This window comes from Cydia pomonella, chromosome 21, assembly GCF_033807575.1.
Source record: "Cydia pomonella isolate Wapato2018A chromosome 21, ilCydPomo1, whole genome shotgun sequence".
Classification (NCBI taxonomy): domain Eukaryota; kingdom Metazoa; phylum Arthropoda; class Insecta; order Lepidoptera; family Tortricidae; genus Cydia; species Cydia pomonella.
Window position 1 is genome coordinate 3,799,645 of NC_084723.1, and position 72,089 is coordinate 3,871,733.

Here is a 72,089-nt window from a genome sequence, read left to right on the forward strand (position 1 = left end):
GCATGAATATTTGTTCCTGAGACATGGGTATTTCCTATGTATTTATAAATACTTATAAATTAGGACTATGTACATATATATATATATATATATATACATTATTACACAAACTGACTTAGTATTAAAGTATGAATGGCATGTGTTGTGGGTATATATATATATATATTGTTGTCTAAGTACCCACAACACATGCCATTCATACTTTAGTACTAAGTCAGTTTGTGTAATAATGTCCTATAATATTTCTTTATTTATCATAAAAACAGAGATTAATTTTCTTACATTTTAGAATAAAGATAAAAAAAATATGTTAACTAATGACCATTAATGCATAAGTAATAGATAATTTATGCATTATTAATCTTCGACGAATTAATTATGGTCATATTGCATGCTAGTTCTAAGGAAATTTCACATATTTAATTTAATTATTTACACTGATATACAAATAAAACTACAGTTATCGATACTTATAGTACATCCCTAGTTCACAACGAAAAATAATGTAAAATATCTAATTTTCGATGTGTTTATAGCCTGCTGTCCCAAAATAAGGTCAAAAGTATCTAAAGCAATACTTACCAGTCTTTATCCAAGGGAAATTTCGCCATAAAATCCCTTTTTTTGTGATTTTCTCGAGTGGCTCGCTTGCCACATATTTCACACTTAGTAAACCGTTTTCTCGCTGGCATTGTAACAAACTCGCTCTTTACTCTGATCACGGTTGACTATTTTCTATTTTTGCACTAAATAATAAAGAAATTACACGAAATACCCGAACAAAACATTGAAGCCTTCAAAACAAACAAAGCAATTAGGCTGACAGTAGACTTGATGTAAACTTGACAGAATAAATAGCACTGACGTTTTCTTTTTCTTCGTTGGCAATGATTTGCGAAACAAATTCCATACAAAACTTTTTTCTTCCTAGTTGCGTCAGCCTGATCGGAATTTGGCAGCTAACTCCATCTTGCGTCCAGTAGAAGAATCAAAATCGTACAGGTAAAACTACTCTCTGCCTTAGGATCCCCTTTTAAATGTCATAAATCCAAACATGGCAGCCATACCCATCGACAAAAAAGTCTACCGTTGATCTAATTTCATTTGACAGTTAACTAATACGTATTCGACACGCTTATATTTGACAACTAGAATCCTGACTAGAGCTGGGACTGCGTACCAAAAGTACGTCTCTGTTACTCGTACCAAAAATACGTCTAAAATACCAGTTTTACGAGTATGACCCCCAATAGGCAGTTTACGTATTTCCCGTGCTTAGGCGTCTTACAAATAAGGATTATTTATACAAATATCGACTTATTATTTCGGTAAGGGTCGGAAATATGGTGACGTTTTGAGTGAAGGCTATGAATCTATTGTCATATTTTTGTTATATATTATTACATTATTTTTAGATACAACAGACACCCAGACGACCATCTGTTAACAACATTTTATTTTACCTAAAGTAACGGTAAGAATGGAGGTACGAGGTGATAAAAGTTTCATATTTGTTTTATTTCAGAAATCAAAGTCCGTACTTTTAAATACTCGATAAGCTAAAAGTAGTCTATTACAAATAACCTGTTCCAAAAACTATTCCGGTACAACGCCCCGCCTCTAGTGTGGATATTGTTCACTGACAGGTGGTGATAATAGCAATTCGACAAGTCACAATATTTCTCACATCAAATGGAAATCAACACGAAACGTCACTTTTAGCATGTCGAATAAGGGCCCAGAGCTGTTGTATTACTAAAACGTGCTAGAGCAGTTCACTCGTGTTATAGTAAATTAGTCCAAAACAAACAAAATATAAAATTAAACTAATTTGGTGCTTTCTTCGTATTATTGGAAATAACGAAGCGTAACGGGCCACACACTTACTTCCCTTGTTTGTTATAAGACATCTTTTTTGGAATTCTTTACTACAAAACTTATTTCTACATACTTACGAGCTAATTGGACTTCTTCATAGCTAATAACATGCATTTTTCGAATAAATAAGTGAAATTATTATTATAAGAACATTCGATTTAAATCTATAACACATTACATTAGAAGTATGAAGCTATAAAAAAAAGAGATCGAGGGCGTAATAGAACATTTTGATGCTAGTGCGGAAATTTCCGCACGTGTATCGAACGACGTTTTTTAATACAGTTGCGAAAAAATAAGAAAAACAACAAGTACTTTTTAGGGTTCCGTAGCCAAATGGCAAAAAACGGAACCCTTATAGATTCGTCATGTCCGTCTGTCTGTCCGATTCTGTCACAGCTACTTTTTTCCGAAACTATAAGAGCTGTACTGTTCAAACTTAGTAAGTGGATGTATTCTATGAACCGCATTAAGATTTTCACACAAAAATAGAAAAAAAAACAATAAATTTTGGGGGTTCCCCATACTTAGAACTGAAACTCAAAAAATCTTTTAGCATCAAACCCATACGTGTGGGGTATCTATGGATAGGTCTTCAAAAATGATATTGAGGTTTCTAATATCATTTTTTTCTAAAATGAATAGTTTGCGCGAGAGACACTTCCAAAGTGGTAAAATGTGTGCCCCCCCCCCCCCCCCCCCCGTAACTTCTAAAATAACAGAATGAAAAATCTAAAAAAAATATATTATATACATTGCCATGTAAACTTCCACCGAAAATTGGTTTGAACGAGATCTAGTAAGTAGTTTTTTTTAATACGTCATGAAATTAAAAAAAAATTTTTTTTTTCATCATACCCATACATGTGGGGTATCTATGGATAGGTCTTCAAAAATGATATTAAGGTTTCTAATATCATTTTTTTCTAAACTGAATAGTTTGCGCGAGAGAACTTTCCAAAGTGAAAAAAAGTGTGTCCCCCCCCCCCCTGTAACTTCTAAAATAACAGAATGAAAAATTTAAAAAAAATATATGATATACATTACAATGCAAACTTCCAACGAAAATTGGTTTGAACGAGATCTAGTGAGTTTTTTTTTAATACGTCATAAAATTAAAAAAAAAAAAAAAATTATCAGACCCATACGTGTGGGGTATCTATGGATAGGTCTTCAAAAATGATATTTAGGTATCTAATATCATTTTTTTCTAAACTGAATAGTTTGCGCGAGAGACACTACCAAAGTGGTAAAATGTGTGTCCAAAGTGGTAAAATGTTGAACGAGATCTAGTAAGTAGTTTTTTTTAATACGTCATAAAGGAACCCTTCATGGGCGAGTCCGACTCGCACTTGGCCGCTTTTTATGCATGTTCTCTAAGACATAAACAATTGTAAATATAAGATATACTATTATTACCTAATTATATCGTTATTGACGATTATTTGTGTATAGTATAATTATGTTGTATGAAAACAATATCGACTGTTGCCTTTGGAAACTTAAAACATTCTTGCAGTAAGAAAAAAACGCCTCTGCTTTGACAGGCGTTTCGGCAACTATTCCGTTCCATTCAGACAACTTATTAAGAACGGTTTTTCAATATAAGAGGTAAGTAATAAAATATGAAATATGCTTGTATTTATTATTTTTATATTAACTGTAGGTTTTTATGTTGATTACGACTTTTAAAGGAAACTAACATGAATTGGAACAAGTGGAAAAGTAAAAAGCACTAGTTCGCGAAATCCAACTTTCCGCACGCTAAAGAGCTACGTAAAGTAGCACTTTTTGAGCAACTGTATTAAAAAATAATTGATTAAATGTCATTTACAGTACATATGGTGCTACTTTACCGCACGAGTGCGAAAATTAGCATATTACGTTACTGTGTCGAATATTTAAAGGGCCATATGTACTGTAAAACGTTGTACGATACATATGCGAATAGGTAATTCGCAACTCGTGTCGATTTAAAACACTCCCTTCGGTCGTGTTTCAATTTATCGCCACTCGTTTCATATTTCCTATATTTTGCACTTGTATCGTAATGTACTATTAATGGAGCTAGTGGTAACGATATGTATTAGTATTTGGGCCGTTTCGGGTTGAAACCCCGGGGGCCTAGCGCGCGTCGCCTCTATGAGGAGCTGTCAAAGCGCCTTATAGAGACTTCTGGTGACCAGAGGGCTGACGTATATTTCGCTCAGTGGATCAGCATTGCTATCCAGGGGGCAGTGCGGTCAGCCTTCTGGGCACCCTACCGAGCGACCAGGATTTAGTGCATATATGCGAATTTCATACAATTTTATTGCTAGATATTCTCTCAATATGTAGATTTCTTGCACTTTAAACCTTGATAATTAAGTAGTAGTACATCTTTGTTTAGCTGTATAAGTAGTGAAATTTAATAAAGATTAGAAAAGATAAATAGTAACGCTGTTTCTATCATTTTTGTACCCATAAAACTTGATTTAATGTTTAACCCCTTTTGGTGTGGAAACACTTGGCCCGTGGTCAAAGAGGCTTGTGGATGCGACTGGGGACCGTAGGGCTGGCAGCTTCCTCGTACAGCGCATTAGTATTGCAATCCAGCGGGGTAATGCTGCCAGCATCTACGGCACATTGCCGAGGGGTGAATTTTTATTTTAGTTTAGGATTTGGGTTTTTTTTTCTAATTATTATTAATTTCGATGGTTATAATTATAATTTAGTTTAGTTTATAAGTTTTGATACAATATTTATGTTATTTGGTTTGGTTGGTTTTGGTTGTACACTCGAGATAACAATGGCCACTTTATATCAGTCATGGAATTTGAAGGTTTGTCACTTTTGAACCTTAAGACGTAAGTAGAGGACCTGCGACAAATGGCCTTTTCATAAAAACGTAGTTCTCATTTTCCGCTCTAGATATTAACATTATTGAAAATATTTTGACACAATTTGTTGTAAGTAAGCTATGCCACTACGTTGTTTTTTTCGGAATTTATACAATATGTTTGTCCACGTATAGTCGAGCCGTTAACCACGTATAGTACGATGAATTTTATCGACAAATCACCCTCCCCATACCTATGTTTTTTCTCAATCATTTTAAAACTGCACCCCTTCAAAGTTTCATGCTGCCAAACACGACTGCACTTGTTTAATGTACCATTATTTGTCCATTTACCTATCGCACATTAAAAAAATAGAAATCATTCAATAGCTTATGAATCAGGGCATTAATTTTAAGCATAAATGTTACAGATTTTTTTTACAATCACTTGAGAATTGATAACAAAGATAAAAATTGTCTTCAAAAATGTTATTTCGTTGACATGTACTTTTTTATTGTTAAATGATAGTACAGGATATCAGCTAAAAGTTGATATCAAAATTATAGCCCTAGTTAAAATATTTCATAAGTTAGACGAATCCAAATACGACCTTCTGTTAGTAGTATCGTTAAGTTAGTATCATTAACATTGACACCCTTCAGGTAAACCTTACAAACTTTACAAGTATGCCCATACCTTTCATCATCATAGCCATAGCCATCAGTCCTCCCATGCCGCCTTTCTTCCCCATCCCTGGCGGTTTTCTTCCTCTTGCTTCTCCAAGCACCGACTTCGCTTCCTCGGCAGTATCCTCATCAAGTAACCGCAGTTTCACCGAATGAGTGTCCAGAAAAGTTCCCAAACGGTACAGAAGGAACTTATCCAACCTTTCATCAGGGTTCGAAGGTAAAGACTTCGCTAATTCCTTGGCAACTGCTTCAGCCCTCCCATTGTCACTAGTATCCTTAACTAGACTTACTCCTGGCAGCAATGCAACTTCATCTTTGTTGTTCACTTTTCTAAAAGCGATATCACTCCAATTTTCAAACACGTCGGACTTAATATTCCTTTAACACAATCTTTGCCTATTGTACGCGCTGCGGTGTCAAGCGTAGGTTTGTCATTTTCTTTTTCTTCTGGATTTGGAGCTGCACTCACAAAAACTAAGGACACTGATAGGATGATTAGAAACATTTTTCGAATTAACACGTCCGGTTGTGTCATGAGTGTTTGATACTGTGGTCATGTTTTGTTATTGTTGGGCTTTTTATATTTCGAGTTCTGTGGTCAGATGATTACTCCTGGGCTGCCGGGGAAATTGTAAATGCGTTTTACGGTTGGGAAAATTCAAAAGGGCTCTTATTATGATGAGGATAGCCTCTAAATTAAATTGAAATTGAGCATGTCCAATACGAATTTGTCAAATCTAGCTCATTTTCGTTGAATCGTTAGGCAAAATGAGTTCGGTTTCTGAATGTCTTGTTGGACAAATTACCTCTTTATCGTATGTGAATGTCGCTCATATTTGTCCGCTGTGGAGTATTCATTGTAAAATTTTGCACGGCACCGTGAATTTGTCGAAACTGTAAATTGTTTTTCATTTTTAGAGAGCATATTAACATTACGGTCGTACCTATCTCTTCTATGACATATTATTTTGGACTTGAAGCCGTTAACATCAATAAGTCGATATAGTTTTTTTTTTATATAAAAACGTTAATATAACAAAGAAAATTATGATAGCTAAACGTAGTTATAATATTACATAAAGTACGAAAAGACGGCGCTTAATACAAATTTGAATCATTTAAAACCACAAAATGTTAGTAGGTAACTTAAAGGGCCTGGAATCATATACATAGTGTAACCGCAGGCGTCTTTATGAAAAGTATGTATAAATTTTGCAAATTGAAGGTTTACCAACGAGTATCTTAGGTGTTAATAGGACCGATCGTATCCGGTCACACTGCGCTCAAGAACCCGCATTGCTGACATGTGACAAACTTTGGTACTAATAAGATCGTCCGAAGTGAAAACATAGTATACAATACGAGTGCATACAGTGCCGGTAAAAGAGCAAAGACCTATAAACCAATACATTAGTGCGAAACTCTGAAAACCCGACCTCCAGCGGTAAATAAAATATCATTTGCCAGAAGAGTGCTGATCAGCAAAAAGTGGGAGTCACAATCCCACATTCTAGCCTACCAAAGTTGGCTACGCGAACCACTTCATGAACGTCACTTAAACTGAGCACTATAAGTGTAGGGTAGGTAGTCACTGTGGTTAAAACAGAATTAATAATGAAAGGGTTCGGCGCTTCAGAAAACCATTTCATTCATCATTTGACTTGCCGCTTACCGCATCACCAGATTGAAATCGAAAAGTCGTGAGAAATCGTAGATCAGTTGCACCAAAAATGGTTGAGAGCGGGGCTGTAGTGGCAATGACCTTGCACTTTTGTCTCAGACAATGTTGTTGTTATAGTAGGTAACAGTAGCAGTTACAGCAGTCTTTGAGTTAGGTAAGTAATATAGGGGACTGGTTTTATTCGCCCGATGTTTTCCGTCTCCAAAATGAAACTGGTAAATATTATATTGATTTTATACAGTCCAGTTCATATTGGCTTGTAAATATGTTTACAGCCAACGTTCCAAAAAATTACGAAGGTGTGTGAATTGAATTAATACTTACTTACTGCTGTGGCGCAGCGTCCCGAAGTGGATTTTGGCCTCAGACAGCAAAGACTGCCATGCTTCACTGTCCAAAAGCATTTCTGTCCAGTCGACGGTGCCGAGTTTGCTAAGGTCTTTTTGCATTTCGTCTCTCCAGCGGTACTTAGGGCGTCCAGACGGTCTTCGGCCATTTGGAACTCCAATTCGTAGGAGAGATCTCACAGTAGGAGATACTTTATATAAAGGCGTGGCTAGGTTTAAGTATCTTAGCTGCATAGTCAGGGATACCAACCAGAGAGAGGGCGAGATACAAGTCCGGATCCAGAACGCTCTACGCTGTGCGGCTGCCCTGCACCAAGCGTTCGTGTCCAAACTAATGACCAGGAACACGAAGCTCTGGATATACAAAACGGTCATAAGGCCAATCCTTATGTACGGATACGAATTGAATTAATGCGAGTTCATAAAACCTATACCGCCCGTATAACATACGGTAAAAATAAAGCTTCTGCCTAACTTCAAGTGTGCAAAGTGCAAGCAAGTGTGAAGAAAAATATTTCGAAGAATTTACGGACTGCATCACCTACGTGTAATAACTAACTCCTTGTTTCGAGTAAGTGTGATGAAAAATAAATATTTACGCACCTGTAAGACACTGATAATAAGGCCGTGTAAACATATTTTTGGATCTTTGGCTTGTATAGATGTTTGTGAACACAACCGTACTTGGGTTTTATTTCAAGAAACTTGACGGGGTTCTTCAAAAAAGGAGTGTTCAGGTTTCTAAAAGGGCGCGGTGCCGCAAGTGACCCCTATGAAGTTGCCTTCATATTACGGTAACCGTTTATCATCAGTCGGGCCGTATTATGCACTGACGTGGTATAAAAATGATAAAATTGGCATTTCTATTTTAGTTGTTTAAAAACAACTAGGGATCGGAAACCGGTATTTTTTGTATGGGAACGAAAACGGTATTTTTTTCGTTCTTTGTTAATTATTCCCTTTCTAATTGGGCAATCTAATAAAGTCGTTATCTAAAAACACAACCGAGTCCTATATTTAGAGTATAAAATAAACCGAAATATATGTTTATTTCAAAGTTTTTCCAAAAAACCGGTTCCGATCCCTGAAAACAACTTTAGCCACGTAATAGATTAAAACACCTAAGTACCTTTTTAACGGTATCTTAACAATGTCTACTACAATGTATTTTCAAAATAAAGTACTTAAGAGCACAATTATGTACACCGTAGTAATAATTTATGTCCGAAAGTGAAAATAATCATAGGTACGTTTATTAATACTTGATTTTAGGTAAATTGCCCTATTGTCATTATACATTCACAGTAAAGAGAAAGATCAGTAGATAGAGTATGTACGCATATAAGCTAACGATTTAAAAATATATTTACAGTAGGTACATATGGTGCTACTTTACCGCATTAGTGCGAAAATTAGCATATTACGTTACTGTGTCGAACATTTGTCGGGCATTTATTTGGCCTAGTGGGTAGTGACCCTGCCTACAAAGCTGATGGTCCCGGGTTCAAATCCTGGTAAGGGCATTTAATCGTGTGATGAGCATGGATATTTGTTCCTGAGTCATGGGTGTTTTCTATGTATTTAAGTATTTATAAATATTTATATATTATATATATCGTTGTCTAAGTACCCTCAATACAAGCCTTATTGAGCTTACTGTGGGACTTAGTCAATTTGTGTAATAATGTCCTATAATATTTATTTATTTATTTATTTATATTTTATATGTACTGTAAAACGTTGTACGATACATGTGCGAATAGGTAATTCGCAAATCGTGTCGATTTAAAACACTTATTTCGGTCGTGTTTTAATTTATCGCCACTCGTTTCGAATTTCCTATTTTTCGCAGTTGTATCGCAATGTACTATTGCTTATTATATTTCGATTATGTCCGTGACTGTGTTTTAGATTCAATTTGTTTACCCCAAAATCAAGCAAAGTGACTATCGATCGCTTATCTGGCCGGATAGTACGTCACTGCCCGGTATCCGGCTGGATATTTAAACAAAAGCCAGATAGGCCGGATACCGGATAGTAACCGAATATCCGGTGCATCTCTAATTGAAATTTACCAACATTTATTTGTGGGAGTTATAAGGCATTTCCATAATGAGCTGTCTACAAATGTACTTATTAGTTTCTTCTAACATTCTGTGCTACTTTTTTTTTCTATGTATGGACTTGAAGGCGGTGTTGCCCATAGCCAACCTGTGCTACTATTGTAACTTGGAAAACGATCCAGAAAAACAATACAAAATAAATGAACCGCCCATCGCCACATACCACTTGCCTCCCTGTCACACTAACGTACGAATTTACAAGTGCGACAGAGAGGCAACACTTCGAACGTGCTTCGCGGTAGGTCCCCTGCTTCTAATACTGCATTTAAGTATAATACGGCCAAACGTCTTCGAATTTGGGCAGAAAGCGAGAACGGGTAATGACAGCACGCGACAGATACTTATCGGCCTTTATTATGGCATAATTATGTACAACACATCAAACGCCCGTTATTGTGAAACCAAAGTAATTTGAACCTTCATTACAGTAGATACGTCCCATATTGAAATGGCCATGCTAAGCGTCACAAGTATCTGCGGCGGCACTGCGTCTGCGACGACTGATATTTAAATATAGACTGTAAGTACAAAACATAAGGTTTTGATGTGAATCGTCCATTAAACTACGGCCGTGTATCCCATTAGTTGTATAACGGGGGAGATTAGTTCTCAGGTTAACCAGTGTTATCATGAAGATTCGTTGCATCTATTTGTATAGCATTTGATAAGCTTTCGGTCAAAAATTTGATTTTATACAAGCATTTGTTGCTGACTACTTTTCTTTCAATAGGCAACTAAAATTCATTAAGATAATTCTACCTAACCCAAATAGGTATCATTTGGTTGCGTTGTTTTATCACATAGTTCCTATGGGTCACCTCCTATCTCCATCATCAGATCAGATCGATACTATCATTATATTGCATTGTCGCCCAACTTAATTTTATTTTTGTTTTTTATTTTCAATTTATTTATTAACACAAAACATTCTTAAAATAAGAACAGCGAACAAAGGCTTAACCGCCACTGTAATCGCTCTCAAACTCTTCATAAAATATCTAATGAAGTAAGCTCTCGAGTATTTCATTTCACGAAGGCGGCAGTCGGGTGTGAAGTCTAGATTCCGCTTATACTTCGCCTTCGTGATTATCAGACATATTCCTATACCTAAAAACCGCGGTCATTTATATTATTATTTAACCTTTTCGCCGCCACGTCAATGAAGTAATAAAGTTCATCAACGCCTCGTCAAAATGGTACGTATACAAACCTGACAAAACCACGACTTGATATGAACTAATATGAAGTCGTCGCGTGTGTGGCACTTAGGGACTTTATATCAAGTCCATGGCGGCGAAAAGGTTAAAGTAAGGACGTTAAGAACAAAGAATTTCGTACATTGACACGCCTGTCTCACTATCTTTATCAAATTAGGTATGTTGCTGTCCTGCCAATGGTGCAGGCGATCAATGCCATTCTGCAGGCGAAAAAGCAATATAATTATGCGCGTGCGATAGAGATAGCAAATGGCGAGTCAATGTACGAAAGTAGTCGTTAGCATTTATAATAATTATAATAAAAACTTTTATTTCAGACAATAAGCCCATAAAATTGTATACATGCAAAACTTATTCTATCGGCCCGATTCGAAGAATGATTAAGCTCTAGGAAAGATCGATTACTAACCGACATGTTAAAATTGACGGTTATTTCGATTCCGCTGTGATCCCAATAAGATCTATCTACGATATTTCTAACGTCAAAGTGACATTGGTTGCCCGAATCGAGCTGCTTCTGTCAGTTATACGAGATACAAACGATATCTAAATGAGAACGTATCTAAATCAGAACTTATCGTTATCCTATTTCATTCTTCGAATCGGGCCGTATGTTATGCTACTAAAGTTTTCACCACACCAACGCGAGGTAACTATTATGAAATACCAAAAAAATCTAATTAAATAAAATCCAATAAAAAAAAACTCAAAATTTGCATCTGATTACTTTGCCCCACATGTGGATAAAATGCAACTTTCTCATTCGTTTTTGTCCTATAATTATTTTTTGTTTTAGCAGTTGATGTGGTGAAAACATTTATGTCTATGCAATCAGAGGGCGCATCTATTGACCTGCCAGCCTAGCCAAGGTGACAAACGCTATCGCTACGACAACGAAACGCTTTGTGTCTCTCTATCACTCTTCCACATTAGTGCGACAGTGACAGGTGCGTTTCAATCGCTACGGAGCGTAAGCGATTTGCATAGATAGTAGGATCAACTAGATGTGCTATACGCGTGCGCCCGTGAGGGACAGAACATACGCATGTGCCAAATTAAAAACACGCTTTAACATTCCTGACAACATACCAAAAACAACCTATGTAATTTGGTCGGGTTATTTGTTGCCCACCATAAGCCATACTTAAATTTACGGTGGAGAATAAAAAAATTAGACTGTGACAAGGTCAAACAATCATAGCGCTTTCTCTGCTACTCCTACTGAAAGTTCCATAAGAGCATCTCGTTCGGTCATCTGCCGGCTCAACCACATCATCTCTATACTTATTGTACCTCTATGGCGATTTGCATGTTCTCTAGGCCTGACTCTCCGAGTCGCTTACTCGGTAAGCGGTCGGAACAACGTGTCAATTCGTCTCGCACGACTTATAAGCTAATTTGGACTGGCGAGCAAGCAGCAACACAAAAAATCCAGTAAATTCAATAAAAGCCTACGCACGCCAAAGTAATTGTGAAATGTAATGACAACTGAGAGCTTATAAGTTTGAAGTATCTATTTAAAAGATGGCGCCAGCATGTTTATCTGTCAATTCCTAGAATTGTCACATTCTTTTTTTTATAGCCTTTAAGCCAAATCTCATAGAACAAAAAATAGCCACAACCGAATCTTCTATGAAATTGAAGTCGGTTAAAAATTAAAGATAAGCTCTGCTGGCCTCATCTATGCACATATTTGAACGTTGCCAACTTGCCAGTGCCATTGAATAGGCAACATAAACTTGTTGCCACAAAAAGAATACAAAAATATAGCTCGCTGGCTCAGGTCCTTGGTCAGTAAGTACATTAAACTCGTGGTAGTTGGTAATGGCAAATGTACTAGACACATGCAAGTCCCTGTATTCGTTTTGAAACTACAAATTGCTTGTAGACAATGATTTAAAACGTTACTACCTCATAGATGATCGTCATTGATTCTTAAATGCTTGGTTTTATAATACTCTCATTATAGAAGCTTCAAGCAGCTAGTTTCTTGTAAAATTTCAGTTAGAAAGCTTCACCCCCTTATTCATAAACGTATACTAAAGTTACGAAGCCGCAAATAATCCTTTGTCCCTTTCCATCATACCAATACGTCGGACAGGGACAAACGATTATTAGCGGCATTGTAACTTTACTAGACGTTTATGAATAAGGGGGTCAATGTATAAACATTCTAGTAAAAAGATAAACGATTTGATTCGATTTTTATTTGATTCAACTATGTACCTCTGCAAACGTGCAAAGTCATCGGATTTAAAGAGGATTTCGATATCTATGCCAATATTGCCAATACCTAAACCGTATTGATAGGTATATCATTAGTTATTAAATAACGTTAACCATGACCATGCAATAAGCAAATAAAATTGCTCAAACAAATCTAAATCAAACAACACACACTTTCCCCTGGAATCGTAAAACAATGTTACTAAAACAAGAACAATTTCACTTTAGCAAACTACAAAAAGAGCAAAACGAATACAACACTCTCTATCGGAAAGCGTCGGCGGCCAGTCGGCCATTGCTTTTTTTTCCTTTTTGCTTTCGACGCGCTTCATCGAGCGGCCGATAGATGGCGCGAATTTCAAAGTAGCGCTTGCTTGGAACTTTGTATAACTTTCTTTCATTAGATTGTTGGCGGTTTCTAAAAAGTCAAATAGTTATTTTTAAAAATAACTATAATTTAGATAATATATTATTATGTACTGCTTTCCTGTCTTGTAGCATTGTACTGTGGTCACTAATATTATAAACACTACTAAAATTAGATTAAGTACTTCATATCGACACAATTAAAATAATCTTAGAAAATCACTATTTCAAAAATGTCTTAAAAATCAACAAATCTTTCCTGAACATATATTATTGTTCAAAGATGGTAGATAAAATAATAGTTTCGTAGGATCTAGATGTAGATTTCTAGTTTTAAAAGTTATTTCCAGTCCAATTATTTTGAATCAATTTTTGAATTGTATTTTAGCAACTTATTATAGAAATAAGTAACTTGTAAATAATACTGGTTACTTTTTCGGAAGCTAGGTTTGATCCAACGTACGCTAGATGGCAGGAGTAGTATGTGTTGAGAACAAAAAAAGAAAAAGAATATGCGCAGGCGCAGCCGTGATTTCGACTTTCATTGTGAAAATGTTTATTTTATTATGAGTTTACAAGAAAAATAAAAAGTTAATTTTTTTTATATGTTTATATATAAAACAATTGTGTATTTGAAAGTTGACTGATGTGAAATTAATAAGAGTAAGTGGTAGGTATCTATATATGCCTAAATACAACTATAAATTTGTATTTTTATATACCATATCGGTGGCAAACAAGCATACATCCCACCTGATGGTAAGCAGTCTCCGTAGCCTATGTACATCTGCAAGTTACATGCGCGTTGCTGACCCTAACACTCCGCACCCTCGTTGAGCTCTGGCAACCTTACTCACTGGCAGGAACACAACACTATGAGTAGGGTCAAAGTGAATTTGAAATAGAGGTGTATTGTCAAAGAAAACTTTGTAGCCACGTAAATTTACTGCCATCTTTCTACACATGATTAAAACTTTTAAAACGTCATTTGACTTTGTTCCTTATTCTTTCATTGATATGTGTAAAATATTTGAAATATCAAAAATGACACTACAAAATTTTCTTTGACAATCCACCTGTATTTCAAATTCTCCTTGGTAGGGTCTATTGTTATTTGGCCGCGGTTTTATATGTAAAATGGATTATTATACCATATTTACTTGAGTATTTAAAATTTCAGCCATTATTTTCTAGTAGAAATGAGCTTAATTTTGGGACTAAACTAGTTTATTTAATTAAAATGTATATAGGCTGTTAATTTAGTTACTTGCAATAATTTACAATTCATACTTAGCAATTTTTATTAATGTAATTTACGAGATAATTTAATCTGTAAATGAAACTTTTGATAGAAATTATGTACCAAATTAAACTATAAAACTTCAAACCTAAATCTAAAAATAAATAATACTATACCTACTTAAAATGAAATACTAAAAAATATCCCCCTGCGGCATGGTGCCGTAGGTGCTGGCAGCATTTCCTCGCTGTATTGCAAGACTAATTCTTTAAGCGAGGAAACTGCCAGTTCTGCGGTCGCCGGTGACCTCTACTAACCTTTTTGAAAGTTCCTTAATGAGCTTAAGGGCACTTTGACCCCAAGGGCCAAGGGTCTCGACGCCAAAAGGTATGAAATTGTATTCGGCGCCCCTATATTTGGTGATTTTTAATTTTTCGGCCGCTTTAGCTGCCGCGCCGACCTTAGCAGATGTGCCATGGAGATGAGACGGGGCCAGGGTGTCTACACAAGTGGCGGCCCAGCACCCGTCCCATCTTCCACGGAATTAGTGTCATTCCGTCCGGTCTCTTACAATCGTCTCTTAAAATGCTGGCGAGCTCAAGTAGAGCTGGTACGTTGACGCTGGCGAGAGACATTTATTACACATATACATTTTATTCTATGTCAATAATTTACATTACATACTGAGCAACTTTTATTATGAGATCAACCCCGAAATCGCGAGAAAAATTTGCTGTTTCATACATTTTGCCTGACCTTGACATTTTCTATGGTACCGTCTTTTGAGCGTCAGCGTCTAGTCGGCGCTATGGAGAATGACGTCGCTGCGCACTTTCGCCAACGTTGCGTCAAGCAGCAGCTAAATATTTGGATAGACGCTGATGCTCGGGTGACGCTAGGGTGTTAGGGTCGGCATCACGCATGTAACACCTCTGCGTCCATAGGATCCAGAGACTGCTTACCATCAGGCGGGCCGTATGCTTGTTTGTCATCGACGTAGTTAAAAAAAATTAAGGTGCGCACAAATTGTTTGCAGAAATCGCGAAGCGTCTGGTTGACGTAACTTGGTGACCGAAGAGCGGCTTCCTCGCACAGTATTGCGATACAACGAGCATTGTTGGTACAATGCCTTAAGGGCCTATTTTAGATTTGAGCTAATTATAGTAATGTCTCTGTATATAACTATTATGTAAATAAAGTATCCTAGTGTGCGTTTCAGACCTATGTTCGTAATTTCTTTCTATTGAACGAAAGTAAAAAAAAAAAAAAACAAATTTTTGACAACCATATTGTGATCGAAAAAAAGCGACCCTTGATCCTTATTATTATTTATCTCTTTATTTATTTTTGATCTTAGGCTAGGTCATTTATAATATGAATATAAAAGTAAAATATAAAAACACAAAACTATATAAATTACATCTTCTTCTTCTTCCTCGCGTTGTCCCGGCATTTTGCCACGGCTCAAGGGAGCCTGGGGTCCGCTTGACAACTAATCCCAAGATTTGGCGTAGGCACTAGTTTTTACGAAAGCAACTGCCATCTGACCTCCCAACCCAGAGGGTAAGCTAGGCCTTGTTGGGATTAGTCCGGTTTCCTCACGATGTTTTCCTTCACCGAAAAGCGACTGGTAAATATCAAATAATATTTCGCACATAAGTTCCGAAAAACTCATTGGTACGAGCCGGGTTTGAACCCGCGACCTCCGGATTGCAAGTCGCACGCTCTTAAATACCGCTAGGCCACCAGCGCTTTATATAAATTACATATAAACACATTATAAAAAACCTAACCTGGGGTGCCGCCGGCAGCGGGGCAGGGCCCAAGCTTCCGGTGGTCAGGGCTGCAGAGAGAGGAACCGCCGGACTATCCGCGCCGTGTCCAAAATTACTGACTTCCGCAACTGACCCTTTTTATTATTATTCTTATATTATTCACAGCTGTATGTTAAGGAAAGCGGTCAAGAACAGCATAAATATGTGCACATTCCGAGGTGTAGCCTACTTACATAAATACATGCGTAAATACGCGAACGGGAAACCACTCAACCGGTAGTGGTTGGATTGCGTTTATGAGCAGTTTTGATTATGAAAAACTATTATATGTGGCGTCCTAGCCTGATCGGTGGTGATCCTGCTTTCAAAGTAGGAGGCTCTAGGTTCGAATCCTGGTAAGAGCATTTATTTGTGTGTTTTCACATATATTTATTTGTTCCTGAGTAGATGCTTTCTACAAGGCAAGGTGTAATAAAAATAGTGGGGATCTGTTTAATATAATATAAGATAGTTTACTAATGTAGTTTTATAAGTGTCTTGTAACTAACAATCTATGGATCGGAGGAATCTGAAAATAAATAATTTTTATTTTTATTTTAATTTTAATTTTTTATTTTATTTTATTATTTATTTATTTTAAGAGCATATTGGGTATCTATCATGTTCTGAGTAGGAATAAGTAGAATTTTTTTTTGACGCGAAAATTTTTTTGGCTTTGTATGGGAGGTAGGCCACGTTGGATGACCTGCCCAAAAAAAAGAAAACCAAAAAAATGCGTCAAAAAAGTTTTCTTCGATTTTTTCTCAATATACTTAAATACATATATAGGATGTTTATGTAGTCACCTGCAATAATTTACAGCGTAAATATATTATATAGGTCTTACTGACCTACTTTTACTATGGGACCAACCCCGAAATTGCGAAAAAAAAATTTGGCTGTTTTATACATTTTGGCTGTCTGACGTTGACATCTATGGGAGATTTTTTTTTACGATTTCAGGGTTGGTTCCATACTAAAGGTTGCTCAACATGACCTATATATTCACCCCGTAAATTATTGCAGGTGACTAAATAAACACCCTGAATTTAGGTAGATATATATTATTATAGTTTCTTCCACCGCTATCTAAATCCGAAATGTTTTCTATCTATTATTATTATATATCATCGTCTAGTACGGTCACGTCTGAAAATATCGAGACGGACAAAGTGCCAAAAATATGTATACACGCCTTATATTTGCGCTCTTTGAACTTAAAGACTGTGGGACTAACAGCCCGATTCGAACTTTAAGATACCTCAAACATTTCTTGAAGATACGATATGGATTAGACATGTCATTGTCAAAAGTGGCGTTTTTGTTTCACGGGACTTTCGGTTCGAGCGCCATCTTGATAGCCTCGAGATTAATATCTTGGTTACTAACCGTACACTGTCTTGTTACTAACCGTACAATTTTAGTCATATTTAATGCTCCCAATACCTTGATACTGGCGAAAAAGTCCCACTGGACTAAAGCCATAATTTTAAAATAAGGAATCAATAATACACAAGGCGGGGTTAAAACTAGGTAGAAGAAGAATGAATGAATAATGTACTTGACTTGTGTTAGATTTATGCAATAATCTATATATGTTTATTATTTATAAGATGTTCTTACGTATATGTGTATTTGTTTGTTTGTCACACATGACGTGTGTCAGGTGCCGTGTCGCAACCGGACGCGGGGAAAGTGCGCAGACGCCGAAAGTGGAAAGCGCGCGAAAGTGAGAGCGGGTGACAATTCGGCTTTACCGCCCAAGCGAGGAAACACCCGTAATATGCGCCCAATATGTACTTCTGTGGCAAGCAAATAACATTCATACATATTTAACATATTTTTAAACCAAAAAAATCATTTTTCATAAAACAGAACGTATGTATATTTTTTTTTATTGATTAGGGAAACAAACAGCACAATATAGCCTAAGAAAGGTATTTTAACACATTAGCCAAAACAGTTTCCACTGGAAGTTAATACATACATACAATTTTGCTCTGAGAATACAACATGCGATTAGACATGAAATATAAAGCATACACAGGTGTAACACAATTAAGAGAAAATAATAGAGAAGAAATAGGTTCAACACATATTGCAAATAAATGTACAAATGTGCGTAGACTGTAAGTTTCAAATGGTAATTAGTTCCAGTATAATGTAATCTTGTCAATAAAAACGCCGTAGTTTTACATATTGTACAGTACACGGTAGATCTAGTCTTTCAAGTCATTTTCCACTTTCATGACAGCAATAAAAACATCCTTAACTGAAAAAAGTTTGACTCCAAAGATATAAAATTTTAGAGTCTGTGCGGAAATGTATTGGTTCCCATACATTCCGCACAGACACTACATTTATTTGCAGAACCATCAAAATCTCTAAACTAACTTAACTAAGCAATCCATATCCTAAACAGAGGCTTCACCAGGTATGTGGCAACAAAAGCAGATCAGTACCCCTAGTGTACATTTTATCGACATCATAACGTGATGAACGCGTTTGCGTTAAGTCTCATTTTGTGTAGGATTTTGAGTTTCCAAAACGTCCCGCTTGGCGCGCTCTTTCTAAATCCAATACAAAATGAGACTAAACGCAAACGCGTACGTCACGTTTCAAAATCGAATTTATTTACACTAGGGGTACTGTACCCCTAGTGTAACTTTGATCGACATCATAACGTGACGAACGCGTTTGCGTTAAGTCTCATTTTGTATAGGATTTTGAGGTTCCAAAACGTCCCGCTTGGCGCGCTCTTTCGAAATCCAATACAAAATGAGACTAAACGCAAACGCGTACGTCACGTTTGGAAATCGAATTTATTTACACTAGGGGTACAGTTATAGGGCTCGTCTCGAACGAAAAAATGGTGAAGTTCAATGTTATTTTTTGTTTTAACGGTTTATAAAAATGTGTTTCAAACCCGTACAAACCACACGTCTTTGTTACAAGCTCTCATGATCCGTTCCACAGACATGGTTTCTATTCGGCTTTGCGTTTTGCTATTAATCGATTGAGTTTACTGGGTTATGAGTTTTTAATCGGGTTTTGGTTTGGTATCAAAGACACAGAGGTGTTTCTGTATTTTTTTATATTATTAGAAATCGGAGTTGAATCATAAATCGAATCTTGCCATTAAGCGAAAATAAGATTTTCTGCAACAGTTTTCGATAACTTCTTCTTTCTCGCGTTGTCCCGGCATTTTTCCACGGATCATGGGAGTCTGTGGTCCACTTGGCAACTAATCCCAAGAATAGGCTTATGCACTAGTTTTTACGAAAGCGACTGCTATCTGACCTACCAACCCAGAGGGTAAACTAGGCCTTATTGGGATTAGGCTATTTGGGATTGGGGTTGTTAGTTAAGATTATTCCACTTGAAGAAATGGTAATTGTGTCAAAAAAAATAGAAGAAAATGTAATACGATGACAACGTCTAAAATGCGTGACCTTCTTCTTCTTCCTCGCGTTGTCCCGGCATTTTGCCACGGCTCATGGGAGCCTGGGGTCCGCTTGACAACTAATCCTAAGATTTGGCGTAGGCACTAATTTCTAAAATGCGTGACCAAAATAATAATATCTTATTTTACTTTCGTGACGTGACGTTGTAAAAATAAGGTTAAGAGGTGGACCAGGCTTACGCTGCATGGAATTATATGACAAACTGTAATCATAAATGTCAAATTTATATGAAAATATGACGATGATAATGACACCCACACTTTTTCTATTCAAATCCCTGCAATGTTAGCTTAGACGGACTCTGTATATTTGGTAGGTATAACAAAAGACATCGTTTGTAGGTAAATCAAATCATAATTATTCGCAATAATATATGTGTGAAAACTTGTCAAAAAACGGATTCGAACTTTAAGATACGTCAAACATTTACTAACGAAACGATATGGATTAGATATATCAGTGTCTAAAGTGACGTTTCTTCAAACAAAAACGTCACTTTTGTCACTGACATATCCAATCCATATACTTTTAAATATTTAGTAAATGTTTGACGTATCTTAAAGTTCGAATCGGTCCGTTAGTCATATCATATTACATGACGATTCCAAAAAAAACAAAACACTCGCGCCTTTCATATCCATTCATCCTTTATGTCGTAATAACCAAATACCTATAAATATTGTGCCATTATACAAATTTATACCTTACGCACATACAAATATGGTTTGGTTTATAACAAGTATTGGATGAGATGCTGGGTAAGGCAGCACTCGCAAGTTCAATGCACTTGACTTTCTACGTACGGTGATATAACACACAGGGAGCTTACTTACAAAACATCTTATATTACACTCCAGTCATTGAAATCTCAGCCTTACTACCTTTAGTGAAAGTTCAAATTTCAAAGTCAAGTTTACAAGATAGTAGGTTTTGTAAGTTATATGTCCGTGCGCCTATATCGTAACTGTGTTGGGAGAAATCATGGTCCGGGTTTGCTTTGTTTGATCAGTTTGATGAGTTGTAGTTAGGTGGAGAAGGTTCTTGACGCCATTATACGTAGTTACCTACATCCTGTATATATACAGGGTGACATTTCTTTTCTTTATCGAGCTAATACTGACTGATCTGGTGAATACAAGCGCTGGTGGCCTAGCGGTAAAAGCGTGCGACTTTCAATCCGGAGGTCGCGGGTTCAAACCCCGGCTCGTACCAATGAGTTTTTCGGAACTTATGTACCTACGAAATATCATTTGATATTTACCAGTTTTTTGGTAAAGGAAAACATCTTGAGGAAACCGGACTAATCCCAACAAGGCCTAGTTTACCCTCTGGGTTGGAAGGTCAGATTGCACTCGCTTTCGTAAAAACTAGTGCCTACGTCAAATCTTGGGATTAGTTGTAAAGCGGACCCCAGGCTCCCAAGAGCCGTGGCCAATTGCAACAAATAAGTCCCTATAAAAGGGGCTGTGTTTGTAGTAGTATTTTATAGATGTCGCAATGAAAAGTACCATCTTATTTGACTTAATCAATAAATTTATTCATAATTTCTCCATGTAATTTTGCAGCTCACTGTACAGTATGTCATAGGTGTAATATTTTTTCCGTGGTCAAAACATGACCGATTTAAACTTTATTGCATTGAGTTAAGAAGCTAACGGAGTGGTCATTAATCCGTAGAAACGTCCTCGACTCTTTCCTTCGTGGTTTTAGACTTTAGAGCAATGATTTTTTATCACAGAGTATTATTATCAATATCTTTGGCGGAATATTTGCTTTATTGATATTTTTGTTTTTTAAGCGCTGAATTTATTCAAATATTGCCTAAAACGGCCTAGTTGCATAGGCCGCAAAGAGAAGCCGAGTATTTTTAAATCTGATATCAATTAGCGCAAAAAACAGAATAATCCGACATAGAATATTTAATTATTATTCAGGTATAAAAATTTTGGATACATTTCAGAAAAGGAAACAGTCGAATACGAAACAAAAAAGCTCATCAAAATCATGTTTTGCTGCTGCTTGCTGTATGTACTATTTATTTATTTTTTGCGACAATAAATGACTTTTTTTTTTAAGTATAGCATTCGTTTTTATAGTATACAGGGTAGAAGAAATGAAAGAATTTTCTCTCCAGGGCCAATAGATTTTTTCCACCCTGTATTTTCGTAAATATGATGACAAAACAAAAGTGTTACAAAAAATTAGAGTCGAAACAAGCTAACTGCATGACATGTCAATTAATGTCAAATTTCTATAAAAATTGATTTTTCAAGTTTGTTCAAGTCACTGCAAAGTTAGCTTGGACGGATTCTACTTCAAAGTAAGTATCTAAGTCCGAGAATCCGCGATAGCAGGTCAGCTGCGCTCACGGAAGCGCACATCCGCTTTTCTATGCGACTTCGAAAACTGGTAAAGATGCCACTTTGATTAAGATGTCTTCCTGAATTACTAGAGAAAAGGCATTCTTTCTTAAAATCCACTGCTTAATCATTAAAAGATTTTTTGTTATATGTTTAAAATGATATTTTAATAAGAACACACAGTTACAGTAGTGCATTCATAAATGATATTCAAAAGAAATATACATATATATATATTTCTTATGCTATTTATATTTATCGAATGCAGTAGTTTGTTTTCGTTTTCGATATCTGTAGGAAAGACGCGAATGAGTTAAAAATACAATAAAATAGGTACATAATCAAAATAAATAATGTTAGGTGCGTAAGCATATCTTCATTGTGTGTTTACAGGTACGTTAATGCCGCGGGAGCTATTATTAACGGAACCAGGAGTATTTCTTCAATATTGTCTTATCGACTCTGTTTCAACATCTCATACATCCTATCCAACTTTATCCACAACTTTTACTGCCCCTCTAACGACGGCCGCACCCGAAATAAATACAAAAAAATTGGAAACTGCTCGACCACCTGTTCTTCACCAATGCCTTCCCAATCCAACCTAAGTAACATCTTCTTCCCAATCAATAATCAACTCTCTCATTAATATATAAGCTTGATTATTGTTCGGTTATACCTTTCAGTTGTGCCGTTTGTTTGTGGATGGGAAACAATGAGGGCACTATGTTTACTCGACATAACAGTGTGAAAGCGGGAGAAAGGTGTATGCGGACGTTGCCGGAGGCCGAATTCCGATGAACAAGTTGTTTTCGAGGCGGCTTTCGAAGATGCTGTAATTGTTGAATAATGGGATGTCAGGTGAGGCGAGATGTGAATATGATGATCGTCTTCGGATTTCGATGAAATGTTAGTTGTGAGAGAATGTAAAGAAAAAATCTCAGAATTTTATACTTCTGCCAATAATTTAAAAATGAAAAGGTGTAAACTAGTCGTTATCAAGCAGAAGTATATAAAAAGTTAAGGCATTGCTGGAATGTTGCAAGTAGAAGTCTGCCCTTATAGCGAAATCGATGTGTACCAAGTTTTTGCGTAAAAACGATATAATTAGTCGAAAAAGATAATTTATTTTTTAAGTAGGCATATTTACAATGCTCTTATGAACGTCAATTAAAGCTACGTCGGCTTTAACCCTACTACACCTCGGACCCGAGAAGATTTGGGTCCGAGATCTCTTACCTTTATATTATAGGTGTTTCCTGTAACAGTAGCAATAAATTAAACTGTAAGCTTTACTCCTCAAATTAACTGACTAACATTTGTTCCCAAACTTTTAAAAATAACCTGTGTTTTGATTTTTATTATGTTTAAAGCGTGACAAGCAACGTCAAACACACTGATGACAGCGTATATTGAAAATAAATAATATTTAATTCTGAAGATTTTATAATTATTAATAGTTGAGAGTCAATATCTCGTATACATATATCGTTTGAGGAGTGCAATATATAAGGTTTAATTATTTGCTCGTGTTACACCCGGAATAAGTAGGTGCATCCAAAACACCATATATTACCTACAACACAGGTCCTAAAATGAGCTTACTGTGGGGTCTAAGTCTCGGTTTAATTATTTGCTCGTGTTACACCCGGAATAAGTAGGTGCATCCAAAACACCATATATTACCTACAACACAGGTCCTAAAATGAGCTTACTGTGGAGTCTAAGTCGATGAGTGTAAAATTGTCGTTAAAATTTATCAAACACCTGCTAAATGTATAAATACGAAAGAAACTCTGTTTTTCCCCCTTAACGTCATAACCACTTTAAATTAAATTAGATTTGATGATTGATGTAGATATACTCTAAGAAGAAATTAAATGACTTTCTATGGAATTATTCTAATTTTTTTTTTTATAAGTAGACACAATACTATTTAAATAATAAACGAAATAAATGTCATATACAAAGGAAAAAAAAAATACCAAGGCCTCCAGTGCCCGAGGATGTTGTAAAAATAATTTAATAATAACTCAATGTACTCTTCTTCGTTTTTAAGACAAGACAAGACAATTTTATAATTTTACTCATCCCAATTTTTTTGTTCGTGAATGTTCCATTTACTATTGTTAAAGTAAACGACCAGAATTTGTTCCATATTTTATTGTATTAAGCGTCTAAAATTAAAGGAGTAAAATTATAAAATTGTCTTGTCTTGTCTTAAAAACGAAGAAGAGTACATTGAGTTATTATTTAATTATTTTTTACTCTTAATAAAAACATATTTTTACAAGCAAACCCTTGAGTGATCACTAGTATATAGAACTAGGATCGATAGTTGAGTTTATCGATACAGGAACTCCCTACTTGTCAAACAATTTTGCCCCATGGATTCTTATGTCTGGCCATCACATTAAAAAGATAGAATTACGAGCCTTCGGAAATTATCATATACTTTGAAATTTCGACCCTTGCCACCGAACTCGGGTGCCCGAGCGGTTCAGGCGTCTGTCACGTAAACGGAGGACACTAAGTTTGATTCCAGCCCTGGGCACTGGAGGCATTGGCCATTTTTTCATTTATATATGACATTAATATGCATATCTTAAATAAACAATCGGTCCGATTCGAAGTATTCGAACTATAAGGTAGGTACGTCAAACATTTGTTGAAAATACGATAAGGATTAGATATGTGACGTTCAAAAGTGACGTTTCTTCAAACAAAACCTACCTTTGACACTGACATATCTAATCCATATATGTTTAGGACATTTTTGACGTAACTTAAAGTTCGAATCGGGCAGAATTACTACCTAAGGTATTTTGAAGGTACATAATTATATACGCTTAGAAAAGTTATGACAGAATTGTATTTCCAAATTATCTATCAAAGCTTACTTCTGAACGAGAAACGGAATTAAAAATAAATATTCAAGACGGAACAAAAAAAGCACGCGAGTGAAAGTGTCACGCACACACATTCATTGTGTCCATGTAGTGGTAGAGAAAGTTTACCTTGTGCCGGCTTAGCCCAGAGCAAGGCATGGAGTAGGTTGCATTATAAAATTTTTTGCTTACAAAAATAGAGTTCAGTCAGCATCAATAGTAGCATATGATACAATCTCTATAAGTATCTGACACCCTGGTATATTTTACCAAATAAGTAGGTAGAGATTAGTAGATTGTTAAACAAGGGATAAAATGGTTTCCTTCACCCGAGTTACACATTCTACTTTTTACTTTGAATACGAGGAAAAAAAAAACATGTATATTTAAAAAAAATATGACTAAATATAAACTTATTTAGCGCTATTATAAGGGTACTTTCAGTTAAAACTATTTAGGTAAAAGTATCGTTATTTATGGAATGGATAGTTAAATATCTGATATTTTTTTTGTGATAAGAGTCATGTTTTTATGTTGTTATGATTCTTTATTCCATTAAACGTCATTTCTGTTGCTAATAAACGTATTCGTATTACTCGAACACATAGTTTTCTTTTCAAAATTGACCAATAATCATGGTAATCTACTTTTTATTGTTATATCTAATTTATAAAGAAATATATACAACACAAGCCTTATTGAGCTTACTGTGGGACTTAGTCAATTTGTGTAATAATGTCTTATAATATTTATTTATTTATTTTATTTATACACAAACTGAATGTTATTAGGAATGACGGCCACTTTTATGCCTTATTAGCAACCATTTATAATACGTTCGAATATGACTAGCTATTCTCAAACCAAGCATATTCTCCATTAGATAAGCTTTGTTGTTACAGGATTGAGATGTATTTGTAGTTCTTTTAGTTTGAATAAATAATAATACGATTCCAAACTTAAAACTTTCCGTTTTGTACACATATTATGTGATCAGCAGTGGCAGCAAGGTTCCATTTTTATCGCTTGTCACTATGCCCATCACTTTCGCACTTACTTTGTTAGAACGTGACAGGCATGGTGGCAAATGATAAAGAGCCGACCATCTTAGCCGTACAGAACGGGTCCAATGCGACTATTTCTAAACCTCGGATAACGTATAAATAATGAAACTATATCGCGTTCTAATCACCGAACAGAAGTATAAATGTTATTAAAATTTACACAACCAATAGTATACAAGTTACTCTACAGTTTTCACTATTCTATCTTTCTCTTACTCTGTGTGCGTAAGTGAAAGGCGTGTACACATAGCACCGTGGGCACACAGCCTTCTACGTTTGAGTGCATATAGCATGTGTTTCTTTTTTCAGTAATCGCTATTAGCAGCTAGTATAAAAGATACTTTAAGGTACAACGTATCTTAGTCGGCAGCTATTTATGATGATAAGAGGTTATGTTTTTCAGGATGAAAAGAAGCCTTTTACTTCAATTGTCAACAACGATGAAATAATGCTTTCTCCATTTTAGATGCAAATTATTCATAAAAGCTTTCGAAGGTCCTCTTCGTTTATTAATCATACTTACCTTGTTTTAGGTATGAAATGGGTACAAGTTAGTTACTTAACTTCATCAATTATATATTTTTTGATCATAGGGTAAGTAAAGGTTGTACATGTCACAAGTAAAAGTATGTCATTAATTTGTTTTAAATATTGTGTACAATTTATTTCTTAATTTTAGAAGTTTTCGTAAGCTTACATAAGTAATTTACTCTGGCAGAGTTACTTTGTCAGTAGAAAAAGGCACAAATGTAAGAAATGTAGGCGCGAAGGGTTTTTTTTTTTTTTATACTACGTCGGTGGCAAACGAGCATACGGCCTGCCGGATGGTAAGCAGTCTCCGTAGCCTATGTACACCTGCAACTCCAGAGGCGTTACATGCGCGTTGCCGACCCTAACCCCACCTCCCCTCGTTGAGCTCTGGCAACCTTACTCACCGGCAGGAACACAACACTATGAGTAGGGTCAAGTGTTATTTGGCTGCGGTTTTCTGTAAGGTGGAGGTACTTCCCCAGTTGGGCTCTGCTCTAGATCTGGAATGACATCTGCTGTGCTGTGCCCTACCACACAAGGCGAGACGACATTCACATTGCCCATACCTCTCTTTAGGGTTGATTTCCCATAGAAAATTTTTATTTCTCGCCTTTTTTTACTGACAATTTGGGTGTGTTTGAGTCTACCATTATTTACTAACTCATTTCATTGGCATTTAAAATAAACGGTAGGTTAATGTTACCTTTTTATTCGTTATGGAAATTTAAAAGTATTAAGAAGGTTTTTAATTAATTCTGCTAAATTATTTTTAATATCCTCTAATTTCATCTTCCATTTGAGACACTTAGTAATTCAATGATTGTGTTGTTGTCATAAAAATGCAAAAAAAAATTGCTATTAGGCAGAGACGATTTTTGTTTTAAGTATTTTATTAAACTTTTAACTTGATACTCTCAAACAAACGTTTCTTTAAACAAAAACGTCACGTTAAAGTTCGAATCGGGCTGGTTCATCTTTGTTTGAGAGTTTCATGTTAAAGGTTTAATAAAATAACACAGAAATCGTCTTTGCCTATAGCATATTTTTGATTTTTATGCATGTTCATGACACAATTATGGAATTACTAAGTATACATACGTATGTAGAAATGAATATTTTACGTGATGATATATTAAATACGCCGAAGAAATTACAAACTTTATTGAAATTAATCCATAGCATAATATAAATTTCAATTAGCATATAAAACAACATTTATTTGTGTTTCTTATCAATAAATTGATACATGCAAGCGTTTAACCTTTCATAATATATGTGTCAGTTGTTAAAAAAATTTGATTCCACACAAATAATATATACTTATCTATGATTCCACACCTCAGTTGCGGGCAGAAAGGGCAGAAAGTCTAGTCCTTCAGTCTAGTCTAGTTCGGTCAGGACCCTTATAATACACAGAAAGGAGGGTAATATATAATATTTTGTTATAATATATATATAATATCAGACGCCAGGTGATCGTAGAGCTGGCAGCTTCCTCGCATAAATAATCAGTATTACAGCGAGGAAATGCTGCCAGTATCTACGGCATTATGCCGCAGGGCGATAGTTTTTAGTAGTTTAAGATTAGTTTTATTTAGTTTTTATGTTAGTTATTGAATGTTTACTCGATATATAGCTAATAAATTGACCCACGCAACTGCATAAACCTAGCGGTAAAATTGGGAAACGTACGCACAGAGTGCGCTGCTTGGTTGTTTCCTGACTATTAAGAGATGGCGCCACGGGTCTCGGAGAGTTTGCATTTTATGAAGTAACTTTTTTAACTTGCCCCGTTTGTATGTATGTATTGTATGTTTGTGTGAGTCAAATTTTGGAAGCTAAACTTGTACACTCAAATCAAAAGTAGCATATCAAACAAGGTCTCAAATGTATCTATCATACTGTAAGAGCTTAACAAAAAGTGATGGTTCTATACGTAGAGCAATTAAGACTGTAAAAGATATACTTTTGAACGTGAATTTAGATATTTATCTATATTTGGAAATGTTTTTTGGAATATCAGATACTTTTGGCACGTTGTTTCATCCGCTATTATTGATGCTGACTGTACCACTTCCCGGTTTCCGATTTAGCTGAAATTTTGTATTCCTACATATTTATTTATTTATTTTACGTATTGCAATTATGGGTATGGTAAAATACCAATACCAATACGCCTATAAACTTATCTTAAGCTAACAAAATGCTTCATTTCAAGAAAAAATATAACACAAAATTAGGTGCACGATACACAGAGAGAACAGAAAATAACACATCACATAACATTAGTAGTATTATACACCGACTGTGGTTCATATGTGATTCATATGTAAGTCGGGTGACAATGCAATATTATGGTACCATCGAGCTGATCTGACGATGGAGACGGGTGGCCATGGGAACAATGTGATAAAACAACGCAACCTAATTGTGTTAGTGGGTTTTTAGAATTGTCTCGATGATTATTAGTGCCTGTGGAAAGAAAAGTACAGTCAGCAATAAAAGCTTGTATCAAAAATGTTTTTTTTTTGTACCAAAAAATTGTTACTCGTATTAGAAGTAGCGTCCGTCTAAGCTAGCTCTGCATAGCCTTGAACAGAACAAAGTGAGGGAGTGTCATTATAAAGGTCTTGTTATCATATAAGTTTGACACTAATAACATTGCCACACTTTGTCTTTGCAAAGCTCTGCAGAGTTAATTTGGTCAGACTCCAGAATCGTTAACTAGACCACATATTATATTGTATGTGTATTATCAGAAATAAATTATACAAAATCCTGAAGTATAATTTGGGGATAACTTACTTTTCAGTTTTTTTTGACAGTTTTTTTTAATAACCATCATATAGGTAGCTTACTAGAAAATAATAGAAAATAACTTTTGGCGAAATGTGCTGAACTCATGAACAATTGTTAACACCATTTCTTTGTACCACATTTCTAGCAAATAAATTTCTTTTTTCTTTCTTTCTTTCTTAGAGTCAGACCAAGCTAAGTTGGCAGCAGTTTTGATAGCCTAGCATGATAAGTGTTAAGTAAACGTCATGATTTCAAAGATGTTTGACGTTTAAAATAACACTTACACAGGCTGGGCTATCACAATCGCTGCCAACTTATCTTGGTCTAACTCTATTAGTTCTTGGGGTGATACCATAGAAATTAAGGATAATTAAAAAAAATATGAAAAATATATAATATTGCTTTATTTATTTAACTCTCAAAATACAACTAATAATACAGTCTTATTTCAGAATATCTAATAGTTTGGCTTTTTAATGACACAAAAAACCCGTAATTATATTCTTAAACTAAATATTAACTCGGAGTCAATGTCCGTATTTACTTTTCCTCATTCAAATATTTTAATATTTTATTAAACTATTTTTCATCACACTTAGTCGAAAAAGATCTTATTTCATGTAGGTGTACTGAAGGACAAAGGCGTATTTTGTTCCCGCGGGAGTTATGGATTGTGAGAAAAAAGCTATTAATCCCTAGGGAGTTATAGCTTTATTTTAATAATGTCACTTATTCATACAAACAAAGTAGCATAAATGAGTTTTACTTTTAAAATACTGACGATTATAATATAATATTTTTGCTTATGTTTAAATATAAAAATAAATATTAATTTAACAGCCGTTTAAAATATTTTTACATAATTTTCAATCATGACTGAATGCCGAATAGGTCTGTGCCTTCGATGCTAACCTGTCATGAAATTACAAAATGGCGGACGAATGTTTGATATGTCACCGTATTCAAGAATTATTTCGTTTAAAATTTAGTTTTTTCTTCGCAAGTGTGATGAAAAACATTGCGAGTAACTCCGGGGGTAAGAATATTGCAAACTCGGGTCTTTAATTCCCTCCAGCCTACGGTTGTCGGCAATTACCACCCTCGTATCCAAAATTTCACTTACCCCCCCTCGTTACACAATGTACTATTTTACCAAACTGGCTCATACCCTGTACTTTCCAAACTTGATATTTGTACAGAAACTTTTCTAGTTTTCAAACTTAACGTAAATATACTTTAAATAACATTAGACAATTTGTAATAACAATGCACCATAAATTCAGCTTTGTAAATAATGTAATTTATAATAAAATTTAAAGCTTATTAAACATACAAGAAATATGTAACATGTTTTAAAATGACATTAAACATTGTAGACTCTGCAGGTCTGAACATGTTTATTTCTTTTCAGTACGTCCACACTGGGCCGTAGAATAATCAACGCAGCAATCAACTGACAGCGATTGATTAATGGTTCAGTATGGACGCACCATTTCGACTATAAATACGTTTGACTTTACAATGAAAAGGTTCCTTACATTTTTAACATTTAAAACTTTCTCATAGATGGTCCTTCAACGCTAAAACGCTTCACATACCATTTATTTTAGTAACTGGCGACAAGGAAGCAGCAACACGTGGAAGTGAGATGCAGATATCTCTACCGTGCCTAACATATAGCTGCGTTCCTGTGAAGCGGTTAAGTTTACAGCAACTAGATAGTGAGAATGTATTGCAGCGCCTTACTTGGTGGAGCACTGAGCTACAAACTTAGCGTAAAAGAAGTCTATTCACCTCTCTATTTTGAAGTAATTAACAACATTGTAAAGAACTTTAGGAGGGTATCTGTGCCTTGTAGGCCAAGTCGTTGGCGTCTTGAGCAATGCTGGAAGATCTGGCGTAGGGGTAGGATGAAGCGGGTGCCGTGGGGGAGTTCCATTGCGGAGATGCGGACTGGAAGCCAGTGAGCTGGAAAAATACACAAAATAAAATAAGATTGATTCAAGACTACAATCTGGCAAAAAAAAATTACGACTATTCTAAGAAAACATGTCTTTATGAATCAGGTCGGTAATGAGATGAATCCACACTGTTAAATAAGTGGTAATATTAAAAAAATATAAATTAGATCCAGCTTGGTGGATCGAGCCATGATTAACAAAAGATTAAGACCATTAAGTGAAAGGTGCGTCCACATGATGAGTTTGATCGTTCTTGAACTTCTTACTTCATCATGAAGTAGAAGTTAGAAGATTTGTTACATTTACACTTAAATTAAATTATCTAATACTCATGATTTTTGAATGACCAACTATGCTGCTCCCAAAAAAATCATTACAAAACTGGTGACCAAAATGACCAAAATCAATTTGTTGTCAAGACATAATCCTCCTCCTCCTGTAATAGGCCATAAAGTCAAGACTTTATGGCCTATTACAGGAGGCGTAGACATAGCCCTGAATCTCGCCAAATGCTTCAAGAGTTCCTAAACGTATGTATTGACTCACAAAGCGTTCAATGCAAATCTATTCCCAGTCCACTATAACTTGGATCTTTTTAAATCGAGAGTGAATAGTCATCTTTTAGGTAAGCATGTTCCATCCTAGACTGCATCGTCACTTTCCATCAGGTGAGATTGTGGTCTAATGCTTACCTTGTCGTAATAAAAACAAAAAAAAATAACCCACCTTTCCACTAATATTGTTCAAGCTGCCACCGCTCCAAAGTTTCTGGATGCCCAGCGCCGCCACAGCCAAGAAAGCCAGCTTGGCTACCACCAGAGCCTTGGTGACCAGCAGCGTGAGACCGCCGAAGAGGAGACCCACTACGGCGATCACCTTCACGCCGATGCCTGCGAGGAGGGGCGTGTACTTCTTGATTTTGCCTCGAGCTGTAAGGGTCCAGCATTAATGACGTTATTCCTAAATGTTTGTCAAATCCCACAACCCGTTAACCCCTGTATATTAATACAGAAATGTCAAAATTATGGACAGGGGTTACATCTTCACAGGGGTCTTTGATTACAAAGAGATAAAATTTAACAGATGTAAGAGGCTGCTATGTTTTATGAATAAACAAATAAGGACATATTTTAACTTAAAGTTTGTGGGCTTTTATTGTAGGTATTTTCAGAGAGTTGTACCGTTACAACCAGCATCAATAGTAGCGAATAGAACAAAGCACAAAAAGTATTTACCATCCCGAAATATTTTTTCAACTTAAGACACATATCGCGTTCAAAAGTATTTGTTACAGTCTAATTGTTCAGTTAAGCGGAGAAAGATTGCATATTTTGGACATCTACATAAATATTAAAAGTATAATCTGTTGAAAGTTACAATAGAAAGAAAAATAGAGAGAAAACGGAGAAGGGAAAGAAGGAGGATGAACTGTCTCGACAGCATCAAAAAATGGACAAACATCAAAGACGCGGCCACGAGGCAAGACTGGCCAAGAATAGAAATGACTTTGCAAAGGTGGCCACTGACGCCCGCCAGGGCATGGCAGCAGAAGAAGAAGAATTTTTCTGCATATGAGGACAGGACACATCTCTTTTCGTTAACCTTAGATAATGGTAGAAAATTTTGACACGTAGTTTGATCTACTAATATTGATGCAGTCTGCAGTTCAGTTATAAAGAAAATGTATGCATATTTCTCACGAAAGATTGACCTAGAGAAGCGAACGACAACACTAACTGAATCTTATACCTTTAAACGAGCAATTCTTGTATATATATATATATATATATATATTTCTGTGATCTCGGAAACGGCTCTAACGATTTCGCAGAAATTTGGTATATGGGGGTTTTTGGGGCTATACAATCTATCTAGATTAGTCTTATGTTTGGGAAAACGCGTGTTTTCGAGTTTTCATGCGTTTTTCTTTCGACGCAGAATATGGTCGCTAATTTCGTGTTGCTGGCAACTGTCCGTCTGGTCTAGCTGGTTAAGACGCGGACTGCTAAACGAGTGTTACGGGTTCGAATCTCACCCGGTGACTAACTATTGTTTTTTTTTATATGTTCAAGATTATATATTTTTTTTAAATTTTTATTATTTTAGACAAGTTTAATTTAGTAAAAAAATGACCTATGTAATAAGAGAAATTGACAATAGATGGCGTTACTCTGTGACAAGTGCTGTAAGGTTAAAATCGATTGTAAATAATAATAATTGACAGTTCACATTTTACTTTTTAAGTTTATGTAGATTATCACCTATACACCATCATATTACAATAAATAGTTATAACCGAGCAATGCTCGGTCGCCCAGGTACTTATTTAACTAAGTAAACAACTACTTTTATTTTCTTGCAACGACTTTTCGCATATTTACTGTAAGAGGCTGATCAACATGTGTGACGGTTCTTGGATAGGTTTTAAATAACTAGAAAGCTCTCGATTGGACTTTACACTCTGTAGTTCCACAGTAGAATACCACTGGTAAAATCATAAGCTCTCTGTGAGCTCTCCGCCCTTCAAAATATAATGGACGATCTCATAAAAGCTAGAAGCGAAAAACAAAACTCTAAATAAGGAAATCCTATAGTATCCTATAATAATCAAAAACTCGAAAAAAAAAACAAAGAAAGTAAAAATATATAATATGCAGAGAGAAAAATAGGGATTGCATGGAGAAGCGGTCTTCATTCCCTTTCGTCTCGTAATGACTCAAAATTCAAAAGCATCGCTTGTCGCTCGGACCAAAGAAGAAAAAAAGCGTGCATACTGTAGGCACCTTGAGATGGCACGCGTCCCACGTTACAGGCTATCTAACTGGTTAAACACACTTTCGAAGTAATAACTTAAGAGGGAAGTATAATATCGTCCATACTAAAAGAGAAAACGTTTTTCCACTTCTTAATATATTTCTATGCTAACTGATATGATTTCAATTTCATTCTAATATCGGTTCGATGTCAATGCACATGCGAATTGGCCTAGAAGTAATGTCTACTTATTAGGATCTTTTTGTTTTTATACATATATATAATTTGCCTAAATGAAGTATTTTAGGCGACTTCCAAAAGAAGTTAATTGACTAAATTGTTTACTGAATACAGCTAATTACAGTATAACTACACGACGAAGATCTACTACTAACTTCATAAAAAAAAAAAACAATATAACCTATTTTTAGGTTACCAGCATCAAGTGAGAAGAATCACGGCAAGTAACAAGCAACTAGCCAGAAAAAAAACCAAAAAATAAACATAATTAATTTATAATTATAGTGGATTATGGACAATAGAACGAGGGGGATATGTGAAATTTTTGAGGAGGGGGGTAAGTCAAACGAAGGCTTTAAATGTACGACGGCTGCTATCTGGAGATGTTTTTCATTACACTTGCGAAGAAAAAACTAAATTTTAAGCGAAATAATTCCTAAATACGGTGACATTTTAAACAGTCGTCCGCCATATTTACATTTTTGACAGGTTCTAACCAGTTGTAGGTCTGTGCCTCCGATATCTACACAAACTATGACCTAAAGTAGACCTAAAGTAGACCTATGTATAATTGTTGGTGCAATAAAGAATGTCTACTTACTTACTTACCTATCCGCCATCCAGCCACGTTTGAAAATTGTATGAAATTATTTTAAACGACTATTAAATTAATCAAATTAAATATTTTTCAACATATTTACAAGTTTTAAAAAGTAAAACTCATTTATAACTTGGTTGGTATAAATTAGTGACACAATTAATGGGAGTTATAGCTTTTTTTCACAATCAATAACTCCCGTGGGAACAATATAGGTCTTTGTCCTTAGGACACCTTCATGAAATAAGGTCTTTTTCGAGCAAGTGTATTTAAAGTCTTTACTTACGGTGGCGTCGTTGATCGGGTGGCCACTTTCTCGAATGAATATTTTAATTATACGGAATTTTGACTCTTAGAGACTCTATACATCTCTAAGGATAATTTGATAAAAGTCATTTAGTTCTGAAATTTAGAGATATTTACACCACTAAATATTTTTTTTTGTATTTGTTGTTTTTTTATTATTATTTTAGTTATTTTGTTGTAATTGTATTTTATACTTAATTGTTGATGTGCTTGTTTTTGTTTGTATGTAAATTCCATGTTGACGTGTAAAAGTGCCTTTGTGGCCTATTTGCTGAATAAATGTGGAAGTTGAAGTTGAAAAGAAATAAGTGTAAACATATCTTTGACATCGGCTGTACTTGGACCATACCACCTTCAGCTGCTAGCTGCTACGTAGTGATTATATGCTCTTTGGCTGCTACGCGTTGCAACACGCTAGCCTTGACCGAAGTTACGTTGTCCGACGTAAGAGGGCATTGAACTTTTTGCACTGACTTTCTTTTCCTCTTTTGTGATAGAGCATGATAGAATCGGACCAAGGTAACTCTGCATGGTATTTACAATAACGAAGTGTGGCAGTGCCATAACTAATCAAATTAAATTTCTATGAAAATAGAATGTTTTCATGACACAATAATGACACGCTCACACTTTTTTGCGTTCGATTCGGTGCAAAGTTATAGTTGGTCAAACCAATTTGTCAGTAAATGAGAACAAAAAAAACTATACTCATCCTTTTCTTTTGGGTGCTAGTACTGCTAGTACTACTGTAAGACAAAGATAGTATGATTCTCTCTGTCTATGTTTGAAATGAGATAGTCCTTTGATAAACTATAGTTTCGATATTAAGTCTAGATACGACATAAGAGTCTAGAAGTGACGTTTTTATTTGAAGAAACGTTACTTTTGACATATCCAATTCATTATATTGAATTTATTATCATTTATTTTGACGAAGCCTGCGCTGTGGATGATAATCTCTACTAATCTAGAAAAATATGTAATAGAATACCAATAATTAAAGTAATTCATATCGTTATCTAGACCATTAGTAAAATATTAATTTTACGTATTTAAAGTTCGAATCGGGCCGTATGAGAATGATTCGATATTTATGATCTTGTTATAAAAAAAAAGTTATCGATATGATTTGCCGGCTGTCAAAAGTGACATTTATTCTACCAGAAGTTGACAGCTGATCTAATGATGGACACAGGAGGTGGCCATAGAAATTCTGTGAGAAAACAACGCAGCCTAATTGTTTTTGGTTTGTACTATGAATAAAATTGCCTCGATGAGTATTAGTTGCTTACTGTACCCCTAGTGTAAATTTAGTCGATAGCGAAACGTGACGTACGCGTCTGCGTTAAGTCTCATTTTGTATGGGTTTTTGAACAGCGCGCCAAGCGGGACGTTTTGGAAAGTCAAAAATCTCATACAAAATGACACTTAACGCAAACGCGTACGTCACGTTTCGCTGTCGAAAATATTTACACTAGGGGTACTGAAAGAAAAGTACAAACTTGCGATAAGTTTGTAGATATCAAAAATATAATATTTAGCGAAAAAATTAATTTTTGTAATAGCCGCGGACCGCGGACCTGTTTTATTTTATTTCTACATATGAAACTATAGGTCTATTTTTTGTCTATAAGTTTTGATCAAAAATTGTGTATGACTGTTTGTTTCTAAATAAATAGAAAAAAATAATAATAGAAAAACTAATTTCTCATATTAATTTCTAGTTTTCTACTTGTATATTTCTCAAGACAAGCCGTCAGAAACCATGGCAACAGAATAGAACCGGCCGGCAACCTTGACCGAATGTTACGCTGGACGTAAGAGGCCGTTGAACTGGCATTGACTTTCGGTTCGCTCGAGACGATAATCGCTATTATTAATGCTTGATATGATAGTTTTTTTATTTATTAACTTAACTATGTAATTAAGTGAATTGTTACGTTTTTTAAGCGAATGTGAGGAATTTTCTGGGTAAATATGAAGGCAGAATTAAATTTACTAATACAATTCCTCCTGTTACAATCATTTAACTTAGTCCAGTGGTCAATCTATATTATGTACAGTCAGCTGCAGGGTTTCCTGATTGCAAACGAACAGATACATAGCTACATGTCTCATATACTCGGTCAAGCAAATCTTGTCAGTAGCAAAAGGCGGCAAATTTGAAAAATCGCGGGTTAGCAACACTGTTTTCGAATAATTCCAAAATCGCGTGTCATCTGTGTTTTATCTGTAGTATGTGGAAAGTGAATGACAGCCATCATGTTTGTTTACATTCTAAATCGTTGCTATTTCAAGAGAAATTTCTGCTGTCACCATTAAATACCAATATATTAAATAAGCTTGTGCATGAACTTAAGCAAAGTCAAGGTTCCTAAAATATACAATCACGGTCGTTGGTCGTAAATATTTGAGGTTATGATAGTTACGTGTTTTTGGTTCGATGTAGTACATTGCTGTTTTTCTTAGCGCAACAACAACGCAATAGTGTTTTTTGAGTGTTGCCCTACTTCACTTTGCTGTACATTGCTACTGACATAGTTTGCTTGACAGACTATATTTAACTGTTACTTACATTAAGATTCATATACTAGCCGTGTCTTATCCAACCTCGACATTGGCAGAATCATCAACACCTTGATGGAGCCATAACACGAAAAATTGATTGATTGACATAAAGTTCTTCCATCAGATTTTAATAATGTTGAAAATTTGTTCCATTATTTCGAATACTTTATACCAATCTCTAAAACTTACTCATAATATATGTAATTCACTAGTAATATCATTTGAAATTTATTTAGTTATTTTGCTGTCCACGGCATGTGATGCGGAGAGATCACAGTCATGTCACGCGAAATATCCTAGGAATGAATATGTATAATTGTAAGAGGAAAGGAGAAGGTAGAAGGACTGATGAGATAACGAATGACAAAGAGGTAGGGGGAAGAAGACATGCTGTGCCGATCCCAAAAGTTGGGAAAAGGGCAAGCAATCGTCCAGGGCAAAGTTGCACGGCTATACCAGTGTGCACGGATTTATACCTTGAAGTTCAACTTTGAACAAAATTAATCAGCCAAGAGCATATCGGGCCATGCTCAGAGTAGGGTTCCGTAGTTACTCTTCCATCACAATAAGCTAAACTGGAGCTTAAAGTATAGTAGATTATTAACCAAGGGATGAACTGTGGATAGTACGTCTTTTTACTATGAAGGGGAAACTTTTTGCAATAACTCAAAAACAGCTAAACTGATCATGTCCGCTATAGTTTTCATTTAATGTTTTTCTTAAGCTCTACGTCCACAATTTTTTTCATATATTTTTGATCTATGGTTCAAAAGTTAAAGGGAGGGGGAAACATTTTTTGTTCTTTTGGAGCGAATATATTCACTTTATCTCCGAATATATTCACTTTATCAAAAAAAAAAATTGTTGAAGACCCCTATTAGTTTTGAAAGACACCTTCCTTAAACTGACTCTACGGTAGATACTTAACGGATGTCATTATTCTTACCTTCTTCAAAAGTCCTAGCCGCTTCCTTCAACTCGCCAGGCTCAAATTTGACGTTTAATTTTTCTTCTCCAGACGCATCCCTGTAATAAATATGACAAAAATTGTAATATTAATATTTTTACTATTTAATTAATCAAGTTAAAACCTAAATAGAAATAGTAATAAAACGACGGTGACGTGGCCAAAAATCCGCCCGCGAATGTTATATTAATATCAATTGGCTTTATAGCCAGCTTTAGGAAGAAGTACAAGTTTCTCCAAAGGAACCTTTGCTTAGCAGATAAAGTAGCCAGCCGGCATCAGTAGTAGCGGATAAAATAACGCTTTAAAATTATCTGCCACCTGGGAATTATTTCCAATTAGAGATATATTTCTACAGTTAGCATTGTAAAATGTTTGTCACAGTCTAAGTGATCTACATTACTTATATATTTTTGTTAATCTATCAGAAAGGTGGGCCAAAATGGTTACTGAGTGGGAACCACGGAATACCATAGAAGGTTCAGGCCGGGATGCAAACAGACCGAAAAGGAGATGGCGGGAGGACTTGGAGTACCAAAATGGTGGGGAAATGCCAATGACAGGATCGAGTGGAGAAAACGTTTGCCCAGCAGTGGGACAGTAAGCTAACAAAAAAAGCTATCAGATAATGGTAAATACTTTTGACGATTAGTCTGACCTGTTTCTTTTGATGCCGACTGTAACTATCGGAAAAACTTTGGTTTACCTATAGACAACAATTTGGTTCTTGTTTCTCCTGTGTATATTTAATGCTAATGACTCTAAATCTTATTTTTTGATTGGATCATTATCATTTTTTATATGACATTTTGTACACAGTGTTTACAAGAATGCTTCTTTTCTTCTTCAGTCGATCCCTGAATGCCTGACATCGTGTCCTTCTGTTGAAGACCAGGTTCCTCTATAGGCTTTTATTCCTCGCCAAGCACATGGACTCGTGCAGTTTGAATTGCATAAGTGCAAATACTTAGGTAATTATATAAGTATTGTAAGTCAAAAAACATGTAACAGCGTAAGCACAAAAATTAGTTACGCTCTCATTACACAAGATTTGTTTAAGTAAAGCACACCACTCTTAGTTACACCTGACCAGTATCTATTAGAAAGCGTATTTTCGTAACTGCTACTACAATGTGCATTTTCCACGCATGTTTCAGTAGTGAAAACAAAGGGACTTGAGAAATGGACTAGTGGTCTAAACACGTATTACTTTAGTACGTGTGGAAACAGAATGAGTCATGGTTTTTATTCTTTCTTATTTATGTAGTTTTCGTAACTCTTCGTTAATTGGGAATAGGGTTTGCAATCAAGACCCAAAATGTATGAAATTATCCGGATCTGGATCTGTATCCGCGGAACTTCCCATACATCTCAGATTCATCGTGCAAACATTAATTGGGAATCATTAGAGATCCAAATTTAGAAAAATCAACATTACACTTTCGACTACCTGAGTTTACGCACACTAGCTTATTAGTACCTGATTCTTATTTATTGTACATTCATTGCACATAACTTATATCTTCACTGCGGCATCATTCAGGGATTGGGCCGATTCAAGTATTACTTAACTTTTTGCTGAAGTGAAAAAAAAATTTAAAATAATTGTGGTATTTATGTAATTTTGAAAAATTACAAAACGTTTGTCGTGATTCTAAAATTAAGAATGAATGTAGACGGATTTAACAGGAAAGGGAAACCAACGAAAGCTGGAGGGACTGTGTGAGAGATGATATACTATGAAAAGAAAACAGGTGAAGTGAATGATGAAATACGAACGACAAAGAGGTATGGAGGAAAATATGGAAAAAACGATTGATAATGATGTAATTATGTGTGTTTGTCTTACAAAATAATTATAATTTAATTAATTTTTAGACGACCGGTTTGGCCTAGTGGGTAGTGACCCTGCCTCCGAAGCTGATGGTCCCGGGTTCAAATCCTGGTAAGGGCATGTATTTGTGTGATGAGCATGGATATTTGTTCCTGTGTCATGGGTGTTTTCTATGTATTTAAGTATTTATAGATATTTATATATTATATATATCGTTGTCTAAGTACCCTCAACACAATCCTTATTGAGCTTACTGTGGGACTTAGTCAATTTGTGTAATAATGTCCTATAATATTTATTTATTTATTTATTTATTATTATTATTATTATTTATAATTCTAAACCTCTTTTAATACGCAAGTCAATTAATCCTGGTTGAATAACAAGATGACATCAAAGTACGTGTTTCTTATTTACATACAATGTAACAGTGAAAGTGTACTTAATACTTGGATATTAATACATTTGGGAAGTGACATGATGAAAATAAGATTATACTTATAGTACATACATAGACCCCTGGAGGATGCCCGGAAAACGGAAACATGGTCACCCTAAATCTACTTGGCGCCGTTCCGTGGAGCAAGAGTTGGGTGTATTGGGGATGGGTGGGAGGAGGTTACCCAAGCTGCCCAGGACCGGAGTCAGTAGAAGAAAATGGTTCGAGCCCTACACCCCAGCAGGGGGTAACAGGATGATAAGAAGAGAAGGAGACATACATAGACACAGTAACTATATACTTACTACATCTACGTAGGTACAAGTGGAAAATTAGGAACCGTAAAAACTCCCAGCGATAGTCCAAATGAATCTTAAGTTAAAAAAACTTGCATTTGGAAACATAAATTTTGTAGTTCTAAGCTTCTAAGCAGAATTCAAGTTGTTTTTGTTAAAAAAGGATTGATCTGAAACGTCAATGCAGGACATGGAATAAAAAAAAGAACAAATATTACCATAGCTTTCGCGTATGAAACGGACTATATTGAGTAAAATGCCTAATGTATTTAAAATATTTTTGTTAAGTAAGAGTTCCTCTGTTAAGGAATTCACAATTCAAGTTAAAGGAATGTTTATATGGCAAATAAGAGCCGTGTTTTTATGTATGTCAAGCAAGGATGAGTCACAAACGATAAGCATTACGTAGGTTTTTATTATACAAAATACTTTTGTCTTTATCGGTTCAATATGAGCATCAAAACAAGTCTGTCCACAATCGGCTTGCTAACATCAGTTGGTTTCTGACTTTGCCTCTATGTCAAGCGTAGAGGTGATGAAAGCATTACAAAGTGATAGCGGTCAGAAAAGTGGAAGGCGAAAGATAAGATGACCTGTGACGACCTGTCTGGCCTAGTGGGTAGTGACTGCCTATGAAGCCGATCGTCCCGGATTCAAATCCTGGTAAGGGCATTTATTCGTGTGATGAGCATGGATATTTGTTCCTGAGTCATGAATGTTTTCTATGTATTTAACTATTTAAGTATTTATAAATATTATATTATTTCGTTGTCTAAGTACCCGCAACACAAGCCTTAATGAGCTTACCGTGGGACTTAGTCAATTTGTGTAATAATGTCCTCTAATATTTATTTATTTAAGATGGCCTGACCAAGCCCCGTGGGTTCAGGTTCTTCTTTCACTCACTGAATGTAAGTGAAGTAGATGTGCGTGCCCGGAACCGCTGATATCATATCTTAGAATTTGAATTCGCACTTGTAGAAGCAATTTTAATATTTTTAGCTTTTATACAAAAATCGGTAAAATTTTTAAGAAGCGTTTTAGACGGGTTTCGAATCGATGTAGTCACTAGTAAAAGGTTGACTGGAATTGGTTGACTGGTAGAGAATGTCTTAAGGCATTAAGTCCGCCATTTGTACCTTCATGTATTGTGCAATAAAGATTAAATAAATAAATAAAAGGCCTCAAGATTTACAATTAATTTTTGTGTGTGTATGTGTAAAACTCTGCTGGCTGAACCTCACCACCATCAAGCGGTGAGGGCGACGGGTTATCGAGTTCGATGGAGAAATACCACAGGAACTGCAAAACCAAGTGGTCATGATCCTCAGAAAGGAGAGACAGTATTTTAGTCTTTTTTCGAAGAAAATCCCTACTCTCCCTAGCCCTAGTTCTAGTGGTCATTACCTACTAATCTGAATTTACACTTACAACAGTACCTACATTAGCGTTTGAAATTGAAGATTTAAAAAATCCTAATCACTTATATTTTTATCTGCCACCCCTGCACTACTTATAAGGCAAATTTGAATACATATATTTACAGGCTGTCTTCTACTTTGCGGCTTTAAAAGCAGGGCTCGATTCTACCCTGTACACTGAACTACTTTTATTGTGAGACCAATCCCGAAATCTAGAAAAAAAAATGCTTTTATTTTGGCTGATCAGATGTCGATGTTTTCTAAGGAAAAGCCAAAAATGTTTTCGCTTGTCCACAAGTTTTACAGTATGGGACTGTACATAATACCGCCATATCTAACTGTACACTAGTTACTATAATTGGGGCGTTTGGCATATCCTGACCTAATTATTACCTAAATTGTCTTTTGAAATAAGACACTAGCCCGAAAAAGACGTTCTGTCATTAAAAGGAAACGAAGCAAATGCAAAAAAAAAAAACAAAACAGACTTACTTTTCAATTGCAACGCCCGAGAACAGTTCAACCTTGTCTTCTCCAGACCCAGGCGCAGCAAAGCACCCGACCACAGCAACAATCAGGACGATGCACAACACTTTCATTTTTAATTTTTTTTAAACGTCTGGCTACTCAGAAGGTCGAGGATCAAGTGAGGTGAGTCTGGATGCGCCGCTTTTATATTGGGTGCGGGAAGATTTTGTAACTGTGGCAAAGGTTTTTTGGGATGACGCCGTCTTGGTACTTGGTGTGTATGTTACATATATGCTTAACGTCAGTTACCGGTTAGGTTATAGAACTCGATCTATAAATATGTTTATGTGATTGAGACTAGATGAGACTTTAAACAATTTTAGGTATTACGTAAATATCTTTCCGAAGGATAATAAAATATATATCTAACGGCCCGATTCAAACTTTAAGATACGTCAAATATTAAGGCTGGATACGATATGAATCGGATATGTCTGTGTCAAGAGTGACGTCTTTGTTTGAAGAAACGTTAGTTTTGATCCTGACATATCCGATCCATGTCGTATTCAGACCTAATATTTGATGTATCTTAAAGTTCAAATAGGGCCCTTCTGGCTGAGAAGATTTATAAGGAGTCATAACAATAAGCCTGCAAACACTAAAGCCAGCATTATTGTTAAAATTTAACGAGAAGGTTTTTTAATTTGTCACATAGGCTAATCTACATATTGTCCTACCTATCTGTATTGTACGTGTAAAAAAATGTGTATAGGGATTTTTAAGGAACGACAATGTGCTTGTGACAACTGTGGACTCTTGAGTTGCAGAAGTTCATGGACCATTTGCCATAAGAAAGACCGTGTTTTTGTTAGGCAATTATGTCTTAAAAGACGTATTTCTGTGTCACTTTTTAATTTTTGTCTCTTTTTAAGCCTGAATTTTTTAAATCAGATTCTTATGAAACATTGGAGATGATCAGCACAGTGGCCAAAGCAATTAAAAAGTATTTAAATCATTTTTATATGGATAGTCACGCTCTTTCAGTATAAATATCGTTTTGACGACCGGTCTGGGAACGTGGGTAGTGATGCTGCTTATGAAGCTGACAGTCCTGGGTTCGAATCCCAGTAAGGGCATTTATTTATGTGATGAGCACAGATATTTGTTCCTGTGTCATGGATCTGTTCTATGAATTTAAGTATTTGTATATTACATATGTCGTTGGCTGAGTACCCACAACACAAGCTTTCTTGAGCTTACCGTGGGACTATAATATTTATTTATTATTTATTTATTTATATAAGTAATCAACAAACAAACTAGTGCTCTACTTTTTTAAATATTTTTTTTCAAGTATCAAGACTACTTCCACCATAAGCTAAACATTCATTCATACGTTCTTTAGGCTCATGCTTCCGCGGCATCCATAGGATGACAAAGAGCTGAAACATTTACCTCCGACATATGCAAAATAAAACCCTATTACAATATTATAAAGGTCGGTACGAATGCATGTGTTAGTTGGTAACAATGTTCTTAAACGGAACCATAATAGGTTCAAACTTGCGCGCTCTGGTAATATTTCATAGTATTTTTGGGTGCTTGGGACGACTTTCTCGAAATTTGATTACTCCTAATTCAATCGTAGGGTATAACGACCTACATTTAGAACTTTTATTCTCATCTGTATTTAATTTTCAGGCACAAAAAAAAACATACTTATCTAAGGCAGAATTTAAAACTTAAAGCATAATTCAAATAGGAAATTTAACCATTTATGTATTTCTCAAAAGTAAGGAAACAAACATCTGGCACACCGCACGAAATTTGCCAGCCAGATTTCAGAAATACCAATTTTTTTTTAAAAAATGTTATCAATTGATAACATTTTTAATTCAAAATCATAATTTAAAAGTCAATTCTAACAGCCAACATAAGAAAACAACTCAAAATTTGCATAATATTACTTTCTCTCTAACTTTTTATCCGTTTTTGAAATCAAGAGGACCTTTACCAGCTGGTGTGGTGAAAAATAATAGGTACGGTTTATGTTTGCAGGAGTCGAAAAGATAATGTTTTCTTTGCAGCCTGTTTTGTTAGCTACACTTTTGCATTCCAGTGATCTTCTTCTCGTGTCGATGGTTTCAGACTGTGCGGGACCAGAAGGCAGCGACATTTATCGCCCTGTCCGTCGCATCACGGAGGTCTGCGTAAAGCTGGGCAGGCATGCGGGCACGCTTGGCAAGATATCATGTCCATCGTTAGGGGAGCCGTGCCACATGGACACTAGGCGTCTGAGCCGCTTAGCCCCTTAGAGAGCCCCACTTCAGCATGTTCTACTTCGATCAAATCTTACAATAAAAAAACAATGCGTGATGTAAAGCTGTATATGTTGTATGTTAGTAGAAGTCCTTGGGGGAAAGTAAAACTAAGTTTTGCAAGCAAAAAAAAAAGTTGTGCTCCCTGACTAATTTACGAAAAACTACAAGAAATTCGGACTTTTTTTAGTTTTTGCAGTTTTATTATAAAACTATGGGTTTAATGACAAATCTTTCTTAGTAGTGTTGAAAGTATATTAAATTTGGGATAATTTAAGCTCATTTACAGCACCTTATATCAAATAGTTCTTGAGATATGAGGTTTTAAAAAAGGGTTATTTTTTCTTCGTAGTGATAGTTTTCGTCTTGGTGGAATCTCCAAGGATTCCAAATAACATACAAAAAATACAGCTTTAAATCACGCATTGTTTTTTTTATGACATTTTTTTGTAAGATTTGACCGATGTATGCGGCCGAGCTGGGAGCTCAATCTGCTTAAGGGGAAACATTAGTGGTCATTTCTCCACACAAATGTTCTCGACCTTTTCCTCTCTGGATTTGGCCCTAGACATTTTTTTAATATGTGTTCAATATTACCATTATCTGTGTCTGTACGTGTTTTTTTTACATTATGGTTTTTATAAAAACTAGGTTACTTCAAAACGGCCAAAAGTAATGCGCTGTAAACAGACGCCTAGCATACAAAATTAGTATCATTAAACGCAAAAATCGAAACTGCCAGACAAAGATATTTTTCTCATTCAGTGTCCAAAATTCTTTCACGATTGGTTTAGTTTTGCATTAGAAAAATGTTGAGAGCAAAACCTCGATTTCTGAGATTTTTACGCAGCACGTTCCGCATTTAGCAGGAATTCGAGGAGCCGCCCCCGACAGCGCGACAGAGATATTTACCTCAAAATTCTTAAATCTGAAAAGGGACTAAGCAATTTTTTCCTCTTTGGGCATTCCAGTGGTACATTCTGTAGATGTATTATATTGATGAACCTCTTATATATGATAAGGTTCTGCAGTTATATTAAAAGAGCAAAAGAGTGGTCCTTTATCACCTGATACGATGATTACCAAAAATGTGCAATTGAGCTTGTTGATTGGTGTCATTAGTAGCTAAGTACTAATATAATATTCTATTAAATCAAAATGTAGGTTCCTACATTTTTTTAATACTACGTCGGTGGAAAACAAGCATACGGCCCGCCTGACGGTAAGCAATCCTCGTAACCTATGTACGCCTGCAACTCCAGACGAGTTACATATGTATGCGCGTTGCCGACCCAAACACTCCGCACCCTCGTTTAGCTCTGGCAGCCTTACTCACCGATAGGAACCTAACACCATGAGTAAGGTCTAGTGACTGTTATTTGGCTGCGGTTTTCTGTAAGGTGGAGATGATACTTCCCTAGTTGGGCCCTGCTTTAGATCTGGAATGACATCCGCTGTAGTGTGCCCTACAATACAAAGCGAGATGAATTTCACAGTGCCCATACCTCTGTTTTGGACGTAGTTTAAGGAATCTTTGAAGACATGCTTCATCTAGCAATTCAAATTAGGTACGTGGTACTACGTAAAGTGTCTTACTATTTATAATAGTGCAGCTTAATTTCGTAATTATTAGCATTATAAAAGAAATTCGTTCTACTAAGGTACTTGGCACGGAGTACTTGGCATTCATACATTCTGTGTCAAAGTTTTATGCAATTTTACGACGCTTTCACTACGCGCGTGTGTCCTACCAAAAATATAATACCAATTTATTTAACACATTGACTGTTTTATCGCCTTACTCGGAAAGAGGATTTTTCCTTTTTTTAATGAAGAATAATTATTTCATTGCATTCCAATGTTACACCAAAATATATAAATTGGTAATACTGTCATGAATAATGTCATTATTTCAAGATACCAGCCTAATAAAATGTCATCTTTGTCATCATAATACAGATCAAACAGTATCAATAATGGAAATATTGAATGTGTTATCATAATGTGAACTTTATTTCAATACTTAAAATCTGATTTATTAGAATATTAATTTAAATACACATTTCTTGTATCGAGAATTGGGTAAGTACTTACAAATTGTCAGCAATAGAACAAAATGTTTTGTGCATGTTTAATTATAAAAATGAATATTGCCATCTGACCTTCCAACCCAGAGGGTAAACTAGATCTTATTGGGATTAGTCCGCTCTCCTGACGATGTCTTCCTTCACCGAAAGGGAATGGTACTCGTAAATATCAAATGATATTTCGTACATAAGTTCCGAAGAACTCACTGGTTTGCGTTTGGGTGCGTTTACCCAGGTATTGGCTGTCATGTCACTATTATGATGTTACTATAAATGTTGTATTGACATGTTAAAAAGAGCCCTTGAGGCCTACTTGAATTTTGGTACGAGCCGGGGACCCCCGACCACCGGATTGAAAGTCGCACGCTCTTACCTCTAGGTCATATCGAATAATCAATGAGCGCCGATTGAAAAATAATACCGTGACATGTATCCCATTATTATATAGTATGATATAAGAGGTAAGTATGCCAACGCACTCTGTCTGGGATTGCGTAAGCGTGAGCTGCGCGTAGTATAAGGGGCAGTATATGTTGAGTGGACAGATAAAATAATAGACGACTGGCATTTGACCATGCTTTATAATTTTGAGAGATTTGGCATTTTTAGATTTGATGGAGATAATACCTATCACCTAAGGCATCAATATTGAAAAATACTATAACTAAAACGTGTACTAATTTATTTTAACGTCAAGAAGATTCATTGACATTGAAAATCATCAAATTTTACCGATGCAAACATAAAGAAAATGTTTTTTTTTATTCCACGTCGGTGGCAAACAAGCATACGGCCCGCCTGATGGTAAGCAGTCACCATAGGCTATGGACGCCTGCAACATCAGAGGTGTTACATGCGCGTTGCCGACCCTTTAAAAACCTGTACACTCCTTTTTTGAACAACCCCATACTATATACCCTCGGGAAAACCTCGGGAATTTCTCAATTTTAAGAGATTTCGTCACATACTCGTAAATGCAAAAAAAATTGTCAAAGGTATAAGATGTTTTTTGAATAGACTATAATAGAGCAATATATTCATCCAATAAACTATGTTTTGAAATTAGTCGTTGACATGACCGATACTAACATTTTATTTGGTTATAGGAACATGATATACGTACATCATTGCAATATGTAAGCTGTTTGTAGCGACATTATCTCAGAAGCAAATACAATCTTGTCAAGTTTTAACTATGTACATGTACAGACTTTGGGATGTGCCACTATGGACTGCAATTTCCGACGAACGAAAAAAAAAACACCTCGCTCTTCACGCGACTTTGTGACTAAAATATTCGTGTCATACACCCTTATATATATACTATTTTTTCTACAGGATTTATTTTACTATTAACTGACCGATGATTGACCCTAGTCACATCTGATGGAAAGTGAAGACAGAACCTAAGATGGAGCTTACCGGTTCAGTAAATAGTAATTTCACTTTGATCTGTGTAAGTTGTCATTTCATTTATTCATAAACAATAATACATTGTAATTGATACTTTATACATTAAATATATCATGCATATTTACAATTAATTTACAATAGGGAATATTACGCGAAACTCTGCGTAGGGGGCGCCACAATCTGAGGGTCTACCTACCGCGAAACAAGAAAATCGAAATTTCGTTATCTTACCTGTCTATCATTTTTGCATATTCGAGCAATAAAGAGGCAGATAACTAAATTTCAATTTTGCCTTTTCCTGGTAGCCCCTTTGTAAACAGACCGCCTTGATGCATCAATGTCATATTTTATTATCTGTGAAAAACTAAAAACTTGTCAAAAAACCGTTTAAGGCATATTATGTATAAGTTACTCTATGGTTGAAGATAAGAGCTAGTTCTGCACTCTGGCGGCAGAACATTGCAGTAATACCCCTTATACAATACAATTTTACAATATTTATTTATATTACAGCAAGATTGATCTGTAACTCATGCGTATACGCGTCCAGATCAAATAGAAAGTGCGCGGCGCGGCCTTGACGTTGACCGCCGGGGAAAGTGCCCCTGACCCATTCCTTGTGTCCAGAAACTGATCATGTAATTGACCCCTGTTGCACGTGATGCACATCGCTTATCTTATCTTTTTTAAGCGATTACCTAATTTTATTGTTTTTGTTGTATCTATTTCACTTTTCATTAATAGGGTATATTACGCAAAACTACGTAGGGGTCGCCACTAACATAAACTGTAAGCAAACCGCCTTAAAAAAAACAAATGAAGAAACTGCAAAAATTTGGCAATAACTGTTTAAGGCATAGTAAAATATAAGCTACTTTATCCTCTTGGGGTTCAATATCCTAATACTGGTACAAAATTTGTACTTTAATTACCTACAATGATTACTTGTAATTCCCGGCTTGTTCTACTGACAAACTTGTTTGACCGACTATATGTGCTTTATGATAAGACTTAATAACTCCATGTTAAATTTGTCAAAACTTTGACATTCAGCTTTGTCATAAGTATTGAAGTTGAACATGTCATCAGTATAAAATATTCTAAGAAACCAAAAAATAGTAAAATTCTAGTAAACGTATTTAGTTATGAAGTCAGCAAAACCACCATCAGCATTACCGTCTTTGAAAAAAGACCAAGCATGCAGTAACGACAACAGATTCAGCATTAAAAAACTCGTGACCAGAAAACAGAAGAGCAAAATCATTCTTCCCCGGCAAAGAGTGAAAATAAGGACATCTAACCGTCACAAACTAAGGATGTTTTTAAGAAAACGAAAGCCTTTCTTTACGAATAAGTATAGCAAAGTGAAGACAAAGGTTGTGGATAAAGTAAATTCAGTGACGGAAAAAATCCAAGATAAGTTTACTGATGTAGCGTTTGAGTTACAAATGATGTCATTTGAGAATCCATTTAGTAGAGATTTTTATGAAGACCATTGTATTATTCTGTAATATTTAAACAGAACGCTGTCGAGAAATAAACTGTATGTTAATGTCTTATTAGTTTGTATTTAATTAAAGGGCTACTAGGCGAAATTCGCTATTTTACGTCGCTATAGCATGCTTGAACGTTGTATAAACTATAAAGTTCTGTACACAATATTTTAACTTGGTAATTGTTTTTTAATTATACTCTGTATCTTTAGGTATTTAAATAAAAGTAATCAAATAATTTGCACATTTTCGGGTAGTTATAATATTTATTGGTTAACCAACCATATACAAAACTGCCTGGATTTGTCACTGGACGACCTGACTTTAAACCTACATTATTTGATCGTGTAATGTTTTCATCTACCCTCAACTGGCTTAAGGGGCCATTTGAGGGTAGATTTTGTTTACCTTTTTTTAAATACCTAAAAATACAGAGAAAAAATTAATAGAATAAATTCAAAAAAAAACAAACAATATGACAATTTAAAAAAAAATCCGTATACCCTTTTCTCGAGTTGAAATCCGTATACACTTTCTTATTAAGCAACGCTTGGACAATTTTAACCAATAGTGAATATTTGTCAAATCTAACCTTTATTAATATGATAATACTTACGAGTCAAAGCATGCGTCTTCGTGAATGACACGATCTATATTTCTTACGTCGCTTTTAACTCTTGGTTTGTACACATACTCCACAAAAAAGATCAATAGAGGAGGAATGAAACTTCCTTTTTATCTGAGCGACGTTATAATTTGAGAGATCTTGCTCTACACTGAAAAAAATAGATAGCCGAACTGGTTTTGTAACTTTACTAAATAACTAAACTACGGTTATAAGAAAATAAACTTTGCATAAATTTACAAACTTATTTTGTAGTGTATACCCAGTACCTGAACACTGATAGCCAAACACGGTTTTGTAACATATAACACATAGTTCGCAAGTCCCAATTTTTGTGTAAACAGTAACCAAAATTTTGTTACAGTTATGCAAACCATTTCTTTCAGTATATGACGATCTTCCCAGCAATCAATTTTCCCCAAATTGGTCTTTATGTAACTATATGAATATAATACTGTATAAGTTTTAGCCAATGTCCGGTTAACGCTATTCAGATGTCGCTAGGCAGTGTGCGAGCGTAGGCCGCACGGGGCCTACCGCAAACCACGTTCGACGTCTGTCTCTGTCACAGCGACATTTACAAGTGCGACAGAGAGAACACGTCGAACGTGGTTCACGGCAGGCCCTCAGGCGATGGGGTCGGCAGCGCAGCGTCGATGCCGAGCTGCGGGCAGCCGGACTGAGTTGGAGGGACGCGGAGCGCGAGGCACAGGACAGGAGCGGATGGCGACGTCTCACCAAGGCCCTCTGTTTCAATGGGCTACCATAGGACCACAACTGTAAGTGATTTTTGGAATTTTTACTAGTAAACTCTTTATTGTACAAAAAACACATAATAAAAGGAACTTGCAATTAGGAAAAGCGAAGTACAAAGGCGAACTTATCCCTTTAAGGGATCTCTTCCAGTTAACCTTTGAGTAGATGAGAGTGAGTTGTTATAAATAAATAAAATAAATATAAATAAATATTATAGGACATTATTACCAGTGATCGGCACGACCCGTGTCGCACGGTGTCAATAACCTCAATCATTATGTTAACATGGATATGCCCCGAGATTTCGGTCTTTTTAGGAAGTCAGTATTTCCGATTATAGTACATAAAGGTATTCCACACAGGAAGATGAATGATTTTTACCATTAAATAAAATGACATCAAGTTCGTTCGTTTGAGGAAAGGTCCGAGTTCTCCTACGCGTCATATTCAGGACACCAACGAGCAACAGTTCACTTTGTCCAATCAGCAGCCAATAGGAAGTCCAATTAGTGTAACATAAGAGATTATCGAGTCCGTAAAACAAGCCAAATTCGTTGAAATAAACACTGAGATAATAAGGAACTTTAACAACACGTGCGAACTTAATGAACCGAGGAACATAAGTAAACATATTTGCCATTAGAAAATAGTTGCAATCCTTATCAGTAAACTAGAAAAGGATGGCATTAACTCTTTATTTAGGCATTTCAATTAGCCGTCTTTTTTGCACCGCACCAGTTTAAACAAACGCAAACAATAGAAAATTCGCAAATGACCTTCGATAAGCCAGGTAGTCGGTCGAAGGGTTTAGTTGCACTTGAAATGGTTACACCGTTTTAACACTTACGTATTTTGTATGAGTGCAAAATTACGTGCCGCTACTTAATATTTCACAAACTGTCAAATTGAAATATTCAACATTCGAAATATATCAATTTTTTATTTAATATTTAATTATACATTTTATAAGCTTATTTAACACTTTATCGTATATTTGCAAATATATATCATACAATAAAATTATTCTATTTAACAAAATCACGGAGTTATGTTATAATCTAATCATGTCCATATTATGATTTCTGCTCGCAATCCCGCGGTGCGTCACGGGTCGTGCCGATCACTGATTATTAAACAAATTGACTAAGTCCCACAGTAAGCTCAATAAGGCTTGTGTTGAGGGTACTTAGACAACGATATATATATAATATAAATATTTATAAATACTTAAATACATAGAAAACACCCATGACTCAGGAACAAATATCCATGCTCATCACACGAATAAATGCCCTTAGGATTTGAACCCGGGACCATCGGCTTCGTAGGCAGGGTCACTACCCACTTGGCCAAACCGGTCGTCAAATCAATCAATGTATCATTAATAATATGTAGAAAACGATAACTTTACCCATAAATTATTATGAAAGTAGATTTCTTTACTCATTAAATACACACATAATTTGTTGATTCTTAAAAAAATGCTTGCTAATTATACCTACAGTTTATTCTATATAAAGTAAACTAAATTAGAACTAAACAATAATAATTTGAACATAAAGACTTTTAAGTCTGTATAAATTCTTTATCTAGTTATGTATATGTATATAATAAAATAACTGTTGTGACTACTATACATATTTCTAAATTTTTTACTTAACTTAAATACATTTTATATTTAGACTACAACTTTGGTAAAAACGTGCTCTTATTTACACCGAGCATTTAGTCATTTAACATTATGTATCAAAAGTGTAAATTTACAAATTCGCATAATTAAAATAATATATGTTTCCTAAAATAAGGAAAGCCTCAGTGATAAAAGGTTTCCAAGTTAGAACATTTAACAAATGGAGACGCCTTGTTTGTAATTTCCTGTACAAAACTGTCGAGGGGCACGTTACGTACAAATAGCCATGTCAGATAAACGTAAGTCCATACAATAAGTATGATCATAGAGCGAAGTTTTCGACAGAGGGGTAAGCTCTTAAAAGCGACTCCCACTGCTACATGCTCTAAGGTTCCCAATTGTCCAGATTGACTTTATACTAACTCCTTAGTAAGGGCTTGTGCACAAATCACGCGAGGTTTTTTCGGCTATTTTTTTACCTTTAAACGAGCAAATATATATATATATATTTCCGGGATCTCGGAAACGGCTCTAACGATTTTGCTGAAATTTGGTATATGGGGGTTTTTGGGGGTAAACAATCGATCTAGATTAGTCTTATGTTTGGGAAAACGCGTGTTTTCGAGTTTTCATGCGTTTTTCTTTCGACGCAGAATATGGTCGCTAATTTCGTGTTGCCGGCCACTATCCGTCTGGTCCAGCGGGTTAAGACGCGGACCGCTAAACGAGTGTTACGGGTTCGAATCTCGCCCGGTGACTGACTTTTGTTTTTTTTTTATATGTTCAAGTTTATATATAATTTTTTAATTTTTATTGTTTTAGACAAGTTTAGTTAAGATTATCACCTATACACCACCATATTACAATAAATAGTTATAACCGAGCAAAGCTCGGTCGCCCAGGTACTGTTTAACTAAAACGAGAAAAAGTATGTGGTAGATATTTTTTCTTAATTTCGTTCACCATAAAAAAACACACGTGAGGTTTTCTTATAGGTGTATTTCTTATGTCAAGTTAAATAAAAGCTTGTAAAATGCATCGGAACTCGTGCTAACGAATTTCATACATTATTCAAGTTTTCACTGGCGTTTTGTATAACGATTGTCACCATAGGTGGTAGGATCCTATAGATGTACTATACCGCGAGCGCCCGTGAGGGACAGAAAGAACATATATAACGCTATGCGACAAAATTAAAACCACGTTTTAACATTCCTGACAACATACCAAAAAGAACCTACTTAATTTGGTTGGGCCCACCATAAACCACACTAACGGTGGGGAATAAAAAAATGAGACTGTGATAAGGACAAACAATAATAGCGCTTTCTCTGCTACTCCTACTGAGAGATACATGAGACTATCCCGTTCGGTCATTTCCCCCCACCGCTCATGCCTGATCCAGTTGTACTAGCTTCCATTTATGGTCACTGCAGGGGGCTTAGCAAAGATGACAATTGTACAAACCTTATACGAATAAAATAAATTGTATATCAGGATGACGACACTCGGAAAATTGCGGGACACTTCTGGATGCGATTAGCTCAGGATCGGGACAAGTGGCGTACTGGAAGAGAGGCCTATGCTCAGCAGTGGGCGATAAAAGGCTGATATGATGATGATGATGATGATCAGGATGACAGATGCTACAAAATGTCACGTTACTATTTCCATGCATGATTAAAGTTTCGACAGGCGTTTTCATCAACCATTGTCATATTATTGGCTAGGCTGGTTTGTTGTACAAATCTTAAGAACCCAATTTTCAATGAACGTTTGGCTGACATAATGATTTGATATTAAGGACCCATGATCATCGGCATATCATCTCTTCTATAATGATGGTCATCGTAGTACACATGATCTTCGCTCTTGGAAGGTACTTGGATGATTTCCACTTGGGTCTTGCCTTCGTCTTTTCTGTTCTGGACGTGTGAGTGGTCGAACATTCCCTTTAGGCTGAGAATAGATGCCATCACCGTTGAGAAGAAACCCATCATGAGACCTGAGAAAGAATAACGACGTATAACGCAGCGGCTTACGGAAGCGAATACCTCGCGAACGCAAAGCGGCGCGGCGCGGCGGCCCACGGCCTACGCGTTCGCAACGAGATCGCCCACGTAGGACACTTCCATAGGTATCAAAGGATTGATTCACCCAAGCCGCACCGCTTCGCTTCGCGTTCGTGAGTTGTTCGCTTACGTAAGCCCCTGCGTTAAAACAGGACGTGTGTACCGGACCACGTATAATGAAGGGTTTCGTATCTTCATACGAAAATATGGTAAAGCCATACAAGTATAAGGGCGTAGGTACGCCTTAGCGTTTCACGGAGGTCCGTGGCATTTACGCCTTTTTGATAATAAGAGGAGTAAAAAATATATTAATAGCTCAACCGATCATGTTTCAGTTCAGTTTAGTTTTCAAGTAAAATGGCAGTGACATACGGACATGGCGAAACAATATGGGTTCAATTTTGCCATTTTTGCTACGGCACCCCAATATTGATAACGTAAAATTTTTGACAGACTTCAAAAAAGGAGGAGGTTCCCAATTCGTCATATTCTCTTTGTTCACCGATTTCTGTTTACGATTCTGTTTACTCGGAGATTATTGGATCGATTTTGAAATCCATTTTTTATTTGAAAGGGTATGCTTTCTAGGTATAACTTTCACCAAATAAAAATCTGATGACAGACTCTTAAAGAAACGTGAGACTTATAGTCTCAGAACTCTCAGAAAGCATGGCAAAGTGACATGACATTTTAAACTATAAGTCTTATATACTCTTTGTTCTTTTTGTTAAAAGTAATATATACTGTGGTTGACATAGTCTTCATAACATTTTAGCAACACCTACTTTTTCGATTAACTTCTCTGTTTCCGCTACCCAAAGGTTGTCTGGAACAGATCGCTCTTTGGCGATAAGACCGCCTGTTGTCTGCCTCTACATTTAATCAATTGTTTCTTTTCTTGTATCTTTTTACTGAGGTGTGCCAATAAAGAGTATTATATCTATGTAGCCGACACGCCTTATGTTGTCTAGCGAAGTCCGGCAATATCGCGCGACATCACCCGACGTAGCTGGCGACAGGTGTCGATGAACATTTTGTCACTTTTAAGTTACGGAAATTTTAGGTTAAGAAGGAACGAACCGAAGTTAGTATTAGATAAAATGACGAACTTACCTTTCACGGACAAAAAAGCTAGAGCCTTCAGCGCAACAGGTACCAGTATACTTTTAGCGGCTAATAACCCTAATATTAGGGGCAGCATCATCTTCTTCGACATCTTGAATTTGTTTCGCCTTCTTTTGCTCCTCTTTGGCTGCTTTATCACTTTGTAAATGCATTTGTTGATCTTGCCCTTGCTTTTTCGTTTGTTTTTTTTAGATTTCTTTGACTGGTTTAAAGTTTTTTTAGGTTTTACTTTTTTCTTTGCGAGCGCACGGGAAGTATCTTTAATTGAAAACACACAGAATTGAATAAGGTATGAAAATTAATTAACGATTAAACCATTATAAATTCGATTTTTTTATTTGCTTAGTGGAAGAGAGCTACAAGATAGGGGACTTAAACGTGCAGGAGAAGGTAACTTAGCTGTTAAAAGTCATAATACAGTCAACCACTCTCTTATATTTAAAAGTGAAATAATTACTGTCTTGGTTGAGACAAACTCATGGTCACTGGATCGCTAGCGCAGTTAAGAGGCTGTCAATACCTAAAGCGCGCACACTGTCTATTTGTATCGGAGTAAATGAGATAGCACTGTCGCATGTTACTGGGCCTGGGCAAGGGAATAATAAGAAAAATATTTAAATAAAAAAAGTGGATTATTAGTGTAATATTTTACTCAACTCAACCACGGTTTAGATATAAATGTTTTGAAATTGTGATTTTAATTGCAGACCCATAAGTCAAAACAATAAAGACATAAAACCATTTAATTGTGATTTTAAGACCAATCTTTGCAATTATTTTCTATCGAGCCGATTTCGTTCAATCGTGTATCGAGTACAACCACGGTCTTTGAAATATAATTAATATGAACATATATTTTTCTTACTTGACTAAAACAAATAGTCTTTCTTAAAAAACTGTTTAAGTAACATCAATTTCAAGGACATTGGGTGTTGACAGCCTCTTAACAAAAAATAAAATATACCATTATTTTAGTTGCTTTGACATGAATGTTGAAAAAATTCAGCATATCAATAATTTAGTAGATTTTGCTTAGAGCTCCTCGAATAATAAATGAATATGTAACTATTTCTTGTGATGATTGAAGGACATTTTGATACATAGGGATGTCTTGAGCGAATATGAAAATATAAGGTATAAAAGTAATAAAAAAATGAACAAAAAACATACCTTGTAAAGACCTCCTCTCAAAGCTTCCAGGCTTGAACACCCATTCCACAGGCTCAGTTTCGTTGTAACCTTGGTTCACGAACGTGTGGTTTGGAGGAACGAATCCAAATACCGTCTCCGTTTTTACGATACCGTAGTTGCTAGTGTTGTCTAGAATCAATCCGCTTGAGTAAGGCATCATTTCGGAAATTATTTTCTTCTGTCTTCTCCTTTGATTCTTGTTTTACTAGATTGACAACTTCTTCAATGTGTTATTGTTTGGTGTGTTGTTTAATGATTCAAATAATCAGAATATCTATTAATACTATGCAATCAAGATTTTAAGTTGCTCCTTTTTTTGTCATCAGATCTATAGAATTGTCTCCTGTTTTTTTTTATCTGTCTCTTAAATCTTGAACCCTTGTTAACCAGTCTTAGTTGTAGATATTAATTTTCAAGTTTACTTATCAAAAGATAGTACTTAAATTGTTCCACCTCTTTCTTTTACGTTTATGAACCGCAAAAAAACAATTCAATATTTTTTTCCGAATATATCCAATGTCTTTTAATGTCACTAACAGTATGACAAGTTTAAAAGTCCACTTAGACTTATATACGAAGAAATGGGTTCATTACGGCCTATGAAGCATTACGTCGCGATTTATGAGTTCAAGTCTACAATTAAACGTTAATTTGAACCTGTGAAAGCATATGATAGTTAACCTAGAGGCAAAGTGTTCCATGTTCAATTGAAGGTCATTTTCATAGTATTCCTGGTATAGTATGGTACAATTTAAAGTATTTTCTGGTTGTAAGTGATTCTTTTTAAATAATGCCACAAGTTTTATATAGCTAATATTTGTATTGAACACTAGATTTTAAATATACAGTCAAAACTGGTTGATAAGTTTCTGAAATGTAGACAAAAAACAAAGAGATTTGAATCTGGTTAATTTATATTTGCTCCTTCTAACTCGATACTCCTATTCTATTCGTCATCGCCGTAACTCTCATATTCTTGTAGTTCTTTATAATATTCTTTTCAACCCCTCTACCCCTCTATATCTTAAAGAGCGTTTCAACTATCTTTCCTTATACGCTGTGCGGAGAAGCATCTCCTTGCTCCACCACCTTCGTCATCAAAATTTTATAGCAACTCTTTTACTTTTCGTGCTGTTCGGTTGTGGAATGCTTTACCATTAGACATTAGACGTGTAAATCCCTTCCCGTTTTCAAAAATCTTTTGAAGACTCATTCCCTTTCGCTGCCTTAACTTGCCTTTATTTATGATTGTATAATATATAATATATGTATGTATATTATGTATATCTTTTATTAGTATGTAGATATGTATTATATTGTTTGCATCTTCATTTTGTTGAATTATATGTATATCGGCACTACCCGTTCAATGTTGTAAGTTCATAGTTTTCTGCTACCCAAAAGTTGTCTGGAAGAGATCGCTGCTTAGCGATAAGACCGCCTGTTGTTACCTAACTTTTAAGTGTTTTTTCATTTCCTGCTATGTTACTATTTTTAACTGTATTGTGCACAATAATAGTACATTACGATACAAGTGCGAAAAATAGGAAATTCGAAACGAGTGGCGATAAATTAAAACACGACCGAAGGGAGTGTTTTAAATCGACACGAGTTGCGAATTACTTATTCGCACATGTAGCGTACAACGTTTTACAGTACATATGGCCCTTTAAATGTTCGACACAGTAACGTAATATGCCAATTTTCGCACTAGTGCGGTAAAGTAGCACCATATGTACTGTAAAGAATATTTACTTACTTACTTCCAACAACTAAACCGAGGCTTTTCCAGGGTCATTATTCCGCTTTTATGTAATTTTCTGTAAAGTCCCTCAAAATAGCTATTTTTGGCGTCAATGGCTTTGGTGTTGTTGTTTTTTTGTCGTATTAGCAATTTTATGAAATTTGGACACATACGTATATCACAGGGGTCCAAATCCTGCAAATGTCTCATATGGAGTATTAATCGAAGCAAAACTCTTAATATTATGTTGTTACAACGGCTTTAAGAGGAAAGGCGACGGCCGTTTTTTCATACAAACGTAGTCCCCATTTCCCTCTTCGGATATTGACATTATAGATAATATTTGTGCAGAATTTAATGTACTTATATTAATAACAATAGCTTTGCCGCTTCGTTTGATTTTTTATATTTTGTAAAAATTATGAGCGAAAAATAGATTTCATACAAATGTGTAAATGCCGTGTGTGCTAGCTGTGGTCGATATACGGCAGCCAACATGCACAAAGCCTCTTGTTGACAAATACTCAATTCAAGAAATATATTGATAACTTATTCCGGGGAGCTGTTTATACAATCTCTGCTGTCTCCGTAGGTAGTTCTCGAGGGTCATTTACTACAATATTTTTACTTTTTACTTGTTTTGGTCATTTCTGGGATAGAAAGCTCATTTTGTCTCGAACTCCGGGACACGCCATTGGCGCTTTGTGGTCTTCGTATGAAATCATCAACCCAAGAGCGGACGGTACTAAAAAAAAAACTTGGAAGGGACTCTTACACGATGCAACACAGTTATTTTGGATCCCGTTTTTCCTTTTCAAAAACATAAAAATGTATGACAACTAAGGATCAAGTTGTCATACATTTCTCTATTTTCATGAAAATGGAAAACTGACTCACTTCAATATTTTTTTTTATGGCTTTTAAATTAACCAAATAACCTGTGTGTCATCTACCTAGCACGATAATATAACGTGGTACAAGAGTTGTTTTATTTATTTATTTATTTATTTATTTAATATTTTAATATATATATACAGCATTACAGTCGAGACCAAAGCACTGTACAATTCAGATTATATGATAGGATTACATACTAGGAAAAACAGATCACAATCATCTTTCGTCCATCACCTCGCAATACCGCAGACACATCTGATACACAGCCGTATGAAACTGTGCCACTATTGTCGTTATAAGCCCTGTAGCTAGGGTTTGCACGACAGATCTGAAATGTATGGGATACCCTCCTCCAACTGAGGGGGGATTTAAATCTTCTTGGGTCAGAGGTGTAGGGTTAGAGCCGGTGTAGCTTTATTTGATGTCCATAAGCGCATTGTAATATGTCTACTTGAATAATAAACTATCATTATCTTTATCTTATCTTATCTCTACGGGAAAACCTGCGGATCCGGATCCAGATCCGGATAATTTCATACATATCGAATCCGCATTGCAAACCCTACCTGTAACAGAACAAAAACAAGAAATGGTTGGTTCTATTTTTTGTTTTCGTTCTGCTGTATTAAAGGAAAGGATAAATGGAAAAATTCACCGCCTTCGGCAAGACTCGAACATGCGATCTTTCGGAACACGGGTCTGATCGCTCTTAACCAACTGAGCTACGGAAGCTTACCAGAAACGTGCGAATCTTTTCATCCATTCATTGTTTTTGTATACACGTAAGACCACCCACCTTTTTGTTTTAGACTTAACCGATGTTAATGATTCATCATCATTATTAATCTTCCTTGCGGTATCCGGCATTCGCGTCTCCATCAACAATTTTTATCCGGATTCCGGACTCCTAAAACAAAACTTTGTCTTGAAGATGTGGTCACACGATGCGCAAATCGCAATGGAGTTGTCCAGTCGAGTTGCGGGTCTACGTGTAAGAGGGCTTAGATCGCGTTTTGCGGATATGATGCTTAGCATCGTCTTCTAGCGGTTGCTGCTCAAATTGATCAACTAATCATCATAATTTATTCATCTTACATGAAACATGTACATGGCTATATTAGATTTAAGGGCTATATATTTTGCAAAAACTTAGCTAAACTCTCCGATTACATTATAAGTGGACCGTAACAGCTGCTCTGCCATTATCCGTGCGCCCGACTCATTTCACGGTCCATCGTCATTCAGGAAAATCACTGTCCTGCTATTTACTTTCATATTGTTTTCTTTGGGATTTTAATATTCCGATATTAACTTTTCCCACGGAGATCGTTGCGTAACCAATGCATGCAATGCAGAACTTGAGCTCGATTCAGATTTAACAACTTGTGCTTTTGATACGAACGGAAGATCGCTTAATAAGCGCTCAGCATAATATGCTGAGACTCGTGCGTGAGATGCACACTAAAATTATCAAGACGATGGTCAATGTCATATCTAAACCAGTTAAAAACCCAAAACATATTGTAAAATTAGAATCGGTCTCCTTAATTATAAACACGGTGGTTATCAAAAGTCATTTGGATTATCGCAGTTTTCAGTGTAAACGTCTGTACCAAATTGATACACATATTTCTAAGTTTACTTGGTTCTGTCCTTCCTACACTTTGTTCAGTTCCAGTACTTCCAGTACGTAATGTGTAAGTCCATTGTTTATTGAATAGAGTTACGTAAAAATATGTTTAGGTTAAAAGTAAAGTAGGTACCTAGGTGTGTCTTCGCCCTTGTCCCAGTAGCATTCAATGGGCCGATTTCTTGATGTTGTCGATTTTTCATTAGAGTTCGATAAAATTTGGTGAGTTTAAAAAGGTCCTTCAGGGTGGAATAAATATGGCGTATATGTATAATTTTCGGTTGTATTACCAAAATGCCTTTAAGATTGCGCTTCCATATCTACCAAAATTTATCTAAATCAGAGGAAAATTGACAGCGAAATCAAAATTGGGCCAGATATCACAAGGTCCAGCTCTCATATTTATATAGAATCCTCATACTATTGTCACTCCAACAAGGTAGGTAATGGTACCTTGAATTATTTAATAACCGGAGCCGCCTTTAAGAGCTTACCCCGCTGTAGAAAACCTCGACCAATGATTGTATGTATTGTATGGAGTGACGTTGGCTATTCATACGTTACGTTATGTAAGCACAAATAGTCATACATGCTCCTCCCCCACAAAATTTGGCAGACTTTTTTTGTCCAAAAAAGTACAGAGAAGGCGTCTCCAGTTGTTAAATCCTCCAAGAATGGCACAGAATTCAAAGTCCTCGACCATATACAATGATTGACATTGCTAACTACTATCATACTTAGTATATAGTACCATATAAAATCAAAGGCTGTAATGTTGGTTTTTTTCCCTAATACTTACCATTATATTAATTCTTTCCTATTTAATTAATCATGTAGTAAAATAAAAGTAAGGCAATACTTTCAATATAGGTTAATTAGGTATTTAATAAAAATTGAAACGATCAAAGCATAGTGTCCTTATATTTTCATAATGTTCGTTGATCATTTTACAATTTTAATACATACATGATCGTACATCATTCATGGTAACTACTATCATATACATTACTACGTCGATTTGGTTCATTTTATTCGTATTTCTATTAAATTAAATAAATAGCTTAATATTCATTTAACACTAATTAAATAAATTATGAAATTATTTACAAAAGCGCGAGCATTAATAACAACAACAGAACCATTCATACACCGAAATGACAGTTTCATTTCAGTATTGAATTAAACTAAGTAAAGTTTGTAGAAGTTCTGCCCTTAGACTTCGGTGGTTGACTTGTAAATCGTAAAAAAACCGTGTAGGTACATTGAGAAATCAAAATACGACTTCAGCTGACAGCTAGCAAAAGTGTATAAAAAATTGCTACAAAACTTTTGCCTTAAATTTATAACTGAACTTACACGGTGAAGAAATTATACTTGGATGGCAACTGCGAGTTATCGTCGACTTTATTCTACATTTAGTAACTTCCTTTCTGCAAACCCATGGTAGCGGCGAATAGGGCAAAGAAGAACCCAGCTAATCCCGTCGCTCCTACCAGCAGTACCAAACCAGCGACCATTAGAGGTATCATTGCGAAGTACTTCATCTTGTACGCTAGGAGGAGCGGCATCATGTATTTACCCAGTTTCTTCGTCTTGGGTTTCTTCGGCTTGATCTTGGTTTTCGATCGGTCGTGTTGTCCGTCCTGTTCCTCCGCTTCGTATTCACCGTCTACGTCTTCGCCATCATCTTCGTCATCCTCTGCACCTTCAATGCCGAAGAGGTCTGTAACAAGAAAGAGAAGTCTTTGATATAACTATCCTAGCGTTGTTATCCTACATTTCTTGCAGGATGTAAGTAAGTAAATATTCTTTACTGCACCAACATTTAACATACATGTAAAACTACAAATAAAATTAAATAATTTTAAGTTTTTAGGATGATCGGTATTATTCTCATATAAATCTCTCTGGCGCTCAAAATGTCTATATAATTATGCCAATAAGGTACTCCGGTAAAAATACAATTACAAATAACCTTTGACCTTGACCTCAATTGAGAAGTTAAGATTAAGGAAATGAAGCCAATAATTTATGGAATACGATTTTCAGATACAGCAGAAATTGTGTTAAAATCTCAGTGGGGAAAAAGGTAGAAAACATAATTAGGTCATAACAGACAAAATGATGATACTAATATCAGATAAAATCAAACTGCAATTTAAAAAAACGCAAAGGGAAACATAAATAGTGTAAACATGGTATCGAGATTGATCACAATTAGCAAAACATGCAATAGTTATAATTTCTTTTAATAAGGCGCCTAACAACAGTTGCATGCGTACAGATCTAAGATAATTAACTGCTTAGATAGTTAGCCTATCTTTACTAGCCTATATTATGTTCGCGTTTTCTTCATCTGATAGTTCCACGCAAGACGCATTTTCTAAACTATAATAGACAGATTTTGCTCTTTAGGAAAGTTGGAGATCATGCAGTCTGGAGGGCGTACTTTGGAGTTCCAAATGGCCGAAGACCGTCTGGACGCCCTACCACTAGAGAGACGAAGTGCAAAAAAGACCTTAGCGAACTCGGCGCCGTCGACTGGTCAGAAACGGCTTTGGACAGAGAAGCATGGCGGTCTTTGGTGTCGGGGGCAAAGATCCACTTCGGGTCACTGCGCCATAGCAGTAGGTAAGTAGGAAAGTTGGAATCTACTCGACTTCCTTTTAAAAGGTAGACTTAGTCAACAATATACCACGACCCAATTCTCATATATTTCGTACATCTCTCACGCCGCTCCCGGGTAGCCTAGAGAGAGTTATTATGACGGGCAAACTTGAAGGCACCAGACCTCAGGGCCCTCCCCCTACTAGATGGTGTGCTCAAATCACTGCACCTATGCAATGAAAACTGCATGAGGCCATGCACTTGGCGAGGAATAGAAGCCTATGGAGGAATCTGGTCTTGAACAAAAGGACATGATGTTACGATCCTTAGCATTAAGGGACCAATTTCTAATTTTTGCAGGTCATCATTTTTGTTAATCATAAAATTTGTTAGAAATAATATTCGAACTCCATATGGTATACAATGTTAAATAGTCTTTAGTCTGAGTGGGAACTATTTAGTTTTACCCGCCTATAAATTTTTTGTACCTACTTAACTAATCTCATTTAAAATTTTATATAATTTAATTTTTATTTATCCTATGTAACACAACAATTTTTAATGTAAAATATATCCACGAATGTAGTGTCGATACAAACCCGATATGTTTTCACGGCACTTTTCTGTTTAATTAAATGTAAGATATTTAAAAAAAAAATGCAATGAACTTTCTTTTAATAATTTTTGTAAGGTTTTTATATGCAGGTTACATCGATAGGTAGTCAATTTTGATTAATTACCTTATCTAACCCATTTTTCTTATAGCCGTTTTATTCTGTAAGGATCGCAGTTGTAACCTAACTTAAATCATTTTTTAGGATTCCGTACCCAAAGGGTAAAACGGGACCCTATTACTAAGACTCCGCTGTCCGACCGTCTGTCCGTCTGTCACCAGTCTGTATCTCATGAACCGTGATAGCTAGACAGTTGAAATTTTCACAAGTGATGTATTTCTGTTGCCGCTTTAACAACAAATACTTAAAACCCTCGGTGGGCGATTCCGACTCGCACTTGTCCGGTTTTTCTGGTAAGAGTTCGGCTCTCTAAGGATCGCAGTTTGTTGTAGAGGAGTTCCAGTCTGGTCTTTCCGAGTAGTTGCATTTTACAAAATAGCAATATCTAAATGCAAATCCTTGTTTTCTAGATGAGACCAGATCAAGATCCAGGTCCAGGGCCAGGTCCACATCCAGGTCCAAGTCCAGGTCTGGGTCCAGGACTAGGTCCAGGTTGAGGTCCAGGTCCAGATTCAGGTCCGGGTCCAGGTCCAAATCCGAGTACTAGACCGAGTCCGGGTTCGAGTGCGGGTCTCGGTTCAGGTTTGGGTCTAGGACCGGGTCTGGGTCCGGGTCTGGGTCAGGGACCGGGTCCTGGTCCAAGTCCAAATCCAAGTCGAAATCTAAATCGTGAACTATGCGTCGTTGAACAGTTCCGTTCTGATCATCATCAGCAGTTCTTCTTTATCAAATGCCACTTTTTTTAATGTAAGTGCTTAATTTGTTGATAAAAATGCAAAAATATAAGTGTGCCTCTAAGATTTCAGGAGTTCCCTCGATTCCATTTGGATCCCATCATCAGAACTGAGTTTTGATAAAAAACGGGACCAGTCTGTATAGATTTATATACATTAAATCAAAACAATAATTTTTAAAATCGGTTCACAAATTTCGGAGATAAGGAGTAACAAACATAAAAAAACATACAATCGAAATGAGAACCTCCTCTTTTTGAGATTTGGAAGTCGGTTAAAAAGAGTAATAACTGTGTTAAGCGGAAGCTGATGATTAAATTCTTCCACTTTTTACTGTAGGAATCGATTAATAATGATTAACTTTTTTGGTATAATGATACACATAAGTAATAATGAAGTTCCGTAATATTCATAACTGTCAGCTGCAGTGGAGTGTGTCCATTCTGTGTCGTGTCGTGATGATTCCGGTAATGATGTCCAAACAAATGAATTACAATGAAAATGAAACAATTTGCAATTAATTTCCTTGCCTGTCTTTTTTGTAATCTATGTATTTTACACAATCATCTATTTGACTAACTACGTGTATTATCATGAAAATTACTTCCGAAAGGTGGTTGCCAGAATGGTTTGACAAATGATTCATTATTCGAGAAAAGTTTTCCGAAAACCGTTGTCTTTTCAATAACATTAAGCCAACCTAATGAGTTCAGCCCAAATATAACTATATTTGTATCATCAACGACTTCGAAAAGTTAACGATTAAAGACATAATAAATAGCTTAATTAATTTTTAGTAACTTTTAAATATCCTCAACAATGGCCTCCTTAAAAAATTGTCATAACAACTGGTCCTGCGGTGGGGTATTGCAGAGAAATGTTAGGTCAGTGATGCTATTTTTAACACTAGTCTCTTATAAAGCCGAAATTTGGCCAGATAACATTTGATAATTGAGCTTCAAATTCAACGGCATATAATACAGATTTCTACAGGTTATAAGGCAGCTGCCATACGCGGTGCGTCTCCAACAAATCGGACCTTTTTGTGGAATGCCCTGAACGTCATTCAAAGTATCTCTGTGATCTTGATCAGAGTGTTGGTTGACATTTTAAGAGCCTTTTTTAGATGGTCCTGAACCGAAGTTCACTGTCACCATTCAAGAACTTATCTGCCCTGGCAACCATCGGTTATTCGTGAAACTTTCCTCGCGCAGTGTCACCAAAATCTGACAGCTCAGCTATGTCAATGTTTTTATACATATATCGACTTTTATGATATCAACAACAATGAAAGCAGTGTATTATTTAACAGTTATATATAGATGAAACGATAAAAATAGGCGATTACGTTGTCAGAAATTAAGCCTAAAATTGTTCAGTATCCGGTACCTCATTCTTACATTTGGCTTATGTGCACGTGTGGAATTTGGGTGCCGAAATGATTTCGTGTTTTCATAATATTGTTTACTATCCAAAATTACAAATACAAGTTTTTGTCTGTTTTGGCTACTTTTTTTTTCACCCCGATATAGCCAATTCTCTATGTCTCCTCTCATCTTTGCCTCAGTGAAAAGCCTCAGCCAAAGACAGACTCAAACATATGGGCATTAAAAAACCCGAGGTTTGCATGATTTAATTACGCCTCCAAAAACCTTCGCATATAAAACAATTAATCAGACGGAACAAAAGCCAACGAACCAATAAATCGCTAAGCAGCAAAGACAGTGGACAACAATGAACGTTATATTTCCACCTATTTCGCTAGGAATGGTAATCAGGCGCAGTGGAGCGAATCCCTTTGGTTCAGTTGACCACGCGATACGCTATAATGTACATTTACATTTTACACTCGACATGCGGAAAAGATGATGGGTTGCTGATCAAATTTAGGGGTTTGGTGAGAGTGATGACTTGTCCCTAACGGAACGTAATGATGGTGGTGTATCAAGTCACCATTAAATTGGCAATTACGTAATAAATGAAGAAAAAGTTTTGGTAATGAAAGTTGATGAAGTGGAGCCAAGGGCTGAGATGAAAGTAGGTCAAGTAACGGAATAGAATAAGGTATTTGCTAAGGGTGCATTTTGTTATTATGGTTTTCCAAATTTTTGTAGGGCGTAGAATGTTTTATTCCTTAGGCTTATTATTGTTTGCTAAAAACAAGCTTTCCTTTATCTTCATTTCAAGCGTTTTTTTTTGTCGTCTATATAATTTGAATCATGAAATATATTTTTTTTAAATTTTAGACATTTTTATTCATCAAATATCTTCTCTTCTAGATGTTAGTATTGATTTATTTAAGCTAACATAATTTGCTGCCACTCAGCGCTACCCTTATTAACACTGCGGTACGGGGTAGAATGGACCATGTAGGCACTTGTATGATTAATTGATGAGTCAAGCTAATTGCCGTAGCGAACGTTTACAGCTGTTGGGTTAGGTAGTTTTTCAAAACTGTCAAATGTTATATAGTGTGTTAGTTGTACTCATATTATAAATACCATATACTCTAAGCGATTTTGCTTGAAATCTTACAAAAAAACTGTTATAATTCTAAGTAGTTGTTGGTATGAAACAGATTTAGTTTAAATACCTAGCTTTATTACTTTTATATTTCATAAAATTGGGTACCTGATATACAATGTACTTAATCACAATTGAAAAATCAAAAGTTAAACTATTACGCAATTGGATCCTTAAAATTTAATTACGTTAGTCAAGTCATACTTACAAGAAATAGATCTCCTCTGGGCCGTTTGTTCCGTGAACCCTTCAGGTTTCTCAATGATTGGTTCCTCGTACTCGCCCAGCGACCTCCCCTGGTATTCCTTCAAAGGTATCGCTATCGGCTGGAAAGGACCCCCCTCCAACGGGTTATACGCATCCTGCGTCAAGTTCTCCTTGCTTTTCTCTTCGGCAATTGCAAAATAATTACCGGGGAAAAGAACCTCCGACTTATATTTATTATCTGGCGTATAATAAACACTCCTTTCTCTAGTCGGCTCCTTCAATGGGATCGCGCGGGGCCTGAACCTATAACCCTCGAACTCCTTAGATCTCCTCGGCGCTCTTTCAGATTCAACGTTTAGTGCACTGGTCACATTAACAACAGCAGTCCTCGTTCCACTATTTTTAACACCAGATAACGACCACAGTTTAGTCAAATTACTTTCATAATCTTCAGCAGAAGTTATAACAACTATGCAAAACACCATCGCCGTCTCCCGCCACATCTTGAGCGTCATTTTAAAAATTGACTTTTGCTCAGACGTCACTGATTACACAATTATGTTATAGTTCACTTTCTTTTGTATTATTATTTCACCCCGCCGGTCGATCCACCATTTTGTAGCAAGCGATCGCGTAAAACTGAATCACTATCGTTGGACGACGTTATATTTATACATGTGTAGTATAAACTTGCGTTTTTCCTTCGGGTTACGCTCGGCCGGGCGCGGGTACGGAACCACTCAGTCCGCTCGCAATTCCGATATGGGCGAAAAATGAAAAGGCACCAAAATAAAACCTGGGTTCTCATCACGGCTGGTCTGTCTCGTTAATGGTGACCAATTTTCTCCGATACAGTGGGGTAATTTGTGATATTGTTATCATGTCATTATTTGAGACTCTTCGGAGACGTTTTCAAAATCAGCAGACGTGAAATTTCGCGTCATTTGTTTCAGATTATTTTATTGTTAAGTCTTACGTCAGTGGCTTAAGGGTTAATATTGAATGGATTGGTTGCTTGCGAATGGCAAAAAGTTAAAGTTTAATTTAATTTAGTTGCAGACAAGATGTATTTAGGATGGTAATGAAAGCGAAAAGATGACATTCGTGTCAAATTTATGTCATCATTCACCGGATATCTGGATAATACCTTCTACTTTTAAAAAAGTTTATGAAAGTTTATTTAAATATAAACATGAGTCATGGCAAACAAGCATCCGGCCCGCCTGATGGTAAGCAGTCTCCGCAGCCTATGTACGCCTGCAACTCCAGAGGAGTAACTTGCGCGTTGCCGAACCTAACACTCCGCACCCTCGTTGAGCTCTGGCAACCTTACTCATCAGGGGCAGGAACACAACACTATGAGTAGGGTCTAGTGTTATTTGGCTGCGGTTATCCGTAAGGTGGAGGTACTTCCCAGTTGTGCTCTGCTCTAGATCTGGAATTACATCCGCTGTGTTGCGCCTTATAACATAAAGCCAGATGAGCAATTTTATTATACATTCAATACCCAAGTTCATGTTAATAACGTGCGCAAATTGAAAAATATTATTTTGTGCGTACAGTAAAAAAAAAGATGTCCTAAGTCCTAATGTAGCAGCTCGTTCTGCTATAGTAACGTATCGATAGAGGTACTGGTAGTATTAACGTTATGTACAAAAAAACTAGGGCCAAAGTCCAGTGAGGGAAATGTCAAGAACGTTTCGTTGGAAAAATGACCACTAATACCTCTTAAGCCTGACAGAGCCGTTTATTAGGTATTCTGTATAAAATAATACACTTGACAATAAGTGTTACCGCATAACTATCGTGTGAGAAAACTTTTTATTGAATATTGGAGCGTTATTATAATATCCAGTCACGCTAGCTAATGTGTTTGGAAATTAATCATCGTTGTCCAATAAAACGATCACATCTACATTTTCTAAGCCAAGTCCGCTCGCACTTAAATCTATAGCGTGACGTTTTTTTTTGATGAAACGTCACTTTTGACACTGACACATCTTATCCATATCGTATCTTTAACAAATGTTTGACGTATCTTAAAGTTCGAATCGGACCGACTATCCTTTTATTTACTAATATTGGGTACTTGACACATGTTAAATATTATAATAAAATTTAGTTAAATGGATAGAAAATGAGCCATCCATTATAAAAAAGTGGAATTTAAAAAATATATTGTGATTACTTATAAAAAAATAAAAGGCAAAGTCTCAAAACAAATTTTTTTTTTGTCTTTCAAAAATAGAAAAGAAAATGGTACCATTCGATTCCTTACATTTTATTGAAACATAAATTGTATGACAACTATACACATAAACGCAATATTTCAGAGTCTAAATGGCAATTTCCTTGATCTTCCATTCATTTAGGACAGACTTATATGAAGTGACGTCACATCACCTTATCATTTTGTTAGAGGCGTTTCAATCGTCGAGTCTTTAACTCTCATTTCTGATCTTTGTGTTGCTTAAATGCTATGAGTCCTATATAGACATTAGACATTTGATCCTCAGGAAAATCAAGATCGTTTGACATTATTTACAAAAAACAGTCAAGTAGCCAATCGCGGCAAGTACAGTGTCAGTTTGTGCAAAAATACTAGTTTTAGTTTTAATTAATAATTGGACATTTCTATTTAAAAATGTACTAAAGTAATAGCATTCTCTACCATGTAAAAATGGTGCAAGATAAAGATAGTTTTTCTACACGTCGACTGTAATGGTTGAATTAAGATTTCGTATACCAAACTAAATTTGGCTTCTTTTCATGTATGGGCTCCCACTCAACTATAATAGTACATTAGGATACAAGTGCGAAAAATAGGAAATTCGAAACAAGTGGCGATAAATTAAAACACGATCGAAGGGAGTGTTTTAAATCGACACGAATTTTACAGTACATATGGTGCAACTTCATCATACCATTATGATGAAGTTGCACCA

At 35.8% G+C, this 72,089-nt stretch overlaps 2 protein-coding genes and 1 pseudogene across 2 annotated transcripts; all 3 read right to left on the bottom strand.

Moving 5' to 3' along the window:
• Positions 1-5,133: 5,133 nt before the first annotated feature.
• Positions 5,134-6,607, bottom strand: LOC133529794 (uncharacterized; annotated as a pseudogene).
• A 23,287-nt stretch (positions 6,608-29,894) lies between these two features.
• LOC133529784 (uncharacterized) lies at positions 29,895-43,547 on the bottom strand. The gene is made up of 4 exons (XM_061867593.1): positions 43,383-43,547; positions 38,880-38,959; positions 32,194-32,396; positions 29,895-31,474 (listed from the first exon to the last, which is right to left on the bottom strand). Exons 1-4 carry the CDS (start codon positions 43,487-43,489, stop codon positions 31,340-31,342), a joined length of 525 nt encoding a protein of 174 aa, XP_061723577.1. The 5' UTR covers positions 43,490-43,547; the 3' UTR covers positions 29,895-31,339.
• Positions 43,548-63,241: 19,694 nt separating this feature from the next.
• Positions 63,242-70,487, bottom strand: LOC133529750 (uncharacterized). Its single transcript, XM_061867548.1, has 2 exons — positions 69,146-70,487; positions 63,242-64,062 (listed from the first exon to the last, which is right to left on the bottom strand). Exons 1-2 carry the CDS (start codon positions 69,657-69,659, stop codon positions 63,755-63,757), a joined length of 822 nt encoding a protein of 273 aa, XP_061723532.1. The 5' UTR covers positions 69,660-70,487; the 3' UTR covers positions 63,242-63,754.
• Between the last annotated feature and the right edge of the window lie 1,602 nt (positions 70,488-72,089).

What these genes read in the sequence shown, in the direction of transcription:
- LOC133529784 (XM_061867593.1), bottom strand. Translation starts at nt 43,489, where the DNA reads ATGAAAGTGTTGTGCATCGTCCTGATTGTTGCTGTGGTCGGGTGCTTT. An exon ending in GGCTAGGACTTTTGAAGAAG is followed by an intron (nt 32,397 to 38,879) that starts GTAAGAATAATG and finishes GGACCCTTACAG; the next exon opens with CTCGAGGCAAAATCAAGAAG. An exon ending in TGAACAATATTAGTGGAAAG is followed by an intron (nt 31,475 to 32,193) that starts GTGGGTTATTTT and finishes GTATTTTTCCAG; the next exon opens with CTCACTGGCTTCCAGTCCGC.
- LOC133529750 (XM_061867548.1), bottom strand. Translation starts at nt 69,659, where the DNA reads ATGACGCTCAAGATGTGGCGGGAGACGGCGATGGTGTTTTGCATAGTT. An exon ending in CCAGAGGAGATCTATTTCTT is followed by an intron (nt 64,063 to 69,145) that starts GTAAGTATGACT and finishes TTCTTGTTACAG; the next exon opens with ACCTCTTCGGCATTGAAGGT.